The sequence below is a fragment of the Symphalangus syndactylus genome, chromosome 10 (assembly GCF_028878055.3).
Source record: "Symphalangus syndactylus isolate Jambi chromosome 10, NHGRI_mSymSyn1-v2.1_pri, whole genome shotgun sequence".
In the NCBI taxonomy this organism is placed as follows: Eukaryota; Metazoa; Chordata; class Mammalia; order Primates; family Hylobatidae; genus Symphalangus; species Symphalangus syndactylus.
In genome coordinates this window covers 9,496,730-9,568,818 of record NC_072432.2, presented here as the reverse complement: position 1 = coordinate 9,568,818, position 72,089 = coordinate 9,496,730, and the positions used below count along the sequence as shown (strand labels likewise).

The 72,089-nt window shown below is 41.0% G+C and overlaps 1 long non-coding RNA gene across 1 annotated transcript; it reads left to right on the top strand.

Annotated features, from left to right (window-relative positions):
- The first annotated feature begins 32,702 nt into the window (after positions 1 to 32,702).
- LOC134731576 (uncharacterized) lies at positions 32,703 to 51,229 on the top strand. The gene is made up of 3 exons (XR_010113980.1): positions 32,703 to 32,985; positions 34,074 to 34,210; positions 51,168 to 51,229. It is a non-coding gene; the product is annotated as an uncharacterized lncRNA (long non-coding RNA).
- The last annotated feature ends 20,860 nt before the right edge of the window (positions 51,230 to 72,089 follow it).

Genomic DNA, 72,089 nt, shown 5'->3' with positions numbered 1-72,089 from the left:
GCTCTCTTGCCTGCCGCCATGTAAGACATGCCTTTGCTTCTCCTTTGCCTTCCACCATGATTGTGAGACATCCCCAGCCATGTGGAACTGTGAGTCTATTAAACCTCTTTTCTTTATAAATTACCCAGTCTCAGGTATGTCTTTATTAGCGGCATGAAAACAGACCAATACAGTTTATAACCAAATATGCCTAGGCCACTTCCAGTGTGTGAGGAGGAGACACCAGTCTGTTGATGCCATGCCTGCACAGGGTCTCCACCAAGAAAGCGCAAACGTGCATTTTTCCCTGCCCAGCATTTTGCAATTCTTTACTTTTATATTAATCATTTCAATCTCATTTTACATGTCATTTTATTCATATATTTTAATTCTCCTTCCTTTAAAGTACATCAGCTTATTCATTGCTATTATTATTGCATTTCATAGTCAATGCTTATTTAGAGTTATTTATCCATTTATTCACTCTCTTTTGCTTCTTTGAAATGTATTAGAGCCTCTCCTCTATCTCTTATCTCTTATTTTTTTTTCTTTATCTGTTTCTCACTTGAGAAGAATATATATGCTCCTTGCGTCAATTATCTTTTGAGTAAGGTCTCTAATCCTGACCATCCACCCATACCGGAGTTTCAACATTTTTGTGTCAATTTGATATTCCTGTAAGACTGACCCACTTTTAACTTCCTCATATTCCAGACCTCCACAGCATGTTCATCATGCTAGACATCCTCTCTACTTCCTTTCTGGAGGTAACATTATTTCAGTAGCCTACCAGCAAGTTTCCTTCTTTCTGGCTTTTCTTCTGTTTAAATGCTTTTGTTTACCTGCTGTCTTAATCAAGGGTGTCCAGAGAATCAGAACCAATAGGGGATATAGACATATATCCTATATATTTCCTATATATTTATCTATCGATATAGATAGTTATCAATTTATATCTATATAGCTATCAATATATCTATATAGTTATCAACTTATATCTATATAGTTATCAATTTATATCTATCTATATATCTATATAGATATATTTATAGATACTAGCTAGATACAGATATATAGATATCTATATGTATGTATTTATTATGGAAAATAGGAGCTGTAGACCCAGGAAAGCAGGTGGTGTGACTCCAGTACAAGGGCAGGAGAAAATCTTTGCTACAGCCAAATGCTGAGGCAGAAAAAGGAAGGGGGTGGGGTAGAATTCGTTCTCCCTTAACCTTTTGTGTTATTCAAGTCCTTGAGGAATTGGATGATGCCCACTCACTTTGTGGAGGGTAATCCGAATCCACTTTACTAAATCCACCCATTCAAATGTTTATCTCATCTAGAAACACCCTCACAGACACTCCTGGAAGTAATGTTTAATCTGGGCACCACATGGCCTAATCAAGTAGACAATAGGATTACCCATGCTCCCTGCTATGTCATATCATTCATGTCATTGCAATGCAATCACTGGTTTTACACAACCCTTCTAATGACCAGAATTTGGACTCCTTAATTTCAGAGACTTATTTCTCTTCTTGTTTTCAGGACCTAACATAGGGAAAGATGCAAAGTAGGCATTCAATACTTTTTTTCTTGAATGAATTAATAAATGGACAAAGAGAAAAGTAAACAAAATATGTGAACCACCCGATTTTGTTAGCCCTTCCTTTATAATACTTTTAAACTTTGTTTCTTGCTCTTCTTTGCTTCTAACTCTCCAAAACAACTCCTGTTTGGATGACTACAAATAAGATAATTATGTGTCTCCTTCCTCCTAAATCAACCCTTTGCAGTTCACTCTGAAAATCTCAATCTGTATTATATTTTACAAACATTATTGTCTATTAGTGTCTAGAGATCTCAGAGCAACAGGAGCTCAATAGTTATTAGTTACATGTTACCTAAGCTTCTAAACAGGCAATATATTACCCATAGATTTATTGGTAGCATAGTCTAATGAAGACTTTCAACAGAGAAAAAGAAGGAAGAGTGGAAGCAGCTTCAATCATTAAGAAAGACTTCAGAAATCATGTCCTTTGCAGCAACATTGATGGAGCTGGAGGCATCTAAATGAATTGATGCAGAAACAGAAAACCAAACGCTGAATGTTCTCACTTACAACTGAGAGCTAAATATTGAGTACACATGGGCACAAAGAAGGGAGCCATAGGCACAGGGGTCTCCTTGTGGGTGGAGGGTGGGTGTGAGGGTTGAAAAACTGTCAGTACATGCTGATTACCTGGGTGACAAACTTATCTGTACACCAAACTCCAATGACATGCAGTTTACCAGTGTAACAAATTTGCACATGTACCCCCCAAACCTAAAATAAAAATTGTAAAGAAACAAAAAGCAAAAGCTATATTCATCTAAGAAGACAATCGCATGTCAGTGTTCAGTTAATTTCATTTTAAAGTTTTCACAGGAAAACACACAGCTTACCAGAGTTTTTCTCTTCTTCAAGAAGTCTACAAAGTTGCCTTCTTTAAAAAGAAATGGAAATAGAGTTGACTTTTAATACTTTTTTCTTTTCTTTTTTTTTTTTTTGGTGGGGGTGCAGGGGGACAGAGTCTCGCTCTGTCACCCAGGCTGGAGTGCAGTGGAACGATCTCGGCTCACTGCAGCCTCCACCTCCGAGGTTCAAGCAATTCTCCTGCCTCCGCCTCCCAAGTAGCTGGGACTACAGGCGTCCACCACCATGCCCAGCTAATTTTTGTATTTTTAGTGGAGACGGAATTTCACCATGTTGGCCAGGATGGTCTTGAATTCCTGACCTCAGGTGATCCACCTGCCTTGGCCTCCCAAACTGCTGGGATTACAGGTGTGACCCACTGTGCCCAGCCTACTTTTAATACTTCTAACAAACACGTATGTAAACTTAGGATTTCCACTGGGATTACAGAAACTCTATAGGGAGAACAGTCTAACAATCCAGGCTTGTGTAGCTCTAGTAGACATTTGTAAGCTATAATTTGAAAACACATTAAAAATAATTATACATAACAATTGAGGCAGGCTTACGACTTAAATGCATTAATTTATTGTCAAAGATCTTTACAAATGTTAACTAACAAATTCTTATAATATTGGACCTCAGATTAAGCATTTATCATTTCTGTACTATGTTTCAAAGAAGAATGGATGAATACAAGTAAAAATACTCTCAGAGAGAGGGAGGAAGAAAAGAGTTTTTGAGAACAATTTAAAATGGAAAATCCAAGTAAAGGTGGATTTGAGGACTTACAGATATTAAGTCATTGCAGCAATCCCTTTGGGAGTTATCAAGATTAAAACAAATCTGGTTTCTTCATATCTGATAAAAATCAGTTTCAATCTTTGCACAAAACGCAAAGCAATAAAGCTCTTTTCAGAAGAAACCAAACAGACGAGAGGCTTCAGATGGAAGTTACACCTTAATTGGAAGTACAATTATTGCATAGGCTGCTCATTGCCAGAGAGCAGAAGGGGCCTCTCACTTAGAAGCCTCAGCTCGCCCTGCAAGTCGAGGTGAGAGAATTTCCGTGGGCCAGCTATTCTGCCTGTGGACCTTGGCATGCCTAGAGTGTTTGAGTGCAGGAATTGTGCACCCTGAAATGTAGACTGTAGAAGAGAATGAGAAAGGGGAAACCAATCAAATACCAGCAGTCTTTCTTCATTGCAAGGAACATTACCGGTGGCACTGACAGCTAGGAGAGCAGTCTTGAGCATCTCCCTGCCTGCTTGCTAGCAGAGCACCATCAGAAGAAAGCACAGGTTCCTCTGCTACTGAGAAGTCCCACACACTTTTATGTGCTTTCATCCTTTTTAAGGCTGGGAGGTCCTGATATTTCCCCAACACTCCACAACAGGTACAGGAGCAGAACCAGCGTCAGACTCTGGAGGCTGACCCCCTGAATCTGAAGATTAGACTCACAGATCTCTGCCTCTGGTTTTCAAACATAGACAGTGTGAACCCAGAAATGTGATCCAGCTCAGAGCTTCAATTGCACACACACAAAGATCAGACAAACCAAATTCTTATAACTCCAAAGGTTAACAAGGAAACAATCATTTCTCTCTTGACCCAGAAAACAATGGAAATACATCACTTGATGTTGGTGACAAAGTTCCTTTCCATCACAATCACACAGAGTCACAGGTCGAGGGTCAGAAAATAACAACACAGAAGAACTGGTAATGATATAGCACAGTCGAAGGGGACCAATCTCCACTGCCCAAGGTGCTTCAAAGTCAATGAGATGTGTTTGACCTACAAAAAGCTAATGGCTTAGAGAATGTCATGCTGGGAATATCTAGCAGAAGCTTTTAATTGCCTGTAAGATAAACCCTAGTTTCCTGCATGAAAATAATTTATCACAATGTGGTACTGTGTAATAATTTTAAAAATTGCAGGAATCTGTGGATCGGAAACATATACATTTAAGCATTCATTTCCCTTGAAGACATTGTTCGAAAATGTTTGCATAAAAAAAGATGCAATCACAAATTTACTTTTGCTTTGCTACAGAATATTGGCAAATTGCCTTCCATCGTGAATGTCCCCACATATTAACTATGAACAGCCTCTGCTGAGTTCAGCCATTCCCACACTCACAACAGGAGAATCAAATACCAGGGAATGGGAAGTGAATCTTAATACAGCTTCTATTGCCAAAGTTCAGTAGTCAGTCATTGCATTATTTTTTTGTAAGTTCGTTATCAGCCATGTTTGGGAGATGATTATTTTGATTGTGGAATACGCAAAATGCCTTGTATGAAACAGAATGAAAATTTATCTTGTGCCTATTTGGTTTTCCTTTCTTTGGTGGGGAGGGGGTCAAAACACAAAGCCACAGAAATTCATTTAGAAAGAAAGATGCATGGAATTTTTAATTTTCTTTTGCAGACATTGTCCCTTTAACTATCCTGAAAGAAAAAAAAAGTGCATATTATAAAATCAGGCAAAACTGTTAAATTAAGGGCAGCTCTAACCTTTTTTCCTCCATCCTTCTTCCCCTTCCTAAGTCAATCCAATCAATCCATCCTTAATCAGCCAGGAAGAAGTTGTCGAAGGTCTGGAATGAGCTCGGCCCTGTGCCAGCCACTGGAGAACCTTGGCCATGAAGGACAGGGCTTCTGCCTTTTTGTATGTGTGTGCCAATTAGACCCGAAGAGGGAGGAAGAGTAAAGCATTTCTTTAAATTCTGAGTGCAGTCTGCATTAACTTTAGGGGATTTTCATGAAGCTTTCTAGAGGAATGACTCTTCTGTGTTCTTCGCTATCAAGATGTGGGTTCTTGATTCTGTCATGGAGCAAGTCAGCTAACTCATGTATTTGCATGTCTAAAATGAGATTCATTACAAAAGTGTACGTTAATAAAGAACACCATTAGCACTCAATTTTGCATTCTAATTGATGCTATTCAGGGGCCTATTAGTAGGCCAAGTACAGACCCAGTTTGTATCTTATGTGAGAGAAAAGAACATTAGATTATTAAGATCCCACCATCTACATCTGCTGTGGATTTTAGGGAGCAGGTTAGAATAACTATGTTTAATGAGGTCACTACCTAAGGATATACCATTAGATCTATTTTGTGTGCAGTGAACCAATCTTAAATATTTTAACATCTTTATTACAGAATGCACTATTATGATAATACCTGAAAATAATACTAATTCGTATCTACATGAAGTTTCCATTTTGGTGAGTCACTCCAATTAGATACGTAATTGGAAGAAGATGGTTGCTCTCATCGGAAAGAAATTTTGCATCAGAATAAATCAACTTCCTCTTGTGTGCTTGTAAAAAGTATATGATAGACTTTGCTCTCTGAGCTCTGCCCTGCAAGCAATGAAGGCATTTATGAACATGGTGAATTCTGTTGAGTAATTGAATTGCATGTAATCAAATAAGAAGTGATTAAGAAAAAAGGCAGGGGAAACGGAAATAACCAGGGTGGATACAAGATATGGACATATAAGGGTGGGGGAAGGATAAAGGCCAAAATTATAACCAACTACAGGATGGTGCTGGGGCTGGCTGTCTTTCTAGTTCAGGGTCGCTTGTGTGAAACCTGCTTATACATTCTCAAAGCAGAGGTTCTGACTTGAAAAAAGAGGCTCAAGGGCCACACAACAACAGGTTTTCTTCAGTCTACCATCTCAATGTCCCCTTCTGGATTTGAGAGTTACAAACAAAAGAACCAGTCTGTGATGGAAAGATTTCATATTCCTTCATAGGCTAAAAGGCTGATGGAGCTGTAACCGGTGCAGCAAATGCTCACACTGAGATTTGAAATCAGAAGCTGACCTTCATGCAAGAGCTCTGACTGTCTCTCATGCTGACCGCTGGGACTGTCTTGCATTCCTCAAAAGAGCTCTTCATTTGTCCCTGGCATCTAACAGAGACCCAGAGGGTGGATCTCACGGCATGGTCTAAAAATAGAATCTCCCATTTCAGAGAGAATAAAAATGTATGCAAGCAATAGGTATTCTGGTTTATTTGCAAAACAAAGCCTACTTGCCATCTCAGAAAAAGCTTTGCATCATTTCAGAAGATTAGTTCAAAGTGGAGATGAGCTTAAAATGCAGGAATAGAAATGGAGGTTGAAAAACGAGGGAGAAATGGAAATCATTCCCAGGGCCGGCAGAATCTCTGTTTCTTCTTGACCCTGTGGGCCAACTATGGATTCTGAATGACACTTAGAACAGTACTCAAAAATAAAAAATAAAAAACAAACTTCAGGAAGAACCAACATGCTCTTTGATCTTTTTGGGAATTATAGATGAAGCAAAAAAATTTTGCTTAACATTTCCAACGAATTGTTTGAAGGGCACAGAGAGCTAAAGCTTCTTATGCACTACAATTTAAACAACAACAACAAAAAAACCTCCAGAGTTTGTTATTGTTTTATTTATTTTTTCTGTGTTTACCTCAAGTTGGCATGAACAAATTAGTAAAATAGCTTGCAAATTTGTGCATCTGTTAACTGTGTCTAAGGCCCAGTACTAGAATATATGAATTTAAACAGACCCTTACATTTTAAGTTATTCTAGCAAGAAACAAAGAGAGAAAAAAGGAGGGAGAGAGAGGGAGGCTATTACATTATTATTCAGAAAATATTCAATTATATAACAAATTGCAAGTCTTACACAGAATAGTCCTTTTCCCAGAATAGGAATCTATATTCAAATTTAACTATCTTAAAGTAGTTACTATGTGGTACAGTGGGAGAATATAAAAATTCTATTAAATGGGACACATGTTTCATTAAGCTAAAAAGTCTCCAAATAATCTCAATTTATTTTCTCTAATTTTGATCTGAAAAGATTGGAAATTCAGCCTGGATGACCCTTCTCTCTCTTGACCAACATGGCCATTTCCTAATATGGTCATTCCTAGACAGTGCGAGGAGTCGAAGACTGCCATTGAGTGTGTGTGTCCATCCAGCTCACCTGGATTGACACTCAGGCTCGAATATTCACCATCTGTGTAAACCTCAGTAAGCTGCCTGACTTTCTTGCACTTCAGTTTCCACAACTACAAACTGGGGACCATTTTAGAACATGCTTTGTAAGGTTTGTTATGGATTGACTTGTATCTCCCCCAAAATTCATACGTTAAAGTCTTCAGAATGTGACTGTATTTAGAGATAAGGTCTTTACAGAGGTAATCAAGTTAAACTGAGGTCATTAGGATAAGCCTTAATGCAATATGACTGGTGTCCTTACTTAAAGAAAGAAATTTAGATACACACAGAGAGAATGCCATGTGAAGAGGAAGACAGAGACCTGGGTGATGCTTCTATGAGTCCAAGAATGCCAAGGAGAGTCAGCAAACCACCAGGAGCTCCTGAAGAGGCCGCAGACAGCACCTTCTTCACAGCCTCAGAAGAAACCAACCCTGCCAATGCCCTGACCTTGGACATGCAGCCTCCAGGACTGTGGCATGATGCATTTCTGCTATTCACGTCACTCTGTTAGTGGGACTTTGCTACAGCAGCCCCAATAAACTAACACAAGGTTATTGTGAGTTTATAGGCTGATAAACATAAAAACCAGCAACAACGAAAGTCCTTTAAAGCATGCCAGGAGCAATAAAGGTGAGCTCACATGATTGTTGCTGTTAACACTATGCCTCCAGTCATTTTAAGTGTTAATGTTATATGTTCTGCATCTATTTCCTTAAAATAACATACCCATCTTAGGTTAGAACATACCTACCTTAGCTGAGAAGTCAACTGACTTCTCAAGCGGCTCCTTACCAATGTATTTGATTGATAGTTTGACAAAACTGGCCAGTGGATTTAGTGGGAAAAGTTGCACAGTCATGGGGGTAGATGCTGTCCTCAGTGGCCTGGATCCGTTTTCTTTCTCAGGTTTCCCCTGATCAACTGGAGGAAGGCACCACACAGACCGTGCTTGCACACACAGATACAAACACTTGCACCCAGCATGTACATCACCGTGGATAAGGCCCATGTCCTCATTTCCTTTTCAAGAAAATAAGATCAAATGACATAGACAAAATAGAACAGAGAAGAAAGCAATTTCTCTGCCCTCACTATACAAGGCCATGCAATTCTAGGTTACAGCAGATGCCCTGGCCCCAAAACATTTCACTATTAGCTACAAAGCATGAATGCTAAAGTGTATTTCCAAACTTCCCCCAAGAGCAGAGAGTGCTTTGGAAAAGCTGCTGTGTGCATCGGGGTGCCCAGGGCTTGTCTCCTCTCAGCGAGGGATGCAGTCTCCTGTCTCCATAAACATTTCAGAGTTTCCATTAATGGGCATAGGCCATTGTCTCCAAGTAACCTCCTAATACTCAGCTGTGCATATCTTACACGTCAAATACTTGTCTCAGAATCTCGGGCCTTATTTTTTTGTTTTTGAGATTTTTCTCTTCACCTCTCCCAAATTTTAACTTGCAGATGAACCCTCCACCACATGCGGCTGAGACATGACAAATGTCTTCCTAGTGGGTTAGTGGAGGCTGACTGTTCACCAGACCAGCAAGGAATTCTGCACAGCCAGGGATTTCTACCTCCCCACCCTCCCAGCTCTCCACCCAAACAAATGTGAAAATGACATTCCTAGAGAGGGCTGGGGCAGTGGCCAGTCTTCCTTCAGGATCATCTGTGGGGCCTGGGAAAAGTGTCTTATTACCCAAATTCTTGAACTCCTTGCATAACACTTCCCAAATCAGCCTTCTCTTATGAATCTATCTTTAGGCAAAATATGGCCTAACCGTTTCTTAGATGTTCTAATTTAGATATTCAAGTAACTCAATGGCTTTTGTGGCATTTCAACTTGACATACCAGCAACATGTGAGTGGTTTCTTTGTTTACATTTGTTACTGGAAACTTTAAATATTCAGTTATTGTGACAAGCCAGATAGAATCCCCTTGAATACACTTATATTGTTGGACTATTGCTAGGAAAGCTCACTGTCATGGAAAACCGATATATTTTTATGCTTTAGAGAGTAAGTCACCATTAATATATAATAAATTATATATAACTATAATTCATTTAATATTGATTATATATGTTATAAGATCTACAGTAGACTCTTGAACAATTATATATGCAAGCCACAATTATATATACTACAGTAGACCCTGGAACAACATGGATTTAAAATATACAGGTCAACCTACATGTGGACTTTCTTCTGCCTCTGCCACCCCTGAGGCAGCAAGACCAACCTCTCTCCTTCCTCCTCCTCCTCTGCCCCCTCAGTGTGAAGACCACAAGGGTGAAGACCTTCATTATGACCCACTTTCACTTAAAGAATAGTAAATATATTTTCCTTCCTTGTGATTTTCTTAATCATATTTTCTGTTTCCTAGCTTACTTTATTATAAGAATATACTATTTTATATAAATATATATCACAAAATAGATATTAATCCACTGTTCATGCTCTCAGAAAAGCTTTGGGTCAACAGTAGCTATTAGCAGTAATGTCTTTATGGATTCAAAAGTTGTATCTTTGACTATGCAGGGGGGTGATTAGGATTCCAACCACCTTGTTTTTCAAGACTCAGCTGTAAACCTGTATCTATATTTATTTTTAATACAATGTAAAATATTGTTTCAGGGGATGTGAAAAAATGCCTTTCCTATTAAATGAAAGAAAGCATTTCAATGACAGCCCAATGGCACCTCTGTTGTATGGGTTGATGTGGGTTCTCAGATACCCAAATGGTCTTCAGGTTTTGATTGGCACATCAAACCTCTATTGAGCCCTCAATATAGGCTAGGCTTTTTGTAGATAAAAAGTGAGCACTGTGAATAAAATAGCTCTTGCTTCCTAGAGTTTGAAAAATATAGACATTATAGCACCATATAATGCTTATTTAACAGAAGGACAGTTAAAGTTATTTATTTTAATTTATGTAAATGCGTGTTTAAAGAAAGTACAATGCCCAAGTGCAGACTTGTAAATACATGTGACAAATTCAGAGAAAGGCAAGGTTCTTATGTCGATGGTCGTAGTGTGGATGCATTGCTAACAGCTTTCTTTTCCTACCTCTGGTCAGAGAATGTTGTTTCATGCTCAAATTACTTATTAGTTAATTCAAAGAGTGGGCATCCAAGGAATTTAAAACACAGACAATTTGAGATTTTTCAGGAGAATTCATCTTTAACTTATACAAGACTTTATGTGGTAAGATTGATGTCCTAGGAAATAAGTGTGTACACACTGGACAAAGACTTCATGAATTTTACCTATGAAGTAGTTAAATTAATATTATGGTTTATTCAGTAGGCCTCTTAAAGATATAAAATTTAATTTATAATTGTAAGTGAATATTTAATATGTGATCATTACTATAATAGAACTACTTGCCAAATAGGAAAGGAGCAGAGAAGCAATATAGTAATTTTGCTTGCCTTTGAAGTGAAAGTCTTTTCAGAAAAGGTGTGTCTTGAAGAATGAGCATACTGTAGAGTGGAAGGTTCGGCACATCTGTAGAAGGACATTTTAGGAAAAGGGAGGACAACGCCCAGGCATGGACTTGCAAATACAAGTGACAAATTCAAAGAAAGGCATATTCTCATGTAGATGGTCATAGTATAGATGTGTGTCTAACATCCTTGTTTTTCCTACCTCTGGTGAGAGAATGTTCTGTTTCATTATTTCATTATTAGTTAATTAAAAGGGTCTTACCCTACGTGGAGAGTTAGTGGTTCTGGTTATTTTAAAGATATATTCAGTCTAATTCACCAAGTATTAGTCGGACACGAGTCTATGCTGGTCAGTTTGGATACAAGGAGGCACGAAATACCTGGGGATAATTTGGAGAAGAAAAGGATACGGACGAACCGATATGTACAGACTTCCTTTATTCATAGAAAGTGAAAAAGAAGGAAAAAATATGTTTGGTTGATCCCTGTCTTCTATTTTCAATTACTGCATTAGGAGAGGATTAAATTAATAAACCACTGTCTTGGGTATAAGAATAGAAATATTTTTAACATGTTGAGAGGCTGGCAAACCATTTTGGCAACTAGTTAGACACAGTATCACATCTACCTGGTAATCTACACCCCAAGTACAAGGGCAGTCCCACCTGAAATTCTAGAGGCCTGGACAGTTCACCCCGACTGTGGGAACTGGAGCTCTAGGGACCTGCCACCTGGCTTCAGCAGGCTCACAGCCCGGGGCGGTCTGTAGAAGCTAGCGTCTTGTTTTCCACACTGGACACTGCTGTATTTGTCTGATAACTTGTGGTTCTACTTTTGTCGTCAGTTTTCTCTATTAGTACCTTCTTTTAATAAGCCCGGTTTTTATTTTAATTGAAGAATAGGCATTTTATGCAAAAAACAAAAATGCAGAGGCTCTGGAGGGTATCATCTTCTGAAGGAGAGTCAGAAGATATGTTTTTTGGAAAAGAAGCCACAATAAGGGTGGGCAGCCAAGTCCAAGGACAGGCGTCTCTGACTTGAGGCTGGCTCACTTTTTGTAAGACAGCTGCACCCCATTCCTGGGGACCGTCCTTCAGGGGTGCCATTAAGAGCCTGGGCGTGGTCACAGCCACTCCACCTTCTTGGGTCCTGAACTCTAAGTTGGTATCCAGAGCACCAGGAGGAAGTCAAAGACCTGTTTGCTGTTACAACTTCTTTCTGTGCTGGTGCCTGGCTCTGACCTGCATAAAGATCAGCAAATGCCTTGGGAAAAACCCTGGGTTAGTAGCAGAGTCCTGCAAGTTCCACCTAGCTCAGAGGATCCCAATCACGGTTCTATCTGTTTGTTTTCTCCAAAATGCCCAAAATCTGTGCTTTGGGCTTTCTGCTCAGAATTACCTGGTTTCTCTACCTCTAGCCCTGAGTTCACAACAGCGTTTAGGGAAACAGAAGTGCGTGGAATAAGTGGCTTATCTCTGCAAGCATTCTCTGTCTCTGCCCAGCCTCTTTCTCTCTCTCCCTCTCTCTGTCTCGCTCTCTCTTCCTCCTTCTCTTTCTCTTTCCCTCCTTGTCTTTCTTTCTCGCTCTCTCTCTTTCTCCCTTCTTTCCTCCCTTTCTTGGATCTTGGTCTCTCAAGTCCTGGCTGCTTTAGAAGTTCCCAATGCCTTCAAACAGATTTTATTTATTCAAAAAATGTGTTACTTATTCACTTATTTATTTACTGTTTTTCTCTGCTTTTCTCGCTTTTCCTTGGGAGTATCGGTCCAGCTACCCTTCTGTAGCCTAACACAGAATTCTTCTTTCCATGTAGTTTAGCAGAACCAAAAACTGCCTGTCAAGTCCTGGAGATGGGAGAATAAAGCACTCTCCTTCTTATCTTTCCCTAGAATCTTCTGGATGTTTTTTGACGAAGAACGAAGAACTGTTTTATTATTATTATTATTGGTTTATGATTCCTGAAAGCCCTTCCGAATTTGTGTAATCTTTTAAGAACCCCGTTTGCCAGTGAGCCGATAGCTACGTCAGAATAGTCAATCATCAATGACAAAAGGAAATGTTTTAAAGGCTCTCTTGAAATCAATGGTTTCTGAATCAGTCCAGCCTCTTCTGTATTCAGGCTGCCCAATGTGAGCCACGTTCTCTTTGTGCAGGTGCATCCAGCCCCAAAGGTTCGGGGCAGCTGTTGCTGTGGGGCTGTTGTCAAGTCATTTTCACTCAGTCCAAGGGCATGGCTAGACATACCAATCGGTCACCAAATTAAGTGCTTTGGGATTTTTTTAAAGGTTGAGTTGAGAGGTTAGATTTTCTCCCTTTGAGCTTTCATATTTCAAATAAAGATGAATTGGCAACTTTCGTTTCTGCTGTATATTTAGGTTTGCCTAGGTTTGGTTTATGCTGGTGTGAGTCTATGGATATGTGGTTTATGCTGGTGTAGGTTTAGATAATGATGTGGTCCCGTGTGATGTGAAGTCAGAGAAGTGAAGGACAGGACAAGTGGGCACAATTCTTTTCACTGAAACCTTTTATATCAAGGTGCGATTACACGTCAGATGCATCCTCCTTTATGTTGGTAGAGTTTATTCACTTTGAGTTTGAATGCCACACACTTTATGTCTCGTTGAGAGGTCTCACCATTAATATCCCTTTTGTGTGCCATCCAGGCCCACAGCCAAAAGGCCATTCCCCTTTCTTGCCCAGCAATATTCAGCCTCTCTTTCCCTCCCTTTAGAATATCTGGTCTTTGCTAGTCATAGAAGGATGCCATCATTGTCCTTCTGTGACAGGGCAGGCATTATTAAACACAGTGCTGTCTCTTATATGTTAGACACGGGGGCACTGCAGCTCACGAAATTTATGGATGCGGTGGCAAGTGATCTATAATATGCATGATGAGAAGGATATAGAATGGGCTCTTCCCTTTTCTTATGGGCAAGCCACTGAATGTTTATTCATTGAAGGCAAAGAAATACAACTGCATTTCAGCCATGCTCTTTCAGAAGCTTCCTGTAGGTTTCCTCCCAATTTATATCTTCTTTATATCTGACATTTGCTTTAGAAAGTTATAAAAATTTAATGTTTCAAATATACAATGTTTATAGTTCATACCCCTCTTGTGTTTATCTGTGGTAGGTTTCACAGTGATTTGGATTCAAAAATTTTAAAGGATGCAGGGGTTAATAATCCTGTTGAATCATTTAGTACTCCATAACTAGGCCCTGTAGCATGGGAGCATATTCTAATAGTACCTTAGTTTAATAATAAATGAACTTTGTTAATCTAATCCTGGGTAATTCAGGAAACAGAATGTCTTCCTCTTAATGTCTTTCCCTGATAATGATGGAGATTTATATTGATAAAATTGCTTCCACAGAAGATGAAGCGCTCCTGATGGCTGCTTTCAATCACTGGAAGAAGCATGAAAGTGCGAGAGGTTCCTCCCAGTGAATGAAGCCAGCTGACCACCGTCAAGGGCAAGGGATCAGCGTGTGTTCACATGGAGGCCTCTCACCGAGGGAATCCAAGGGGACAGAACAGGAATTGCAGAGCCAGCACCCATGGAATGGGCAGGGATTTGGGCTTCATCCAACCAGCCAGTTGATCAATAATCACTGAATGTCTGTCACCCATTGCATCCTCTCCTGTGTAGTGAGGCGAGGCCAGTGCCAGGCACCTGGAAATCCTTACTGTTCTACAGTTGACATTTTGAGAGGCAAGTCAAACAATATATATAAACAATTAGAATGTCTAGTGTGTTTCAGGACGTAAATGCCATGCCGGGATGAGCAGAAGGAGGATGGAGCCATTGCTGGGCACATGCTGATTTTAGATAAAGCCATCTGGGTGCAGGAAAGAAGACCTTAAAGAGGGAATGACATTTGAGCAAAGTCTTCAACAAACTGAACCCAGGAAGAAAACATTCTGAAAGTCAGAGAAAAGAGGAAGTATGAAGGGCCAGAGCCAGGAAGGACATTGGCGGAGATGCAGCCGCAGAAGCATCAGGGGCCCTGCAGCAGCGATGCAAGCAGAGAGGTGGGCGCCATGGAGCATACGGGGCAGAGAAGCAGCACCATCCGAATACACTGGTTAGGGTGTTGGGGCCACGGCTTCTCTCGATACCAAACAGGAGGCTGTGGACATCATCTTGGCAGGAAACGACAGTGGCTAGGACCACAGTAGTCACAGTAGAGATGGAGAGAAGTGGCCAGATCATAGATACATTTTGAAGGTTAAGCAGACAGAATTTACTATGGATTATATGTGAGTGAAACAGAGAGAGAGAGAGAAAGAGAATAGCTCCAACATGTGCTGTCTGAGCAGCTAAAGGGGTAGAGCAGGATGAATAAAGTAAAGATTGAAATGGAGACGAAGGGCCACTGTAAGTGACAGATCCCGACAAAGCCCAGTACTCCCAGGAGAGCTCACTTACGGCAGCTTCCAGCCACAAGAGGCACCAAGAATGTCTCCTCTTTCATTTATACATGACGCAAAATCAAGAGGATAAGCTGCTCCACACGTTCCTTTAAGGGCAGGGCTGGGAAAATGGGTTCAACCCTGGCTGCTCTCCACCGTCCATGCAGGACCACAGCCTAGGGTGAAGGGGGCCCTTCCTCTGGGTGTTGCTGGCAGTGGGTTTGACAGGAATCTGACACCCTGTGAAGAGAAGGCTGGGAGGGAGAAATATTCCTAATGACCTTAGGAAACAGCACTTCCCCCCTGTGGTGTGAGAGCCACTGTGCCTACAAGAACACTCACAGAAGCTGTCATTTGGGACTTGCTGCCAAGAGCAGAGCACGGCTGTTGATGCGTCGAAACTGGAAAGCCTTCTTCAGCTGCGTGGGCAAGACGGCTGTCTATGGAGACCCTCCTGAGTACGGATGCACCTGCTTTTAGCCTCACATGGACGGGGGCTCTTTAGGACTGTGGGCTCACCCTGAGAAGAAGCCCCATGGAAGCCTGCTTGTCCCCAAATCCCTCTGTCCTTTCTCCTGCAAGACAGTCTCAGTGAGTGAAGTTGTAGCATTATAGATTTGTTCCTTTGTAAGTCTGACAGGATTTATGGTTTGCGAACATTTTTCATGAGAATGAAAATTACTTTGGGAAAGTCATTCATTTACCACCCTCACTAGTCTTTCCATAGGGACTGATTACCAATACGAGCTTGAGACATATTTGGAACTGGGCAAATTCCCGCAGACGGTAAGAGGACCAGGAACAAAGAAAAAGTATAGCTGTCCATGCAGGTAATAGGGCCCCACAGGCTCATATGAATTACTTTATTTAACAGCATCCTCCGCTGTTGCTGAGGAGAGAGGAGTGGCCCTGGCTTCTCACTCATATTTTCCAGCCCTGACTTGTTTACCTGTCTCCAAGAATTGACCAAAAGTAACACCTTTAAAATGGAATTTATTCTCTCCTCTATTTTAAATAACACCCGGATGAATGAGAGTCTTTACAATAGATACGGCTAGAAGGAGAGACACTAGGAAACACAGAGGGAAACATGGGTCTTTTGCATCCGCAGCTGTGCGTGTGGCAGCTCAACACGGGAAGCTAAGTCTTTCTATTCAGGAAGATGAAGCTCTTGGTGTCTGTGCCCCATCCCATGCCTCTGGCTACCTATTCACATCCGGGGCCAATTATTGCTGTTGAATTTATTCCAAAATCCTCATGCAAAATAGAGCTGTTTTTGATTATCTTGGAGTTGACTTCTCCCTAGTTCCTCTCCACAATGATTTCTTGCTTTTCACAGAAACTCTTTGAGAAGTTCTATTTTTTTGTCATTGGTCAGAGTAGCATTTTACTTTGCATTTCAATTCAGTTTTTAGTGATGGATTTTGGAGTTTTATGTTCACCTGCCAGCTACTTTAACCCAGAAAATAGCAGCATTGAGCCGTTCCTGACGTAGCGGAGGTCTACCAGTTGTCCTGCGGTATCAGCCGCCATTACCCTTTCTGTATCAGCTGCCATTACCCCTTCTGTTGTGTGGCCCTGAGACTGGTGTGCACCTTCACAGCTCAAGGGTCAGTGGTTGCTGCAGGCAATTCTGCTGTTGGATAAATGCTTAGCCCTTTGAGCTTTGCATCTTTTTAACAGAAGGTCAAAGAAGCTGAAAGAGTAACTGATGGAAATTAAACTGGTCTTATCTATCTATCTTTTAATGACTGACTTGGCATCCTAGTGTAGTAGCAAGAACCTTGGACTGAGAAAAATCTCACTTCACAGCTGTTTGGCTGTGTGACCTGAAGCTTTTTTTTTTTTTTTTTTTTGAGATGGAGTTTTGCTCTTACTGCCCAGGCTGGAGTGCAATGGCACAATCTCGGCTCACCGCAACCTCTGCCTCCCAGGTTCAAGCACTTCTCCTGCTTCAGCCTCCCGAGCAGCTGGGTGTGCACCACTATGCCCAGCTAATTCTGTATTTTTAATAGAGACAGGGTTTCTCCATGTTGGTCAGGCGGGTCTCGAACTCCTGACCTCAGGTGACCCATCCACCTCGGCCTCCCAAAGTGCTGGGATTACAGGCGTGAGTCACCGCGCCTGGCCGACCTGAAGCAATTTAAGTGGCCTTTCAAATTTTCAATTTTCCCATTGGGAAAGTGTAAGTTTGGGGAAAAGTCAGTAGTTTTTACATTCTTTTGTCCTGATGACCCTTTTTTGTAAAATCCACATGTGGAAGCCATTAGATCATTCTGTGGGGCACAGTTTGAAGACCACAGGACTTCATGATTTCTGAGATCTACCCATTCTTCCAATCCCAGCTTCCAGCATCCTCTGGGTACATCGGAACCTCCCAGTAACAGAGGATGGTGTTGGCAGCTGCCCTGGGAACTCTCAGCCTTGCTGGGAAGGGGTCCCCTCTTACTTGCTGGGTGACCATGATCATGTTGATCTTGTCTCAGAGCCCCTGCTTCCTCCTCCTCTATAAATAGGACCATGGACAGTAGCTGGGAGAATTCAATAAAATACAGTGTGCTGAACACTCAGCACATGCACTAGGAGGAAGCAAAAATGAGCAGAACCCTCACTGATGTTTAATGTCCCCTAATTTGTCAAGGGACATTATATTGCATAAGATTTGCTTTAAAGAAAATAAATTCCTTTCAGGCAAGTTGTTTGAGTCACCAATAGGTTTAAACCAAAGGAAGTTTTTGTCCTCACGATTTTGCATTTTTTAGTGCCTTTCCACAACAAGTGTATAAAAGGAGTATTATTTTTAAGTGTAACTATTGTGGAAACTTCTTACTTAAAAGCAATTTTCTACTACAAGTCAAAGGATTAAAGCAAAAAAAAAAAAGATGAATCTGCAGCAGCATATATTGTATATGTTTTCTAGAAATACTTTTTTAAAGAAGGCAGAGAACCCTAAGCTAAAAGCAGAATTTAAATTTCTAGCATTCATTCAGCAGCTATCTCTGTAAGGAGAGAGCATTGAATTGTGTCCAAGTCAAGCATCAGATTTCCAGGGAAAGCAGAGGAGAAATTAGAAAGTGTGCAAGAGCAGCAGAAATGGCTGTTAAAAGGTGATAGCCTTCTAAAATTGACAAGACTTCTTGGGTCAGATAACAGATCCAAGGGCTACAGGTCTGAATTCAGGCACAGTCGGTGGAGGAGGAGGGGGAAGTGTACAGAAAAAGTGGGTCAGTGCAAAGGGCATCTCAGCCTGTTTGGAGGAATTTGAAATCATTTAGTTAAAGGGTTAGAGATCAGAAAAAATGATCAGCACAGCAGTGAGAGGTCATTGGGACGTCCTTGGATGGAAGTCCTTCAACCCAGCAGTGTTGCAAGGCCTCAGCTTCCTGGTACCCGTCAATTTTTGCAGCTCCAGGAGGACAGCCTGGGATCTCAAGCTTATGCTTCATAAAGTCGCCATCCTAAGCTTTAGCATGACGAAGTCTCTCTCCTTGACAATGTTCCTTAGGGCCTTCTCAGCCATTTTTTCAACGAGGATGCCACGTTGGCTCCCATCCTCGCTGGGCCTGCATGCCTCCTTTTCCACAAGAATCATACTGAGTCAGTTTCACAAAAACTTCCTACCCTTAATGCCTGATCATCACAAGCATCCTATCAAATTTCGTACCCCTGCCTTTGATGCCTTATCACCTCGGCCTGCTTTCAGCAAGGATTTGTTGTTATTTTGGTTGTCATTTGTTTGTTTGTTTGTTTTATTGAAACAAGGCAGATTCTAGGCTTTGTGATTAAACTCTAAACTAATCCACAGGCTGTGGGCCAGATATTCTCTCACCACAAAGCATGAGCACATATAAGTTCAGTCCCATGTCACAAACATCTGTGGCCCTTTCAAGCCAGATGTGAAATCACATCCTGACCAAAAATACAATTTTTTAAATGTGACATTTGGGAGTGCTTTTAAGATTTTATCTGTACCTACCATGACATTCATCATTTAATCAGTCTCACTCTGCCAACTCAAGGTGACTGTATTTCATGCTTTTTAAAACCATCGAGCATGCTACAATGCCCAAATCACATCCAGATTGTTATTGCATTAGGTCATTGCGTAATCCTTCTGGCTTCGCGTCACTGCCTCCTAAACTCCCCCAGCCACCAGCACAATCTCTCCAGGAGCACTATACTCTCCCAGAAAGCTCCTCAGCCCATCACCGGAGGGCAGTTCCTGCTTCCCAAATAGCTCAAGCCTCCTTGCTTGTCCCCTTTCATCCCCCAGTGCTTGGGGTACCCATACATTGACAACAGGTATTAAGAAACAATGTCATCTAAAACCCCTGCCAGATGCGATTACATTTTAACTCAGTGGGAAATGGCTTATCATACACTTCAAGAGGAATACGAATGTTGGCATTTTAGGAAACTGCAGCCACTGAATATGAAAGAGATGCTGCCCAAAGGGCTGGTCATCCAGGGTGCCACCTGCCAGCCTTGTGGTACAAGTGTCCTGGGCTGGAGGAAACCTGCCTCTCAAGGGATATGGGAAAAGAACTCATCCTCCATCTTCTGCCTCAAAGACAGCATGGTTATGTAGGAATATTGAGCTGGGTAAATATCTCCAAAAGAAAAAACAAAGTAAAACAGAACACCAAGTAGGAAAATATCAACTGTAAGTATACGCCAGAGTGAATTAAAATCCACCATGGAGAAGAACACACGTGCTGAGAGGGGCTCTCTCCTTGGCCCTGCCGTCCTGAAGGCAGTGTGGGGAGAGAAGGAGCTGGCTTTTGATAGCAATACGGACACTCTGGGAGCTGTGCTGAATGTTTCATACTTTCCTTAATGTAATTTTCACAGCATCACCACAATCATTACCGTCTCTGCTGTACATGGGGAAAAGCTCGAGTTAACAGAAGTTAAACAATTTACCAATGATCACACTTACATGAAAAAGCCAGGTATTCGATCTGTCTGATAACTTGAGCCTGGCCATTACATTTAGTTCTACTGTCTTTAAAATAAAAACCTTGGATTAAGCCATCTCTAGTGGTGGTTTTTTGTTGTTGTTGTTGTTGTTTTTGTTTTGTTTTGAGACGGAGTCTCACTCTGTCGCCCAGGCTGGAGTACGATAGCTCTATCTTGGCTCACTACAAGCTCTGCCTCCAGGGTTCACACCATTCTCCTGCCTCAGCTCCTGAGCAGCTGGGACTACAGGGGCCCGCCACCACGCCCGGCTAATATTTTTTTTTTTTTTTTTTTTTTTTTTTTTTTTTTTGTATTTTTAGTAGAGACGGGGTTTCACTGTGTTAGCCAGGATGGTCTCGATCTCCTGACCTCGTGATCCACCCACCTTGGCCTCCCAAAGTGCTGGGATTACAGGCGTGAGCCACCGCACCCAGCCTGCTTTGTCTGCTTTTATTTTGAAATCTTGGGGATCATATATGGCAGATGTGTTAAAACTACAAAGAAATTGTCATATGACCAGGTCTGAAGTATTTTTTTGTTGTACTTAACTTCTTCCTCTATAAAATTAAAGAAAAATTGGTCTAAAATAATTTCAATTCAATTTCAATAAGATTATTCTACATAGCAAATATAACTGGTGTTTTATTTATTACATTATGTATTATCTATTCTTATTATACTTAACAATATATTACTCATAAATAACATGATAAATATTAAATAGGATACATAATATTAATAAATATATTTACAGATAACAAAATATATTATATATTCTGTATTATTATTTATAATGATATATTACTTATATCACTGGCATTTTATCTTAATTAAATCAACTACCACGTTTCATTAAATATTTAAGACAAACGTGCATAATACAAGGATTTTTGTTTTTGTGATTAGTTATATTTGGGAAATAGAAAATAAGGTTTGGAGAGATCGTACTAAAGAAAGTACACAAAATGAATGAATGTCACAGACTGGTACTAGAGAACCACAAATTTAACTCGAAATTTTGAATGAAGTCTAGTAAGAAATACAATTAATTAAGTGATTCAGATATTCCATGAGGGAAAAGAAAATTACTCATTTAGGAGGGACGCATCTATTGTAGTTCACTGGCACATTTTCCCCATGGGTCTCCCTAAAAAGGACAGTGTGTGACGTGGTAAACACTGTTCATAAGAGTGTTCCACCCGGAAACACAGCTGCCACTTCCATCGTGCCCCTCAAGGCATGGGGCGCGATGCTATAGTGCGATTCCATAGGAGAAGTGTCCTGGAGGGACAGGCTGGAGAGAAGACCCAGGTGGCTGGCTAGCTAAAGGGCGCCGTCCAGAGACGCAGCCCTCTTCCAGCCTAACTTAGAGCAGCCTGCATTTCAGCATCGATGACATACTCCTCAGGCAATAGTCCAGTTATATTTTTCAATGAATCCTTCTTGTAATTAGCCTTTTAATAAATAATGAGCATGAGTTAGTAGCAGGTTAGACTCCCCAAAAATATCTGGAATACAGCAGCTATTCCATGCTCCTGGCTTAAGGTAGAAGTGTGTAGTTTAACAAGATTTACAACCTCTTATGAAACCTGAGATACCTGACAAGAATGTGTAGCTGTATACATAGTTAAATGCGCAGCTCACATAAAAAGGACAAAGGGAAGTAGAGCCCAAATGTTCCTGAAGAAGTAACATGTTCGTTCTTCTTGCTTACTGACTCATGCACCTGCAAGAATGCAACATTTTATTCCAGAGACAAGCATAGCAGTGTTAATTTTCTTAAGTGGGTATGACCCAGAATCATCCTCAGCTTTATAAAGATAAACAAAAAGCAACTTTAAAGACCATAGGAATGTATGGTAAACATTTAATCTTGAACCAGGGAGTCCAAGGGAGTCCGAGGTTGCAGTGAGCCGAGATCACGCCACTGCACTCCAGCCTGGTGACAGAGCAGATTCCATCTAAAAAATAATAATAATAAATAAATAAATAAAAATAACAGAGTGCCTGAAGCTCCTATGTAAAGCTACTAACTCAAATCATTCAGTTAAATGTTGAGAAACATAGGCCAGACTTGATAAAGATTGTTAGAATAATTCATCTGTAAGTTTATGTTGTGATAATTATGGAGATTTCAGAGTCGATAGCCTATTTACCTGTCTCCAAGTCTACGTAGGTACAAGGGTCTGGCCTAAGTAAACAAGTGCCTTAAACGCTCTTCTTTCTGGTAGATGCAAGGGAGAGACCCAGGGAAAAGTTCTCTTCACTTCAAAGGATTATCAAGTTGTCAGTACGCATGTTAATACTAGAAACATTAAGAAAAGGAAGAGAGATCAAGTTCTTGCCTTCCACCCTTTGGAAAAATTATTGTCACATCTATGAGTGACCATTCCTTGGACTTTGATTATTGATTGCCATGTTGTTAAATAGCAGGTCCTTAAAGAAATAATGATAGAGAATTCTTCCTAGGGTAATATGATCTGTAATGTTCTTCCTAGGGTAATATGATCTATAATGTTCCTGTGTAAATTCCCGGAAAACATGACTGAGTTGGCCACCTGTCCACACGTGCAGCTTTATCACCACACTTCCTCACATTTTGTGCTTTGGTAAGAACGAATTAGTTTTCATTCCCCGGCCTCCACATGTGCTTCATGCATCAGTGACTCTGCAGGAGCTGTTTCCTCTTGTCTGGGATGCCCTCCTTCACCTTGTTCATCCTGAAAACCCACCATGTACGCTTCAAGTCACGTCCAGACACCTCCTCTTCCAGAAATATCCTTTCTGCCCTCCCTCAGCCCTATGAAGAAGTATTAATTCTGTCTTCTAAGCAAAAAAATTTAAAAGGACTCCTTAATATTTCTAGCAGCAAAATCAATAGGTTTCTAGTAGCAAGGAGGTCTCCCATTCAGTACGAGCACCTCTCATTGTAATTACACAACACTGCATTGCTTCAGGCATAGCCACATCTAAATCAAATCATATTTTCTTTATGCACTATAAACCAATCTTAAATTAGAGTCAACACCTTATCATTTTACGTCAAGATAATATAAAAGTTCTCAAGGTTTAAGTGTGTGCACTTTACATTCAAGGAACTAATGCAAATCCAGGAAGGAAGAAAATGCTGATCTTGTCTTTTGGTAATCTGTTATACTTCTTTATGCCACAATTTTTTTGCAAATTTTTTTTTGTCAGGCAGCCTGGTAACACTCTACAATTGATAGTGTAATTTAGTCTCTTCATGACTCAATTGTATTCATCCCGAAGGCTCATTTCCTTGAGTGTCTTCCAGCTGGAATTCAGAATTTTAAATGAAAGTTTAGCAAGGAAATTCAAGGGGTACCGAAGAAATAAGTCATTTCTTTTATTATAGGAGGGCTTCTAGGCAGATTCATCAAATGCAGTAACATGGATATTAGTTGTTAATAAGGGTATGGCACTTGGTCTATTGCATGTCATCTATCACCCATTGGATCTGATTGATGGGACACACCGTGTCTAATATGATGTGCATTGAGCACTTTCCCTAAGGGATTAAAACACTGACACCTTGTGAATGAGAAGCAGTTTAATATTTCAGCAAGGATGTTTCCACTGTGATTCATTACAGGTAAAGCATAATTTTCATACTAGTAAAATCAAAACTATGCACCATTCTGTATTCAATCTTCTATTCCATATATACTGCCTTCACAGTACTTCTTAGACAAGCATATCCTGTTCTTTTATTAGAACAAATAATTATCTGGGCCCAGATACACCCAGCGGGAAACAAATATCTTGAAGACTTGCCTGTGAGCTTTGCTTCATGGTAGAAATGATTCCACTCAGGGTAATATTTTCTCTGGAAACTGCTGTAAACTGACCTATCAGGAAAGAAGAGGTATGGAAAATTGTGTGATGATTAGTGTGCACTTAGCTCAACAAAAAGATAATAGGCTGAAAATATAAAGTAGGTCTTGTTTGGCTTAAGTAAATTCTGAGATGACAGGTCTATTACGACGATGCAGCTCAACAAATAGTCCTAATATAGAAGCTCTAACAGCAACGGAAACATCTGAGAAGCACAAGAGGATACTTCCGTTTTTTGTTAACTGTTTTCAAAGTACTAGGGGAGGAATGTAATCCTTTTCTGATTCATATGAGCTCAGGAGAGAATAAGACAAAATTGGGAAAGTATGAGAGGAAAACTATGATCATGCTTAAAAATAGAAAATAGGCAATAAAGTGCTAGGCACCCAGGCTGACTTAAATACCGTAAAATGTTAAGGCTGTAAGTGAAATTAAAAATACTTTTTTTACCATCATTTTTTTTCCAATTTTACAGTCAAAGAAATTATAGCCAGAAAAGTCAAGTTGCTTATTTAATGCCACACAGCTAGCTAGAACCTAAAATGGAATGATAACATCCATGGTCTTGCAGCAGTACCATGCTTTACACAGCAGGAAGAATCCATCTTTAAATATTAATACATGTGAAAATAATCAGAATAGAGACGAGAAACAGCAAAATACCCACTTACCCACCACCTTTTAAGAGTAAGAAGTGTGCTAATGGGTCCAAACAAAAAGGTGGCAATCGAGACGAATGTGAAGTCATTATGCACAGCTGCTTTGGGAAATTTCCAGAAGGAAAAAGTTTGCAGGAAACCACCATATGGCTTTGTTTTGTATTCATTTACTCCATCCACATTGACAGAATTTGTCCTGCTTAAAACATGGGGGATGCAGGGCAATGTCACTGCGATGTCCCTGTCATCACGGAAGGTTCAGGCCACTTGAAGATTGGCATAAGGTCTAGGCAGACCTCAAGGACTAAATACTCCATCTCTCCTCCATCAAGCATGTGAAAATGCACCCAAATACTACATTAGGGGAAAAGTCCTATGCAAGTTAACTTGTGAAATTTTCTGGCAAGTGTTATTTCATTCAACTAATAACTTGGCCGTAATTTCCAAGAAATCCAAGGAGTGCACTCTGCACTTTTTTCTTTTTTCTTTTCTTTTCTTTTTTTTTTTTTTTTTTTTTTTTTGAGATCGAGTCTCACTCTGTTGCCCAGGCTGGAGTGCAGTGGCACGATCTCAGCTCACTGCAACCTCCGCCTCCCGGGTTCCAGGGATTCTCCTGCCTTAGCCTCCCGAGTAGCTGGGATTACAGGCACACACAACCATACCTGGCTAATTTTTGTGTTTTTAGTAAAGACGGGGTTTCAACGTGTTGGCCAGACCTGGCTCTTTGAGCTCCTGGCCTCAAGTGATCCACCGGCCTCGGTTTCCCAAAGTGCTCGGATTACAGGCGTGAGCTGCCGTGCCCGGCCTCACTCTGCTTTCAACTCCACAATTAAGCCACCACGATTGGATGCTGGGACAGGAGGATGCAATGAAATCACTGCACAAGCAGCAGCTCCCTGAGTGACTCAGGATGACATCAGCACAGGACCCATGGAAATCATCAGCTTCTAAACTGGACATCTGCACCCTGGCCAAATATAAGTGCTCAGGCTCCTCAGGTGGTGTTTGCATTCGCTTTGCACCTCTGTGCAGCCTGCTCGGGTCAGCGCTGGGCTCCGGCAATGCCAACGGAAGCCCGGCTTGGTGCTGTTGGTACAAATGTGGCCTTTATGAGTGACTAAGAATATACTTCAAAATGTGGTTTGATTTTCCATAAAAAATGTCGTTTAAGAACAATTGTACCAGCGGCCACCCCCATATCCTGCACTCTGTGTCTTCACTCTCAGCCCAGGACACAGAGTTGGCGTCCGCATGGTGCAGATGCCAGCCTGGATTCCTGGGTTCCTTTATTCATTCAACATGGGAAACATGAGGAGTAGCAGTGGGCATCTCTCATTGGCTGGCTGTCCCATGTGATCAGCAGGATCCACTCCAAGCATAGGTGGGGCTGTGGTCCTCCCCACCTATGCTGTTGGAGAGACACTCAGACCCATAGCTGGCCAAGGGCCTCTCAGCATGGCAATGCCGTCATGTTGGTTGTGACTATTGTTACTATTCCCTTTATGCTTCTGTGGTGAGAGATGAACATAGGAAATATTAGAAGGTATTATTAAATTAGTTAACTCTCACAATGGAACACAAAATGCAGCCCTTTGGGAACTGGGCACAAATGGAATTGGTGAATGAGGACGATGTGTAAGAAGGGGCCACTGAGACCACAGGGCACAGTGACAGAGGCTCGGGATGCTGGCCACCATAGCACGGGAGAGATCGGTGAAGAGGGGGCAAGTTTTGCCTCACGTTGTTTCCTTTTGGAAACTTTTGTGTTTCTATTGCCCATGATCTCTCATCCTTTGGTGCTAGTCTCTTTCAAATGTGCTTGGCATTCAGTATCTTCGCTTCTTACAGAGGTCATCAGGAAGGCTCCTGTGAAGAACTGTCTTTGAGTAATCCTGAGTAATAAGGAAAAAGCCAGATACATTAAAATATGAGGAAATATCAGCCAATGCAAAGAAAACTCCTCCTAAGACCTAGAGGTGCGAGTGAACTTGATAGCCTCTCAAAATATTAAGAAGTTAATGAATAAAAGCACATGAAAAAATGAAGTCAGAGAAGAAGGCGGGAGCCAATCCCTTAGGGCATCTTGGGCTATAGGAAGGAATTTGGACCAAGTGTGGTAGCTCACAGCTGTAATCCTAGCACTTTGGGAGGCCAAGGAGGGAGGACGGCTTGAGGCCAAGAGTTCAAGACCCGCCTGGGCAACATATGGGAGGCAAAAAGGGAGCTCGCTTAAGGCCAAGAGTTCAAGACCAGCCTGGGCAACATAGCCGACCTCATTTCTATCAAAGAAAAAATTAAAAGAAGAATTACCCAAGTGTGGTGATGCACACCTGTAGTCCCAGCTACTTGGGATGTGGAGGTGGGAGGATCACTTGAGCCCAAGAATTAGAGTCTGCAGTGAGCAAGGATGGCACCACTGCACTCCAGCCTGGGTGAGAGAGTGAGACACTCTCACTCTCAGATTTTCTGACATAAGAGATGAGAATATGGGGAATGAGAAAGAGAAAACTTACGACCCACCCTTAGGTTTGGGGCTGAGCAACTGGATGGATGATTGCAATTTTTACTTACATATGAAAGAGAGTGTTGGGGGAGCACACTCATGAGCACATGCAGGGAAGTGGGGGCGCAGAATCACGAATTCTGTTCAAGACCTTTTTATACCCAAAAGGGCCAGCAAATAACTAGGGGAGGTGTTGAGTTGGCAGAAACCATGATGCTTGTTTGGAAACACAGATTGGTTCCAATGCAATTGGTACAATAAGAAATAATTTGAGCATAACAGAAATTCTCAAATTTCATGTTTGCTTATGTCTATGAGGAATATTAGCCACTCAGATGTACCAGGCCATGCAGGAACACGCAAATGCACCCACACATTCAACTTAAATTTCTCCCTCATGTCCTGAGCTCACCTTTCCACAGCTGGGGTTAGGACGTATCTTCCCGTATTAAATACATCCTGCCACCACTTCGTAACCCTCAGGACACCCACTTCCAAACACAAACAGGAGGTCTTTTTCAAAATAAACTGTCAGACTTATTGTAGTTATGTCTTCTCAGCCACTTAGCCTATGCAAAACTGTGCTAAAGTCCTCATTCATTTTCTAACTTTTTCACTTGTCACTGATGAATTTTTGAGCATTGGGCCTCGCCCGATTTTCCCTGTAAGTCCTGTGATTTTGACAGCCTGATTTTACTCAAAGCGATGATCTTATTGCAGAATTCACTGTAAAAGTGCCTGGTGCTGTAGTGAAAAGGCAGGGTGAGAGATGGGAATTTGGGAGTCTCGGACACCAGGGTTAGAGGACGTCATCTGAGGTGCGCCTTCACGTATGACCACAGAGTGTTATTTCTTAAGAGCTGGCTTCCTCCCCTGGGAGTGCTGGATCCTGGTCCCCATCTCCACATCTCACCTTCTAGCACAGGGCCTGGCTGCCAGAGCTGCTTGGTGATTTCCTCAGTGAACTGTTCCCGGAACAATATATGCCATTCTTCAAAATCCTAATCGCTGTGAATAAAACGGTGTTAGTTGCAACTTTGACTGAGTCTGAACCGAGCTGTATGCAGGCATTAAGTCCATTTTATTCTTAAAACGCGTGTGCAAATGCTGGCTCTAGTTTTCGTTTGTTTGTTTTGGGTGTGCATGTTTTGTTTCATTTTGGAGGCTCTGTAAAGTTCTCCAGATTTTGTCCTGCCGACCCTCCGAATAATGCAGCAGGTGTGGCCCACCCCACGGCCCTCTCAGGGGCCCTCATGACAGCTCAGGCCTGAGCTGTGGCCCATGGCATCCACGGACCCACAGGAAACTTACATATCTTTCTTACTCCAGTTGTCCCATTCCGGGCTCCATGGGCATCATACCCACATTCCCCCCAAGTCCCCAGAGCATTAGCCCCTATGGCAGTGGGGGTTCAGCTGATGTGGAAGGCGGTGTGGCTTCGGCAGGAAAAGTGAGGCAGAAAAGATAGTGGCTTCTTTAGAATAATGTTCTCTCTCTCCCTCTATAGCCGTCTTTATAGAAGGGAGGATAGAGGATTTGCTCAGTTGGTTTTGTTAGAATCACCCCTTTTAGAAACGTGGAATAAAATGGCTGGCACAGCAGTGAGAAAGTTTGAAATCCTAGAAGATGAAGCTTTAGGGCTTTGTCATAGCTGTGGGCAGAACAAGCGCCCTACCCATTCATGTCAGAGCTGGTGAAGCGAGGCGGGGAGGGATGTGGGTAGGGCCTTTCCTTACCGCCCTTAAAAACCCTCCATGTCCCTGCTAATCAGCTGCTTTGTCCCAGAAAGATTCTTTTCTTTGCACTTTCATTAAACATGCTACTTTCTCTGAGTTATGAAATGGGTAAATGCCAGTAAATAAACACTACCCCTTTGTGTCTCATAATCCACTTCCTAAAACTGCCCACCTTTGCTACCTCCAGGACCCTTCCCGCATCTGGCCCAGCAAACATTTTATGACTGGCTCTCAAGCAGACCCACTTGTGTCCAAAATCTTTAGCAAATGGGTCCAGCTGGCTGCCTTCCTGCTTTGGTACGTAAAATTCAATGTGTGTAAATAATCACACTCCCAACCATTCACTTGATGAAGGTTATTGTATTTCACATGCTGTTAAAAACCCAGCGTGTCAAAGTCATGCTTTATAGCATCACTCCGGGCAGATATATCATCGTCAGACGTCTCACTCCAATAAAACCTCTTTATGGGTGATAGATTTTATTTGTGGGTTTATGACAAATATCTGAAACATCAGGTATTCATGTTGTAATCACCTTTTATGGGCTTTAGTTTTCTCCCATGGTCAAAAAGAACACGCACACTGTTGCCTAGGATTTAGAAAGGCTGAGACTTGGATACTCATTCCTCTGGAAGCCTTGGGCAGGTTGCTCAATTTCCCCATGTTGCATCTTTATAAAACCTACCTCGCACAAAGGTGATGATAATTAATTGGGCATTAATTCTAGTGTTCTTTGAAGATTTAAAAGTGCTCTCTGTGGCTATCACTTCAACAGTTTTATGACTTTGGGTCCTTTTTACTGGCTTTTACTGATTTTTTTAATTAGTACATTAAAATTAACTCCTAAATGAGAATGTTCTTCTGGCATTTTTTCAGTTTTGAAGAGCAACTTTTCAGGTTTGGCAAAAGAAACTGACATAAAAACATGCCAGGATTTGCATTAGTGAGATTTACTATATTTCTTTGTTCTTAATGCTAGAGGGTGAGAAACCTGCCATACACACAGACAGGCTTGAAATACATTCTGCAGATAGTTTGTTCTAAGAAATGCTGAGTGAATGGTACATGTGATTGGGACACCATTATATGCTGGGACAGCCTGGGTTGTGGGGCACTTGGTCCGTTTCCATAGGGAGGAAGTGAGGACTGTCCTGGCAGCTACTGAAGGAGGAAACAGTCACTGAGGAGAGAGACGTTCATGCTGTGGACTGTCTTTCTGTACAGGGATGAGGTCAGGCATCTGAAGCCAAAAACCCAGAGACCCATGGGTCCTCCTTTGGACGTGTAGGGCAATGTGTAGGGCCCATCAGACATGGTCATAAATGCCTCTGGGTTTCTTGAAGGCAGACACTCTGGAAACAGGAACAGCATTTCTCTACCACACACTCAGCATTGGGATAAACCCGGCCCACAGATAAAGCGGAGAGGTTCTAGAAATTGTCAAAATGGCCCTGGAATCTAGTTCTATGTATGCACCTGCTGTGTAATCTTGAGAACATTTTATGAGTTGTCTCATCAGCTGCATCTTTATCAGTTGAACAACAACAAAAACATGATCTCTTCTGAGAAAGGAATACATTGAAATTTCAAATTACATATACTTAAGTAGGGGTAGGTATAAAGTTAATTTTTTTTAAGTTGAACCATCTTATGGTGAAAAATGAATGCTTGTACACTGTTGATGGGAGTCTAAATTCATTTAACCATTGTGGAAAACAGTATGGCGATGCTTCAAAGACCTACCGTTTGAACCAGTAATCCCATTGCTTGGTATATACCCAAAGGCAACTAAAACATTCTACCATAAAGACACATGCACACATATGTTCATTGTAGCACTATTCACAATATCAAAGACATGGAATCAACCTAAATGCCCATCAGTGATAGACTGGATAAAGAAAATGTGGTACATATACACCATGGAATACTATGCAGCCATAAATAAAAGAATGAGATCATGTCCTCTGCTGGAACATAGATGGAGCTGGAGGCTGTTATTCTTAGCAACTTAATGCAGAAACAGAAAAGCAAATACTTCATGTCCTTACTTGTAAGTGGGAGCTAAATGATGAGAACACATGGGGACAAAGAAGGGAACAACAGAAACTTGGGCCTATCAGAAGGTGGAAGGTGAGAGAAGGGATAGGATCAGAGAAAATAACTAATGGGTACTCAGCTCAAATACCTGGGTGATAAAATAATCTGTACAACAAATCCCCATGACACAAGTTTATCTATGTAACAAATAGGCACATGTACCCCGAACTTAAAATAAAAGTTAAAAATAAAAAGTTGAACCATCTAACGTGAGAAGGTATATTTAAAAGACATACACATTGAGTGAAGGTAAGCTAAACATTAAATTAGATTTAGAAGTGGCACAAAATACATTAACTTGGGAAAATAACTACACACTTGGATGAAACGTAGTGACCTTTTCCCTCAGCATGTTCACCGTGTCAGCTAACAACCTTCCTGACTCCATTCCAGAAACAGCAACTGTCCACCCAGCCAATGATGCTCTCCATTCTGAACCATATTGAATTAGATAATGTATATTACAACTATGACAAGCAAAAGAAGCAGTGATGGCAAGGAACTGCTCCTACATTTCACACACATTCAAAAAATTCAAAGTAAATCTCAGTTGGTTGAACTCCAAATAGGAAAACTCCAACAGTAAAACTCAAATGAATTCTCATTGTTTAATCTGGCAACTATGCAGCCATTGTAAACAACTGTCAGCATTGCTAAAATTAAAAGTGCTGCATATTCAGACATGAGGTGATCAATGGATCTAGAGATGAGCTCAGGCTAGGTATAGAGTGTTCACAAAAAATAAAAATTTGCCTCTGCTAGTTAATTCTCATCACATTTTGGCCATGGATGAGGAGAGGAATCACATTTTTTTAAAGCCTAAAACATTTTAATTATATTTTGCCTTTACCTTTTTCCATACTGTTTTTATAGCAAGCAAGCAGTATGATTTACTTTGTAAAGTAACATTTATCTTTGTACGTGAAATTTACCAAGTGGAATGTACACACTGACATACCAGTTAATTTCTTAAGACCTATCATTTGCTTTGAATATGTAAAATAAAGAGATTTAAATGATGTTTATTACTCACAGCCCTACAATGTGTTTTAGGGAATGAAAATAAGAGTATGACTAGGAGTAGGTGTACAATGATATGTACAATGGCAATTTAGACTAACAAAAAAAAGTGCTTTTTTTTTTTTTTTTTTGCTGTCCAGGGCACTGTAAAATAGAAATGCACTGAATAAAATCCAGAGGGGGATAAGTTAAAGGTGAAATGAGCTAGAGGAAGTCTGATCGCAACAGAATGGCGCCGCCTTGATTGACGCCCGAGGCTGGGGAGGGGACGAGGGAGCTGAGGCCCCAGGCTGCGCTCTGAACGCCGCGGGGGAAACCGAATAAGCTCCATGAACCCTGCCCTCTGCGCCACGTTCCGCGGCCCTGCAGCTCACATACAGCTGGAACATGTCAAAACGCAGAGCACAGAGTGCATGCTTTGAATACAACTTGGAGTCGGTTTCTTGATGCGCGTGTCAGAAAACGTCCTTTTTGCCCAAGCTGCGTAGTAGGAAGGAAGAGAATTCACAGTGGGGAAGGAAGTCCCGCCCCGTGGGGAAGAAAGTCCCGCCCCCGCGGGGAGGCTCACAGACCGTGTGGCCATCTTGGTGCGCCATTTCGGGGTTCACAGGATGCTCTGGGACTCGGGATTGCTTTAGATCCAAGTCTAGGAAACTCAGTCTGTGGCCCGGCACGGGAACCCTTCCTCTTTCCTTCGGCACCGCAGCTCTCCCATCCCAGCGCCTGCGCGCCTGCTCCAGAGCCTGTTTCTCAAGGTGCGGCCCAGCAGCAGCACCAAGCCCCGAGAGCCTGCGGAAACGCGGACTCCAGGCCTGACCAGGATTCACCGAATGAGAATACGCATTGACACAGAACCATCAGGTAACTATTTACACTTTAAAGTTGGAGAATGGCCATGGATTGGGAATTGAATAACATTTTTTTAAAGCCTAAAAAATGAAAATACGCATTGACACAGAACCATCAGGTAGCTATTTACACTTTAAAGTTGGAGAATGGCCATGGATTGGGAATTGAATAACATTTTTTAAAGCCGGGCGGGGTGGCTCACACCTGTAGTCCCAGCACTTTGGGAGGCCGAGGCGGGCGGATCACGAGGTCAGGAGATCGAGACCATCCTGGCTAACACCGTGAAACACCGTCTCTACTAAAAATACAAAAAGTTAGCCGGGCGAGGAGGCGGGCGCCTGTAGTCCCAGCTACTCGGGAGGCTGAGGCAGGAGAATGGGGTGAACCCGGGAAGCGGAGTTTGCAGTGAGCCGAGATCGTGCCAGTGCACTCCAGCCTGGGAGCAGAGTGAGACTCCGTCTCAAAAAAAAGACTAAAATATTTTTATTATAGTTTGCCCCTACCTTTTTCCATATTGTTATTGGTACATATACACATATTCCGTGTACATATACATCATGGAATACCATGCAGCCATAAAATAAGAATGAAATCATGTCCTTTGCAGGAAAATGGATGGAGCTGGAGGCTATTATTCCTAGCAAACTAATGCAGAAACTCCAATATTGCATTTTCTCACTTATAAGTGGGAGCTAAATGATGAGAATGCTTGAACATAAAGGGGAAGCAACAGAAATGCTTGAACCTGTCAGAGGAAGGGGGTGAGAGAAGGGAGAGGATCAGAGAAAATAATTAATGGGTACTTGGCTCAAATACCAATGTAAAGCCTGGTTCCTTTCTCCTGACATTGACATTTGTCATTATTCAAAGCTAAGCCGGCATGAGGCCTGCCCTTCTACACTACTGCTGCATGCTCAGCATGTGTGCTGGATGGACAGGTGCAGCCTCACCTCTTTTCCACACTGGGCTTAAGGAAGGAAGGAGCCTTGTTTATCTTCACCATCTGCAGCACCTGGTCTAGTGTCTCTCTGAACAATTCGTTGCATGAATGAATAAGAAACTTTGGAGAAAAATTCTGTCCCCTCTTTCCGGAGCTGCAGAACCCAGATGGCGTAACTGTGACACCGCAGGCAACTGTTACAGCAAACTCAACAGAGACGGGCAGAACACAGAAGGAGCTGCAGTGAGCCAGGCCCTTGGGGTTCTCAGGAAAAGGAAGAACTGTCAGTCTGAAGAGGTAACAATCCCAGGCGCTGTCGTAGGCAGCTTCTCATTGCCTGAAAATGAAAATGTCATTTCTCAGCTTTATATAAAAGTCTCCAATTTGACTCCAAGCTACTTTTCTCAGCACTTGCTCCCAAGCCATCTTTTGTCCAATCCGGGGCATTTTCAGGCGCATGAGAATCTTTGTTGCTTTTTACTCATGGGCCCTGTGTCTTTCGGCCTGGGTGTCTCTGCATTTATTTTCCTCTGTGAACTGAGCTTCCTCACCTCGCGCACCTGCCATCGGCCTACCTTTCTTTCTAGATGGCGTTTTCATCTTCCTCCACCCAAAGAATCCTTCCCTAACATCTATCCAGAGAGAATAAAGGCCTTCTCTCCCCCTACTTTTACCAAAATCTCTTGATAGCATGATGCTTGCCCTTACCAGAGTGAACTTGATTTATAATTATTTGAATCTATTAGAATCAATGATGATCTTCCGTAAAAGTGGGAGTCATTTTTGTGACTTCTTACTACCTACTTCAGGGTTCTGCACATACTTCATCGTCAAAATACTTTCCATATTACGTTGGATAGAATTTGCTTAGTGGAGCAAGTTTCAGACAGACTGTGCTCTGCTGAAACCTTGGGACTTGAACAACTTTGGAGAGGTCTTCATAGGACATTAGAAAAGAAACCATGAACTTCATGTGAACAGAACGTATGAAGACTTTAAAAAGTCACTGCAAATACATGTACTTGAAAATCCTCACAAGTGGAACTCCTGTAGGAATATTCCCTGGACTAGCCTTGTGTCAGTCTCCTTCTGTCCATCCCTTCTCTGTGCAGCTTTATTCGTTTCATTCACATGTTCTCAGCCGGTAGCCTCTAAGTAATACACATACTAAACGAATAGTTCTTTCTCCTGCCTGCTTGAAGAACTCAGCAGCTCTTTATACTCCATGCCTTGAAGAATCCAAAGATTAGAAGTATGGCTTATTTGATCAAGTAATTCACACTAATGTTGAAAGGATAGAATGTAAATACAGAAGGCGAGATAATAAAGATGCAATCCCTTAACAGAAAGTAGATTTGTACATTGTGGTGTATTAATAAATGCTCAATTTCAAACACAAAATAAGACAATGAAACACAAAAATTATAGTTTAAAAAAACACCCTCAGCTGGACATGGTGGCTCCCGCCTACAGTCCCAGCACTTTGGAATGCAGAGGTGGGGCAAGTGGATCTGTTGAACCCAGTAGTTCAAGTTCAGCCTGGGCAACATGGAGAAACCCATCTCTACTAAAAATCAGAAAAAAAAAGTAGTGGTGCACACTTGTAGTTCCAGCTACTTAGGACGCTGAGGCGGGAGGATTGCTTGTACTGGGGAGTTTAAGGCTGTAGTGAGACATAATGGCACCACTGCACTCTAGCCTGGGTGACAGAGTGAGACCCTGTCCCAAAAAACAAAACAAAAACAAGCAAACACTTTCTAGAGCATTAAGATAAATAAAATAGGAAACAAGAAGACCTACCATCCTGGGATATAACTGAATCAAAATGTTTTCTAAAAGGCCACTTCTAGCATAAGTGAAGTAATATAGAAGGTGTGATCTAGGATTGAGGAATCATACTAATTAAACACAATACTCCTTTTTGAGTCTTGTAGTTGTTTAGGTAAAAAATCAATTAATCTAGTTTTAAACTGGAAACTGCACAAATGGTTTCCTTCAATAAGTTCATATCTGTGTGGTGATATCTGCCTGTTCTAATCAGCTAATAGTTGAAGATCTAGCGGCTCACAAGTGCCTCGCTTTGCTTCTGAAATCTAGGAGAACATCTCACACTTGCTCCGCTTTAATCTTTCATTTGGTTCTTTCACTGTCATGGTTGCTCTTGAGGGGATGGTCAGATCACATCTGCTGATGGATGCTTGGTTAAATGGAATCAGAGGATTCCAAAGAGCAAATGCTGAAAGCATGCCTCCGTGCCCAGGCCCGTTCAGCTCCCTCCCACCAGTGGAGCTGAGTTTTCATCTCTAGTCACAAGGTGTGTCTCTAAAACTGACAGATGCGCGCGGCACTGAGGGCCAGGGAACGTGGTGGAGACGGGTGAGAGCAGTGTTTGTACATCACGGAGAGACCTTCAAAGTTTATTTTTGTGGCATTGTAGAGTTAGAGAGTGCTGTGGTGTCACCGTGAAAGAGGACATTCTCTTCCCTCCATTAAAATAGTAATAATAAAATTCTTAAAAAACTAAAATGCAAGGTGTATTCTAAGAGGAAATTTTGACAGCCAAGCCAAATGGGCAGGTCAGTATTGGAATGCACAGTGAGTGGAAAAGATCGCCAGGAAGCAAGTCTGGAAAGAGATACGTCACCGGTAGATTTCCGAGATATTCAGATGCTGAGAATTAAACCAACTTCAAATTTTTTTTCTTTGCTCAAAGGCTGTCAGAAATTAAGCAAGAAAAACTACTAAGAAATTCAATCCTGATTTTTATTTTGTTTTCATAGGTTATTGGGGAACAGGTGGTGTTTGGTTACATGAGAAAGTTTTTAGTGGTGATTTGTGAGATTTTGGTGCACCCATCACCTGAGCAGTATACACTGCACCCAATTTGTAGTATTTTATCCCTCACCCCCTTTTCTCTCTTTCCCTTTGAGCCCCCAAAGTCCATTGTGTCATTTTTATGCCTTTGCATCCTCATAACTTACCACAGATTCTTTATCCACTGGTTGATTGATGGGCATTTGGGCTGGTTTCACATTTTTGCAATTGCAAATTGTGCTGCTATAAACATGCGTGTGCAAGTATCTTTTTCATATAATGACTTCAAGAATCACATTTTCCAACAATTCAGACTTGTGGCCACGTCCTCTCCTAGGGAGTCCCTGGAACGTAGCTGTTAATAGAGTTGCACACCCTTGCAAGCATCTTAGACCAAACAGGCAATGAGGGAAGGTTCATCTTCCACCACTGGGGAGGAACAAGAACTTGGGAAGCAGAGTGTTTTGAACACAGAATTATGACTGCTTTTCAGAAGTATTGAATTGAGAAATAAATAACTATTAGGAAATATAAATAAATAAGTCCTATTTTTGCTTACTCTGTGTGGTATTTGGCCTTACCAATGTCTAGGCCTCCTAAATAAACAGCAGAAATGTGGTATGGCTTTTTGCCAGAGGGTGCAGTCCAAATGTAATAAAACACACAGTTTCTTTGCTAGGCTGGAGTCAATACATTACTCTACTTTCTGTTTTTTAAGAGGTCGGTGTATCATCTATTGATTGTAGCTTCATGTATGAGATTGAAGGTTCTAGCCTGTTAACAAAATAAAAACACTGCCAAACAAAACAAAGCAAAATGTCCACGTTCCTCTATTGTCAAAAGAATCAAATCGTTCTGTGCATCAGAAAAGCTATGCCTGGGGTTTACTTAGGAGCATGTACATGGACGTTTGCAAAGAGATTAAATGTGGTGCCCTCAGGAGGCCAAAAGTCACCTTGGAAAGAACATCAGGTTGAGAGTCAGAGACTGCTTGCTTCATGCCAGGGCCACCTACACCAATGGAGGAGAAATCACCACTACCACGGCGGGAAACTGTGCACAGGAAGCCTCATTGCTCCTGTGGGACATATAGTGCTCTCCTCAACTATGAAGATAGCATAGCGATTTCTAGAGGCCCATTGCATTACTTTAAAAATGCATAAAAACAACATGCCTGGCTGATGGACGACAGCGGACAACTTCATTCAATCAATAGATACTACCTCAAGTACGCATGGTATAGACTCAGATAATATATGAGAAAAATAGTTCCATTTGCAAAGCTCCTAGTTTCAAATCCAGGCTTAATTCTGTGGCCACAGTCAATATCATTATAAGCTTTCAGTGGAATTTAATTTGGATATCCTTATGGTACAATCAGTTTACAGCCATTCTGTAATTCCCTAACTGTGTGATTTGAGAACACACAATCTGGTGGGGTGGTGGATGTGATGGTTAATATTGAGTGTCAACTTGGCTGAAGAATGCAAAGTATTGTTCCTGGATGTGTCTGTGAGGGTGTTGCCAAAGGAGATTAACATTTGAGTCAATGGACTGAGAGAGGCAGACCCACCCTCAGTTTGGGTGGGCACCATTTAATCAGCTGCCAATATAGTTATAATAAAAACAGGCAGAAGAACGTAGAAGCACTAGACTGCCTGATTCTTCTGGGCTCCATCTTTCTCCTGTGCTGGGTGCCTCCTGCCCATGAACATCGGACTCCAAGTTCTTCAGCTTTGGGCTCTTGAACTTACACCAGTGGTTTGCCAGGGGCTCTCGGGCCTTCGGCCACAGACTGAAGGCTGCACCGTCGGCTTCCCTGCTTTAGAGGTCTTGGGACTCAAACTGGCTTCCTTACCCCTCAGCTTGCAGACGGCCTGTTGTGGGACTTCACCTTGTGATCACGTGAGTCAATTCTCTTTAATAAACTCCCTTTCATATATGCATCTATCCTATCAGTCCTGTCCCTCTAGGGAACCCTGACTGATACCCTGGAAATGGCGGGGCAGCCATCTTGCATGCTGCATCATTTTCCGGTCACCCTCTGTTAACTTGGGCAGAGGAGTATTGTCTTTCTACATATTTATGTATCCAGAGAGGACATGTAAAGATTCATTTACTTAGTAACAGAATGCTAATACAGAAAAAGAGGGCAAACACATATATTAATTACTTAGAAAAAAATAAACCTATATGCCTAGGAATGAACACCACCATTATAAAAACTCATTACTTTCAGTTGCCCCCTTGTAATAATGTGTATTGTAAAGTATTTGCATCATTAAAATGTCACCGAACTGGAATAGAAACAGAATGTTGGATTTGAATGGTTAATTATTATCTCAGAGGCAAAACACAAATGGCTCAAATTGTAAATTTCCCCAAGTAAAATTATTATAGAAATGCCCGTGGTAATTAAGCAATATTTTCATTAACCAATAGCCTGCAAAAGCTGATTAGCTTGATTAAAAACTTCATATATCTAACTTAGTAAATGATATATTCACATGTCGGAAGATTACATTGTAGTTTTTTAAAAGCCTGGCAAATTCAAAACAAGAATTGAAAGAAAAAGTGAAAGCAAACTACTTTTTTAAGGTAGCATTACTTAAAACAAAAGTAATTCTGAGTTACTTAACCAGAAAAATTGTATCCTAGTAACTTTGTTGCACAGTATTAAAATTAGACCATGTGATCTTGGTTGAGCACCAAAATGGTCTCTTCTTAGATGCTCTCATGATCTGGAATTGTGTTCAGAATAACAGGAAAAGGGAGGAAAGCTGAGCTGAAAAACCCATCTGCTTCTAATTCAAAATTCCCAATAAACTCTTGTGCATCAACTCCAAAAAAAGAAAGCCAAATTAAAACGTTACTAATTTGAGGGAGCAAATGGAAAGACACTCTGAAAGATGAAGTCTCCTTTCTTTTAGAATGCCACTTTCTCATCGTTACTGGAGATCCCGTCGCCGTGTGTCTGGCTGATGTGGGGAGGTCCGGAGACTGTTTTTAAATTAAACATGCAGTTTGTCAGGGAAATGCATCTTTCCTAATTGCTTGTTAAAATTGTATCTAACCTGGAATAAAGAACCTTTTCACTAGGCATCACATTTGGAATTTTTTGTTTCATCAGTATTTTAAGCGTCTCCTGATTCCCTGCTTTTGAGAGGCACTCACTGAATGCTCTGTTTGTGGGTCTGCCCTCATGGCTCTGAGTTGAGACCTGTTGCTAACCATCTGTCTGGGCTCAGTCTCCCGGCTGCCCTTGTGCTAGAGTTGTTTCCTAATTTTGCTGTGAGGTGGGAGAATGCGGGGAACAAGATTAACTCAGAAACTCACCAGAAAATGAAAGTTTCTTTGGTTGCCGATCCTTTGCTGTGATCTCTTGAAAATCCGGTTATATGCAATATTCCATCACGCACAGAGCAAAGATAAATATGCCTTTCTTCACTACAGCTTGTAGCTTTTTTCAGCCTAACTTAATACTTAAGTGTCTTGGTAGATACATGGGATTTCAAAATACTGGCGTATTAGCATGGCGATGTGGTTCCCAGCATGACATATAGGTTTTATCTATCTATCTATGCATAATATAGATTTATATATATATATTCTCTAGTGAACACTAATTGTAGAAATGGAGAAAACAGTCAAGAATTAAATATGCAAGCCAAAAAGAAAGACAAAATCAAACAAACTTACAAACATAAACCACTTTGGTTTCAGTAGCACAGCAATATTGAATTCTTAAGGATTTTGTATCTACATTGGGAAAAGAAAGAGGTCTGAGTGTTATAATGAACCTTGGGTTCTTCAGTGAATTAAAGAGTAAATTATATTTTAAATTATAATTGAAAAATGAATATTTAGACAATATCCCCGAAGAGCTTAAATGTATACGAAAGGGCTAGGTTTTATAAATAAAACACAATATAGACTGGCTTTTGCAGGGCTCAAGTCCAGTTAATATAGTTGAAGTCAAAATAAAATATAGAGACAAGTCTCTGGATTGAATGTTTTATTTGGCAATCACAGCACTGCAAGTTAGGGTATCAAGGGTCGACTGGGTGGTCTTCAGGATGCCCCAAGAACAAAGGGGAGGCTGGGGATTTATTAGAAAGAGAAGTGTTGCCTACTGTTTTGAAACAAAGCTCATTAGCACTAGAGATGCTTTGGGGAGCTGGCAAGTTCTGATAAGTGAGCAATAGGTCACAGGTCATCTCAGCAGCTACCAGGTAAAGCTGGTCCCAGCCAGGCTTGTGTAAAATGCAATTCTAGGAGCAGGTGCTATTTACCCTGAGTGTTTTCCCCCCAGCCCTCGACTCTGATTTAGTTTGGAATGATATGAATGACCCAACTCGTATAATCAACTTTCACAACATCCTTTCACACACAATGGTGTTGAGAAAGTTCAGTTCTAACAGGGGTCATTACTGAGTAAAAGTTCAAATGCCAGATGCTACTGGTGGGTTGGAGTGTCCAGAACAGAACCATGTCCATGAAAACCCCAACATTGTAGGGCAAAAATAGACCCAGTGCTAGTCCACCTCCCCCAGGACCGGCATGTTGAGTTCTACTGTCATTTAAAATAATATTCTAATATCTTTCTGATCATAAAATAATACATTCATTCTTAAAAACGTAGGAAAAAGAAACTAGTATAAGGATAAAAATAAAAGTCACCATAATTATTTTTACGAAGATACTAATAATATTCACATATATTTCTTCTCATTTTTATATCTATTTCTAAATACCTACAGATGTGCGTGAACACAGTTTTAAGAAAATTCAATCTATTCTGCATCACACTTTGATTTTCTACTTTTTCTTTCTTTTCTTTCTTCTTTTTTTTTTTTTTTTTTTTTTTTGAGATGGAGTCTCAATCTATCACCCAGGCTGGAGTGCAGTGACATGATCTCCGCTCACTGCAAACTCCGCCTCGCAGGTCCAAGCAATTCTCTGTCTCAGCCTCTTGAGTAGCTGGGATTATAGGCATCTGCCACCAGGCCTGGGTAATTTTTGTTGTATTTTTAGTAGAGACGGGGTTTCACCATCTTGGCCAGGCTGGTCTTGAACTCCTGATCTTGTGATCCACCCGCCTCAGCCTCCCAATACTTCTTCTTTCTTAATAGTATATCGTCATTAATTTTTTAGATTATTTTATTTGAAAGTAATGACCATATAATATACTATAGTTTTACTATTGTTTATTATTACACATAAGAAATATACTATTTAAAATATTTTAAGTATTTTGATATAAATTGTACTACAAAGAATATTCTTTTAAATACAGATAGATATAGATATAGCTATATCTGTGATAAATGTCCAGAAGAGAAGTTGATAGAAATGAATTAGGAGGAAAAATATTGCACTTTAATAAAATGTGGATGGTTACATATATTCAGTGAAAGCTTGATTAAAAATGCATAACAGAAGAAAATAGCTGACAAATTGTTAAGAATAAAACCTCAAGAAAAAAAAATCCATTGTCTGAGTTTGCTGACACTGATCTTGTATTATTAATATTTAAGTCGAATTTGCTGCCTGAGTGGGCAGTGTTCAACTAGGAGCCAGCAGGTCTTGGTAAGAATTTCTGTGATAAAATACCGCATGAAATATAACATGAAATGTCAGTGATAATGTTTCAGAAATTAACTTAGGAATTAGCAGGCACTTGCATAAACATGAGGGACCAGCAAGATTGCATAATACCAATGCCAGGCTTTCTTTTACCTTCTCCATTTACATCCAATTAGTGCAATTTTGAATTTATAAAATGTAATTGAAGCACATTCAAAATTCCTTCAGGAAAATAGTACATAAACTTCCCAATGTCCACCCCTTCCTTTCTGTTGTCAAATGGCAATAAATGTCATGTAATGTCTTCCTGTTTTTTATTTATTTGGAATAAAATTAATTTTTTGCTTTTTCTTCTAAATTGTTTTCTAATTTACACAAGGCACAGAATGATTCTGAATCAAGATTGGCTGCATTTCCACTTCAAATTGTACAATGTAGAAGACATTGTGTGCATTTCACAGAAAACATGAGTCAATGATAGAGTGTTATCTTCTGTATAATACAAAAATATTTTTATAACATAAGTAATGTCATCCCAAGTAGCATCTTTCGTATAAAAATGCTAAAACTGGCAATGTGTTTTAAAGATTTCTGGCATTTATATTATATTTGTGTAAGATATTGCTGAATACCACATTTCATTTTTTTCTTTCTAAACTTTTAACACATAATCCTGTTTTCAAAACAAACCACACAGATCTACACATATTTTCATTAGTGAAGTAGTACTCACCTTCTGTGAAATCCAACTTTAATTTTAATCATCAAATAAATATTATTTTCATGTTTTTAAAATGTAAGAAAAAGCATGCTTTACTTCAAAATCAGCAGTGCATAGAGATTTTAAATTTTTCTTTCATTCTTATAAAAATCAGTTGCGTATTTGAAAGCAATTCATAAGCCCTGTGGGTTTTTTGGAAAGTGCTTTTATGATTGTTGTAAGAAAATGTTCTCCATGTCAGTAACAAATGGCTGTCATGGAATTTTGGCAGCAAATGTTTCAGCCGTCCACATGAAATGGAGGAATATTTCTCCACGGAGATTAGTTTCTGTTATACTGTGTTACTGGAGAGAATGATAATGGAATTTCTCTTCTGGGCTTGTCATGGATAAAATATTGTATCCATTCTATCACATGAAAGGGAGGAGTAAGATTAGACAGTATTTAAAGAGAGTGGCTTCCAGGATGGAGTCTTCCAAGGAAAATGCAGTGGTCCTGGTGATGCTTTAAAAAGTTATCTTATTGGAAGCCAGCTCTGTCTAACCTCTCAGGACAGTGTTTGTACAGTAAACCTGGAGATATTTAGTGTTAAATGACAAAATGTCAAATAATATGGCCACAGATCCATAGATTCAGGGCAAATTCTTCCCCAAAAGAAAACAACATACTTACAAAGACAGGCATGGCCATACAATTAATATGTAATCATTCCGAAGGTTTAAAAAGGGGATTAATTGCATTTAGCCAACAATGATGAAAGGTGCCCCCAACATCTTGACTCTGGCTTGCTTTCTCTCCAACCTGGTCAACGCTTCATCTTAGAGGGGCACAGTAGGTCTGTGCCGCCCTGTCCCAGGCTAAGTGGGAGTGACTTTGGACACTGGGCATGTGGTTCTTGGAGAAATGACATGTCACAGCAGGCTCAGTTGGTTCCAGGTATATACACACATGTGTGTTTACATACACATGTACACACAAGTGTGTGCACATATGCACATGCTCACACATCCACACATATACACAAATATATGCACTTACACATATGCACATGCACATACATCCACACATATACTCACAAATATGTGCACATACACATGTGTACACACATATACTCAAAAGTATGTGCATATATGCACATGCACACACTCATGCACACATGTACACACAAGTATTGCACATAGCCACATGCACACACTCATGCACACATATACACACAAGTATTGCACATATGCACATGCACACAAAGACAGGCAGGCCATTTCATGCCACCTCCTTCTAGACTGTCAAGGACACAGTTATTTTTTTTTCCATCCAGTTTGGCTTCTTCATCAAAATAATTTTAACAAAAAATTCATGATGCATCTTTTTTAAGTTTCTTTTTTTAAAAAAATTTCAGTTCCCCATTCACTTTAATTCGGTGATTTTTCAGAAACAAATGAACTAGCCACACTGCATCTCCTATCATGCCAATTGTCCTTGGAGTCTTCTTTTTTTTTAGAGAGGGAGTCTCACTTTGTCTCCCAGGCTGGAGTACAATGGCACAATCTCGGCTCACTGCAACCTCCTCCTCCCGAGTTCAAGCGATTCTCCTGCCTCAACCTCTCGAGTAGCGGTGATTACAGGCACACGCTGCAACGCCTGACTAATTTTTGTATTTTTAGTAGAGATGGGGTTTCACCATGTTGGCCAGGCTGGTCTCAAAGCCCTGACCTCAAGTGATCTGCCCGCCTGGACCTCCCAAAGTGTTGGGATTACAGGCGTGAGCCACCGCACCCGGCTGTCCCTGGAGTCTTTGATCTGTGGACTAAAGAACTGGCAAAGCCAATAATGTTCTCTCTCCCTTTGAGGATAAGAATTCTTTGGTCCACCCAGAATTTGTGTGGTCCTGCAGCTTCTAAAAACAAGTGGGAGGAAGAACAATGAAAACCTAGAAACTACTGCTTAGCAGGTGTTCTTTGAAGAGCATCCTGATTGGCTGCACACTGGTTTAACTTTCCTTCTACTTTGAGACTTCTGCTTCTGAATCACCAAAATAACAACCCGAACTTGGTGTTCTAGGGCCCAGCAGCAGCTTGAAGCCCTGGCCACTGTCTGTTCCCCTTCTTATTCCACATTTCTCTGTCTCCCTCACACCATCTGCTGAACTCAAGTCTGAGGGGACACATTTCTAAACCCAAGTTATGTCTATGGTAACAAGAAGCTGAGCAGGGGCCAGCTGAAGCTGCTGTCACTCATTCCTCTCAAGGCTGGGATCCCTCATCTCCCTGTCCTACCTTCTGTGGGTATAAGGTTGCAACTCAGGCCCACATGGAGGTCTGTGGAATAATCTTGGTTGTCCTTCTCCAACTCCCAGCTGTCAGGTGGCCTGAGCTGTTCCAGGCCAGTGGTTCTCAACCTTGACAGCCCACTATAATCCCAATGTCCAAGCCACACCAAGACAGGGACAGGACACATGTGTCTGCACTTTGTTGTCAGCGTCTACACATGCCAGCTCTGGAATCAGACAGGCTTAACTTTAAATTCATGCTCAGTCACTTCTGAGCAAGCAGCAACTTCTGTCATGATGCAATTATTCTCTATGAAAGTGGTTCTCCCACCTTAAAAATGGAAAGATTAACTCACGAGATTATAAATAACAAGGCTTAAAACAATCCAAAATATAAAAAACCAAAAATGAGAGAGAATGGATGGGGAGATATATTTTAAAATACCAGTGTATGTAAGCGGGGTTTCCATAAATTTAATCTCACCATGGACATATTCAAAGGCACATGGACTCGTAGGAACATTTTCTAGAAAGTTTAAGTGCAGAATACGTGAAGCCTGTCAGAAAGTTTAACAGCACACACACAAACACAAAAACATACTTGTTGTTTTCACTGGATTTTTGACAAAATCATTTTGGGCAAGGCGTGAAGGTGACATGGGGCAGGACAGAAAACAAAATTGCTCTGTTCCACGGTTTTAAAATCTTCTTCACCAGAGAGAATAACCTCCTCAGTTGGGAGAGGTGAGGTTAACCTGTTCAGATGGGCTGGATCAGGGCGTGCACTTCAATGTTTCGAGAAACACAGGGCCCTGTGCTGCCTCGGGAACCTCCACATGTGCGGGAAACTGACAATTCTTTGGGAAAGGAAAAAGTGCCACAGATAGGCTGTTTTCCTGATTTTCATGGAGAAATTCTGGTGTTGAGCCTGGACAAAATTCTACCGTCGTTTATGACGCACATACAATCATTTATTGAGGTTTGCAAAAAACAGCAGGTTTTGCTAAGAATGTATGTAGAATGATCACTCTTTTGAGATCGCAATACCAGGCATGCAGCATCATCTCTCCTTCTCTATTTTTTGTTGTTTTGTTTTGAGATGGTCTCGCTCTGCCACCCAGGCTGGAGTGCACTGGTGCAATCTCGGCTCACCACAACCTCCGCCTCCCAGGTTCCAGCCACTCTCCCACCTCAGCCTCTCCAGCAACTGGGATTACAGGAGCACGCCACCACACCTGGCTTTTTTTTTTGAAGCGGCACTTTTTTTTTTTTAGTAGAGGGAGGATTTCACCATGTTGGCTAGGCTGGTCTCCAAGTCCTGACCTCAAGTGATCCGCCCGCCTTGGCCTCCCGAAATGCTGGGACTACAGGCGTGAGCCACTGCGCCTGGCCGGCATCATCTGGTAAGCATATTTTTCTTAGATCCTACGTGGTGGTTAGCTCAGAATCAAGGCATCTGGGCATGGCACCTGGCCCCCCTCTGTTGGCAGAAACCAGTGAGAGGGAAGGAAGAGGCTCTGTTGGAGTGACATGGATCTGACAATCCCAGGGTGACCCGTGCCTGGAGGCTGCCTTGTGTCAAAGTGCTCTGATTTGGTTCGGGGACAGGGTACCATGAGTGTCCGGGATGGCGGTGACTAGGCTATCACAGCAGGGCAATCTCCAGAGGAAAGTGTCTCAGGAAAGAGATAGCGTGGCCACACTTTAGGAGGCTGGTGAGAGGGCGTTTCCCCTGGGGGCAGTGATGTGAAAAGGGCTGGTAAAATCAGAAAGAGCCATATTCCGGGGGTCGCAGCAGGAAGGCACCTCTGGACAGGAGATGAGTTAGAGGACACTTCCCAGCGACGATGGCAGAAGGAAAGCAGGAGTCGACTTTTTCTCTCGTCTGAAGCAAAATAAACAATTCCAAAGGGATTTTGTTGAAGACACAAACCTGTAATGAAAGGGATAATGCAAAAGGTAAAAACATCATCACACTTAAAAAAAATTCATAAGGTAAAAACATTGGCACACTTCAAAAACATGGTTAAATTTTTATAGATTTAGGGGATACAAGTGCAGATTTCTTCAAAAAAAAAATCTTAAAAAGAAAACATGGTGGTTGTCCAAAACATAAACCCACAGAGAAAACATGAACCCGCAGTTTTAGAGAAAACATAAATCTGAAGAATAGAGAAACATATTTGGAAACTATGCATCCAACGAAGGTCCAATCTAATCTCTAGAATCTACAAGTAACTCAACTCCACAAGAAAAAAAGCAAATAACCTGATTAAAAATTGGGCAAAGGACATGAACAGACATTTTTCACTGCACAGCAATGAAGCCTGGGCTTTCATTGTACCTGTCACCCGAATAGTTTATGTTGTACTCAGTAGGTAATTTTTCAACTCACACTCCCCATAGCCTTCTATATTTTGGAGTCTCCAGTGTCTATTATTCCACCCTGTAGGTGCATGTGTATCCACTGTTTAGCTCCCACTTAAGTGTGAGAACATGTAGTATTTGACTTTATTTCTACGTTATTTCACCTAGGACAATGGCCTCCAGTTCCATCCCTGTTGCTACAAAAGAAAATTTCATTCTTTTCATGGCTGAGTAGTATTCCATGGTATATATACACCACATTTTCTTTATCCAGTTATCCAATGGTGGACATTTAAGTCAATTTCCTATCTTCGCTATTGTGAATAGTGCTGCAATGAACACATGAGGGCAGCTCTATTTTTGATATAATGATTTCTTTCCCTTTGGTAGATACCCAGGAGTAAAGTCGCTGGAATGAATGTAGTTCTACTTTTAATTACTTGAGAAATCTCCATGCTGTTTCCCTTAGAGGTTATTCTAATTTACATTCCCTCCAATGGTGTATAAGGGTTTGTTTGCTCCACATTCTTGCCAACATTAGTGTTAGAAATTTTTAAGAATAGCCTTTATAACTGGTGGAAGATGGTGTCACAATTGTGGTTTTAATATGCATTTCTGTGATGATTAGTGATGTTGAGCTTTTTTTCATAGGTTTGTTGATTACATGAATGCCTTCTTTTGAAAAATGTCTATTCATATTCTTTGCCCAATTTTTAATTAGGTTATTTGATTTTTTTTCTTGTGGAGTTGAGTTCCTTGTAAATTCTGAAGATTAGATTAGACCTTTGTTGGATGTACAGTTTGCAAATATGTTTCTTCATTTTGTGGGTTTACATTTTAGCTATTGATTATTATTATTATTATTATTGTTATTATTATTTTGCTGTGGTTTAATTAAGTCCCATTTGTCTATTTTTCTTTGTTGTATTTGCTTTTGAAGACATGGTCATAAATTCTCTGCCTAGGCCAATGTTCAGAATAGTTTTTTCTGGGTTGTCTCCTGGGACTTTTGTAGTTTGAGGTCTGATATTTAAGTCTTTAATTTATCTTGAGTTAATTTATGTATATGATGGAAGGTCTGAGTCTACTTTCATTCATCTGCATGTGGCTATCTAATTTTCCCTGCACCATTTATTGAATAGGATGTCATTTCCCCAATGTACATTTTTGTTGACTTTGTTGAAGATCAGCTGGGTATGTGGCCTCATTCTTGCTTCTCTATATTGTTTCACTGATCCATGTGTCTATTTTTATAACAGTGCCACACTGTTTTAGTTACTATAGCCTTATAGTATAATTTAAAGTCAGGTCATGTAATGTCTCCAGCTTTGGTCTTTTTGCTTAGGGTTGCTTTGGCTATTCAGGCTCTTTTTTGAGTCCATATGAATTTTAAGATTTTTTTTTTTCTAATTCTGTCAGTACACTTTTAAAAGCTGCAAAACAGATGTATGACAGTAACTACTGACCCAGAGAAACAGAATCCAAACCTGGATGTGAGGAAATATTTAGCTAATTATTTATTTAATTATGGTCAGAAAACAAGGAACCACCTAATATCTGAGAAAAGCCTCTAACATGAAAGTAATTGAGTCCAAAACAAAAACAAAATTGCAAACAATAACAAAGGAAAATCACTTGAAAGAAATAGGATTATGCAAGGAGAAGAAAATTTCCAAGAGCATAAGCAAAGAAAAATTATTAATATACCTGGGGATAAAAAAATATTGCATCTGTGAAGCAAGAATATGGACACTATATTATATACAAATGAAATATCCAGAGACCAAAAAATAGCACTGAGAAATTAAAAACATGATATAAAACAGATAAGAGAATGTTTGGAACTTATGTTGAAGAAATACACCAGAAAGAACAGCTATACAGAAGAAAAAAGGTCCAAGAAGAGAAAAAAGATTTAAAAAAGAAAAAAGGTATAGAAATCTAGAGTGCAAAATTGAAAAGAGAAGCATAATCTTTCATCAATAATAATCATAATTAATAACTGAAATAAATAAAAATGAAAGACCTCTAGGATTATCTAGAAATGGAGTAGTGGCTTCCTCAACAAATGAAGCCAGCTTCAGATAATGGAGAGTTCTGTTTCTGGGCACTGAAGAGGAGAAGGACAGCTTCCACCTGGGTTTTACTTTGCCTCAATTTCTCTGCTACCAATTCATGATGGACACACATTTTCACCACTGATTTCAGTGGCTTTTGGAACTTAAGGAATACACTGCTTTAAATTGTTCTGCGATTATAAACTAATTGGAAGTAAGGGCCTGAACTTCTAGCTCACTTCATGTTGACACCTGTTTGGCATACACTTTGACTGTAACTCACCCACATAACCCTTTGACCAGCTGAAGCAATGTCATGCACCATCACTCTTCTAGTTTCAGGAGCGAAAAAAAGAAGGTTTTGTTGGGTAGTGATAGACTTTATTTTAGCAACATGTCCAGCCACTCTCTTCTTACAAATGGGCAGACCTCGCCCACTAAAACACGAGGAGCTGGTTTATCAGCAAGACTCAAGCCTTTTCTCGCCCCCGGACTTCAGCTTCACTGCCCGCCCTAGGACATCTGGGGCTTTGTTGAGTTCTTGCTTCCCAGCAGGCAGATTTCTGCCATTTTTTCTCAGCACACCCATAAACCTCGAAATTCCTCTCTGTGCACAGCCAGAAATAATATTCATTGAGAGGCAGGCAAAGCCAGTTAGACCTGCTGGCTCTCTCACCTCGCCCTTCTTAAGGGACAAGCAGGTGGATTATATCACATCATGAAGGAAAATCAGAAACCCTGTATTGAATTTTTAAAAAAATACCTTTTGCTTGTGAACTAATTCTGCATTTGCTGCCTAAAGAAAATGTAAAGCCTTCCTTAAGCAAGACACTGCTAGTACCATAGTGAATTACAAAGTAGATAAACAGTCCCTCACTTTCACCAGCTTTCCCTAATAAGAGTCAAAAGCGTACACACTGGCAAACACAAAAAGTTCTACAACTAAAGTCCATGTTGAGACTCTGTCCATCCAGGAATGTCCCCGAGTAACAGTAACAGGAATGTCCTAGGGGGCAAATTTGACTCCACACCTGCACCATTGCCTCGGGCTCATGCTTGCCAATTTTGGGTTAGTGGGTCTGCTTACTCATCATCTCGTCATTATAGCTAACACCGATGGCACATTTCAGGCACCGTGATGCCCCTGTGTTCCTCTGCTTAATTTTCCAACACTGAGACAGCAGCTTTCTTCCTCTCTATGCTCAGGTGAGGATCTGAAAGTGCATATAATTTGCATAGACTGTCCCAGGTCAAACAGGATGGGCCAAGGCAGGGAGAAACCCCGATCTGTAGGAGTCCATGCCTTCATCATGAATGTGTGTTACAGGACAGTTCACTCCTTCGTGTTGTGTAGCCCATGCCTTCATCATGAATGTGTGTTACAGGTCAGTTCACTCCTTCGTGTTGTGTAGCCCATGCCTTCATCATGAATGTGTGTTACAGGACAGTTCACTCCTTCGTGTTGTGTAAGGACCTCAAGAAAGGAGGAAGGCAGAGAATTCCAGGGGAGGAGAATTTGTAGAAAGCTGCAAGGTTTGTAGATGCTATTTTACCTTTTTGTTTCTTAAGAAAATGTTTGCCTTGTCTCAGTCTTGTAGATAGACTGCAAGCTCATGAGATATTATGTTTATTTCTTGATACGAGAGATGATTCTGTGCTATCATATGATCCTTAAGCCCTAGAGGCTCAGCAGAATCAAGACTTTTTTTTCACACATTCTGCCTTTGCAACATGCAGAGGAGGGCCCAGCCCCATCCCTCATTTGTTCCACCCTCCAGAGCAGGAGGCCATGAAGACACTGGTCAAACAGGGGCCAAATGTGCAGAGTAAACCCAGGTTCATGTTAAAATTCCCCTTGGGTTCAGCCCACAAGTAGCACATGTCACTTGCATTCACAGCACATTGGCCAGAAATTGTCACATGTCCTCACCTAAGGCTCAGTGGGCTGGGAAATGGAGAGAAACATATGGCTATTGTATGGGCAGTGAATAGACTTTTACTTGCTTACTATGGACCAGGCATTCTATGGTCTTTTCAGTACTAATTCATTTATTTCTCATGTCTCTAAAAGGTTGCTATCAAATTTTTTTTTTTGAGATGGAGTCTCACTCTGTCACCAGGCTGCAATGCAGTGGTGCGATCTCAGCTCACCACAACCTCTGACTCCCTGGTTCAAGCAATTCTCCTGCCTCAGCCTCCTGAGTAGCTGTGATTACAGGTACGTGCCACCACGCCAGCTAATTTTTTTTTTTTTTTTGTATTTTTAGTAGAGACAGGGTTTCACCATATTGACCAGGATGGTCTCGATCTCCTGACCTTGTGATCCACCCGCCTCAGCCTCCCAAAGTGCTGGATTACAGGCGTGAGCCACTGGGGTTGCTATCAAATCTTAAAATGCATAAATGACCAAGAGATGAAATTTCTTCCACATAACTGGAACGGAGAAGGGCACGCAAAAGTCACGGTTCATCTGAATTAATGAGAAGCCTAAATTATAGGATCCTACAAGTCTACCAGCAGCAGCTAGGGGCATTGGGCAGATCAGGGTGACCTGTGATGGCCCCATCAATTGTACATGGATGCGGGTGGGCCCCAGGTCTGCATTCCTCTCCTGCACCCCTCATTTGCATGCATGGCTCACAGAGTGAAGGAAGCTGCTGCAGGTCACCCCCTAATTATCACGGGTTCTATGTCAGGAGAATGTTAATGACCGTATAGGGCTTCACCGTGCTCAGGTGTTTTGCCTTTAGTTTGGTCCCAATCTAATCAATCTCAAAAGTGTTACCAGGTTACCATATTACGGAGTTCAGTCATTTTGTTCACTGTTTTATTAGTTAGGAGTCTTTGTGTGCAGGCAACAAAAACAAACTTTTAGCTTAGAATGAGAGTTTGTTGTGAGGACTTAGGGGTGTCTCATGGAACCAAGGAATAGGAATGCAGGGGAGCTACAGGAGGAAACTGGAACTGGGGCTCTGCTTCCCATGCACATTTCTCTCTGTACGTTGCTCTCTCTCTTTTTCTTTTTCTCGTGCCCTTTCTTTCTTCTTTCTCTCCTCTCTCCCTTCCTCTATCTGTCATCTATCATCTCTCAATCCATCCATCTATCCATCTCTCTTTCTGTCTCTCTCCATCTATCCATCTAATGTCCTATTTTGTTACTTCATATAACAGGATCTGGCAGCCTCTTAGTTCCCAATTGTTTGTCTATTACAGTTCTAACCCTTCAATGATAAAGATTGAATTCCAAATCAAAGAGTGAGAGGACGATAGCCCAGCTTTGAGGAGGTGTCTGTCCCTGACCTACTCAGCCATGGCCAACCTGTGGGACGACAGCTACAGAGATGGGTGTCGGAGGCCTGTTCCTCAGATGGGGAAGGACATCTCTATCTTTTGGTGAAAATTGAATGAAGTATCATTTGGGTAAAACCTCCACACAGTCCCTATATTGGGGGGTGCTTTCTCAGTGTTAGATTTTCTACTTCCTACCTGACTGCCTTCTCCCCCTTCGTGTCCTTCCGTTTGTTAACCATTATTTTATAGTTGCCAATACAACAACTGAAGTTTCTTGGGTGTCCTTGAATTGCTTCTAGATGGCAGACTAAGTACTAGAGGAAAGACAGCAGCCATTTGGAGAATGGAGCAACGTCAGCAACAAATAGGTGCAAAAGCAAATTAAATCCTTCATTTAAAAAATGTAATGATATAATTAAAACAATGAACTGTAACCAATTTTTAATAGATGCCAGAAATAGATATTTCACTCAGAGCAATATTTTTTGCCCAAAAACAAACAAAGCCTTGGCTGGCAACAGTAGCAAATTCCTTTTCTAGCTAGACCACTGGTTTCTTGCCAGCCTGGCCATCCTTTTACCAGATTTCCGTTTCTTCTGAGACAGAAGCCCCTGGGATGGCAACGCTTCCACACTCAGAGCTGAGCTCACCCTAAAGCTGTTCATCTCCAGGAGTCTCTGGGATCCAAATTGCTTCCTGTAACCACCAACAGCTGTGCCAGAAATGACCTGGAAGCCTTTTGATTCTCTGAGTCCTGGAAAGCCCAATGACCCTGTTGCCTCCCATCCTTATCCACGCCTTCTGCAGATGTTCATCCTTAAGCATTTCCCTTGGGGTGTGACCTGCGCTTCCCAGGCTATTGACTTCCAGTCATCTGGAGTGTGTATCCCTCAGAGCCGTGACCCACACTCCCACGCAATGGTGTTCCAGGCATCTGGAGTGTGTATTCTGCTCCATCTTCAGGTATAAATGGAGACCTAGACAACGGCCACACCACTCTGCACCCCTGAAGATTCCTGACCCCATCTCATGGTCGGTTCTCACACTGAGAGCAGGAGTTTATTACCTTTGCCATCAAGGAGCAAACGTTTCTACCACTGCCTCTAAATCCCATCTTATCTGGAGTACAGAATCTATATACTTTGTAACGCATCATTTCAGTCTCGGCTTTTTTAACTAACAAAGCTGCTCCTTTTCTTGTTTTTATATATCAAACCTTGTTTTAAACAATTAAAAGTTGTAAGACAGGAACAGCCTTCACACTGAATAGAAGAATAGTTGAAGAAGTATAGTCACTTGACAAGCCGCCATCAGCACTTCACACAATATAGAGGTGATACAAGACCACAGGAGGTAATATCAATACACAAGAACTCTTCTGAAAAATTTGCAGATGGAACCACTTACAATCCCTGGGAATAAAAGGGTTGTGTCATGAAGCTTGGTATCAGTGTGTTGTCAGGGCTGAGTCAATGGACACCAACCCAAAAAATCCTCATAGTGTGTTTGCTGTTAAATGAATTGTTCATTGGCAGGGCAAATAATGAGAACTTGGGGTGGGGACATAGTCCATTGGTCTGGCTGTCCTTGGAGGCAAGTGTGATAATGGGAGTGGTTTCTCCGGGTGGCACCTCCCAGAATGGGCTGTGTTGATCTGATTCTAAACTCTTAGTCAAGTCTCCTGAATTAGAACACACTTCCTCTCAGAAGTATAAATATTTCAAAATACATCCTTTTTTTTTTTTTGAGATGGAGTCTCGCTCTGTCGCCCAGGCTGGAGTGCAGTGGCGCAATCTCTGCTCACTGCAAGCTCTGCCTCCCGAATTCACGCCATTCTCCTGCCTCAGCCTCCCCAGTAGCTGGGACCACAGGCACCCGCCACCACGCCCAGCTAATTTTTTTGTATTTTTAGTGGAGACGGGGTTTCACTATGTTAGCCAGGATGGTCTCGATCTCCTGACCTCGTGATCCACCTGCCTCAGCCTCCCAAAGTGCTGGGATTACAGGCGTGAGCCACCACGCACAGCCAATACATCCTTTTTCACTTGAGCATTCGTTTACCTTTTTTCTCATGTGTTGTATGTATTTTTCACTGATGCAGATTAGAGAGTTCATAAAAATGCATCATAGACCCATTTTAACTATATGATTAACTGCTAATATGTGATATTAACTTGTAGGGTTTTATGGAGATGAGCACCTATAATTATATTTGATGGTATATGATAATTACCTGTTTGGTTGAATTTTAAAGTATGATGACTGAAGAACATTCATCAATCCATATATGGCTCAAAGTCTGATATAAAATTACAACTCATTTTAATTGTTTTTTAAGTAATCAAACTGACATCTCTCATAACATAAAGCTTAAAGGAGACTGGTTTTATAAAGATGATGTTAATAACAGTGATTGGAATACTAATTGAAAAATGCTTTTTAGAAAATGGGAAATTCTAATCAATATTTTCCAAATGGACTAATTAAGTGTGAATGGAATGTTTCTACATTTCCAATAAAACATACAAAAATTCAGCTTGGGCCAGGCATAGTGGCGCATGCCTGTAATCCCACCACTTTGGGAGGCCAAGGTGGGTGGATCACCTGAGGCCAGGGGTTTGAGACCAGCCTAGCCAACATGGCAAAACCCTGTCTCTACTAAAACTACAAAAATTAGCCGGGCATGGTGGCACGTTCCTGTAGTCCTAGTTACTCCGGAGGCTGAGGTATAAGAATCGCTTGAACCCAGGAGGTGGAGGTTGCAGTGAGCCAAGATCACGCCACTGCACTCCAACCTGGACAATAGAGTGAGACCCTGTCTCAAAAAAAAAAAAAAAAAAAAATTCAGCTTGGATTCTTGTTCCTCTAGAAGACCAGAGCAGAGAGACTTCCATGGAAAAGGTGTTGTTAATAATTGCAGCAGAGAAGTAGAACATCCACTACCTCCTTAGGAAAATCTTCACACCTTTCTTTAACTACTCAACCACACGCCTCCTTTTTCTTGTACCCTTTTTGGCCTTTTGGAAGCTAGCTCTCTCCCCTACCAAGTGACAGATTCCGTCATAGACACAAGATTCCTCATGTCACCTGATAAGCTTCATATCCCATTGGGTCCAGACACAATGTTTGTTGATGTTTAAATTGTCCTTGGGCCTTTGAAATATTCCTTGCCCCCATGGTTTCGCTGCTTCCTCCAATGACTCACCTGGCGATGAATCCTAAATGACAATAGGTGACATGCGGCTTAACCTAGGGTTCAAGTCTCCTTCAGCTTTGAGGTATACATACCTAAAATGTTGACACTTTGACCCCATAAATGAGGCAGGTCCACATCCAATGATGAGACCTATGTAGAATCTGACCTTCAGGATTCTAGCACCCCAATTGCCTCACATTTGCAATTTGAACAAAGAGGAATGAGCAAATAGTGTGAGCAGACTGGCGTGAGGAAGGCATCCTGCTCTGTGGAGGGATGATGCAGGAAGACAGAGTTCATGCCAGAGCCAGCCTGTGCACCAGCTCAGAAGACAGGGCTGCTCAGCTGCTGAGGTGGCAAGGGAGAAAAAGGTAAGAAAAGGTGGGGGTTGGGGGAAGGCCAGACAGAAAGCGTACATCACGCAGGGCCTGACATGTATATTGTGTGCAGAGCAAATCTCACTGGAAAGATACACTTTCCGTATCCTTAATTGTTTCTCTTCAATTCCTGCTGCTGTATGTGTTTCATATAAGCTGATGAGAAAGTTAGAAGGTGGTAGCTCTAACAGAATAGACATGATTATTTTTTTCGGTGAGGCTAGCACTATTTTGAGCTTAGTTAATAAAACAGAAATTTTAGTGTTTTTACAAAAACTTTACGTTCTGTTTAAAAATGCATTAGTTAGGCCACACACAAATAAATTATTTTCCGTTTGCACATGTACTGCCTTGCTAAAACAAAGTGAAATATGACGGTATGAAGGCAACTCTGTTGGAAAAAGTAACTTAATGCTCAATTTTCTAATGATTACTACAATTAATCTTTCCTGCTACAATTTTAGAATACTAATAAAATTATTAAATTGAAGACTAGCTTCAGCTGACAAAAGTGCTTAATGAGGAGGGTGCATAGATTTTATGTACATAATTGAAGTTTCAAGTTGAGGACTAATTTTCTAGTTAACCCTTCTGGGAGTTAAGAGACTCAATCATTTATACTCACTGAACAAATTCATGAGCCAAGAATCTAAGTGGTGATCTCCAAAAGAGGGGTGCAAATCAACGATGAATAGGGTATCCCCAACTCTGTTTAGAGCTCTTAAAAATGTATGTGATATTGTCATGCAATTAAATGAAAAAGATGATGTTATCTCGGGTCTAAGACAAGATCATTTAACATTAGAAATGTGTTCCACAGATATCAAATACACCAGTGACTTATTGAACCAACAGTGTATAGGATGCTGATGTGAAGCCACCAAAAAAGCAGGTAACAATCGCTGCTCTCGAGCAGGTAACGATCTGGTAAGAAAACTGGATAAGGAGTTTCATCATCTGAATCAGGGGTATCAGTAACTCAGTCCACTCCAGAAGCTTTCAAAGCTGTGAGTCTGAAGTGGCTCCAGGTTGTCAGAGAAGGCTTTGTGGAATAAGGAGGGCTTGTTCTGGTACCCGGAGGTTGAGGAAGATGATGGATACGGTTGTGCTGGAACGGGGAGCAGCCACCTAGTGCTTGTGCACGCTTGCTGAGTTGAGTGAAATCAAAATCACAATGACAGCGTGAAGGGAAAAACACCCTGCGAGTGACGAATTTAAAACATCGAACAGAGAAAGGTGAGGCCAGGCAGTTTGACACAACAGTGCGGGTGGAATGTTAATAACCGCAAGTTCAGAGCGCCAGGGCACTGCTACACCATGGAGACCCTGAGATTTTATATCAAAAAACAAAGGATTTATACCTTTTCTATAGGTGGGTAAAATGTGTAAGTGAAGACTTATTGGGCCCCTAACTAATTCTACCATGAAATAGAAGTCAAATTTTGAATAAGATATTTTACAACATCTTTTATAATTCATTAAAAAAAAAAAGCAAGTTAGGGAGACAATGGGAGACTGAGCAGGACATGTGAGCAGGATTTCAGGGCCAGAAGCAGAGCTCCCAACCTGCAGCACGCTGAGGCCTTATTGAGCACAGTCAGCCTGAGCTCTGGTGTCCTCTGGCTGGTGACAGCACCCCTCCCTCACCCCTGAGACAGTGTCTGCTAAGACAACTTTTTCATGAAAATAGGACTCTGCACAAAGATGAACTATTGATAAATTTTCTCCAAACCTAGGTAGGCCAAGGAACCCTGATTCTGAGTGGGGGAAGAAAAACAATTTCTTCTGAGAAATTCAGACCACAAGCTGATCCTCATGGAAACTTGAAGTCTGAGTTTATGCAACTTGGGAACTCCACTAAACATGAGGCTAGTCATTTGGTCAAACTTGTCCAGGGCTGGGAGTGAATCCAGGTGCTTGGCAGAAATGTGAGTCCTCCATACCCTGAACCGGGGACTCAAAGGACAGCTACGGATAAAGTTGCAAACGTCTCTTATCACACAAGGAAACAAGTTCTAGATCCACAAACAAGTGCCAGCAAGGAAAACAACAACAACTGCAGAAACCAACCAGCAGAAATATTTTGATATGGAAATACTACACACTGAATAAAAATAGGCATTTCACTGTGTTTAATTAAATAGAGACACATAAAAAGTGACCTAAAAATAAATAGGAGATTTTTAAAAATTAAACTTTCCTATGCTAATTGAAATGAGAAATTCAATGAACAGACTTATCATTGTATTGGGAAAAAGCTGAAGAGTGAACTAGACAGCAGATCTGGAGAAATTACCAAGAATACCATAAGAGCAGGAAAAAAAAAAGTGGCAGAATATCATGTGATTTAGGGTCAGGAAAGGATTGTTTTATACACAAAAACAAAGCAAACAAAATATCTTGGAAAAGCACAATTCTGATGTATTTTATTCCTCAAAATGAAGAACACTGTAAAGAAATCTAGTAGATACAAAAATAAGACAATACATTTTCATTGGCCAAATAAATAAAAATAATATTTACATTCTAGTGTTTAGAAGAAGTTTCTGTAAATAAAAAAGGAAAAGACAGCAACTTCTAGTAGGAAAAATACAGGCTTTATATATATATGCATATATAACATGTACATTGTATATGTGGCTTGGATGTACATTATATATATATGGCTTGGTTCTGTGTCCCCACCCAAATCTCATGTCAAATTGTAATTCCCACATGTTGGAAAAGAGGCCTGGTGGGAGGTGATTGAATCATGGCGGTGGACTTCCCCTTTGCTGTTCTCATGGTATTGAATGAGTTCCCATTAGATTTAGTTGTTTAAAAGTGTATAATGCTTCTCCCTTTTCTGTCTCTGTCTCCTGCTCTGCCATGGTAAGATGTGTTTGCTTCCCTTTCGCCTTCCACCATGATTATTAAGTTTCCTGGGACCCTCCAGCCATGTTGAACTGTGAGTCAACTGAACCTCTTTTCTTTTTCCTTTATTATTATTGTTATTATTATACTTTTAAGTTTTAGGGTACATGTGCACGATGTGCAGGTTTGTTACATATGTATCCATGTGCCATGTTTGTGTGCTGCACCCATTAACTCGTCATTCAGCATTAGGTATATCTCCTAATGCTGCCCCTTCCCCCTCCCCCCACCCCACAACAGTCCCTGGAGTGTGATGTTCCCCTTCCTGTGTCCATGTGTTCTCATTGTTCAGTTCCCACCTATGAGTGAGAACATGCGGTGTTTGGTTTTTTGTCCTTGCGATAGTTTGCTGAGAATGATGGTGCCCTGTAGAGTATTATTTATGTTGGGACGAGCAGATCCTCTCTGCACATTATTAAATAGATGAGTCTTAAGACTACCACGCTTAGTGAAGAAAAGAAGGGTAAGAAACAGAACGAGGTATAAAACATGATACCATTCACTTAAATTAAAAATGGATTTGCATAAAGCAAAATACATATTATGCAAAAGCACATACTAGCAATATTATGTGGATTAACTACTTTAGAATATTTTTCCCAAAGGTGGAGTAGCATGGGGTGAAGAAGGTGTTAAAAAGGAAGCTTTTCAAAAAAAGAAAAGTGAAAAACCTCAGAAAGAAAAAAACAATAAATAAAAAAGGAAAATGCCATAGTGTATATGACAGAGGAATAAATAAATTGATAAATGGAGCACAATACAGAGCTGAGAAATTTATATATTTATATCTAAATAGGTAAATAGCTGAATAAAACATATGAAATTACAGTAGAGCTCACTTTGTAGGTCAGTAAAGGAAGAATGGGCTTTTCAATAAATGAAATTAGATTACTGCATCAAACCCCTAAAGACGTAAATGTTAAAGACAAATTTAGAAATTTCAGAAAATAATATAAAGATAGCTCTATGCTCACAGGGTAGGAAAGGATGTTTTAATAGGATATGGAAAATTACAAATTATTAAGAAGATAAATTAAACCACAACTATTATGCTAAAATTATTTAGGTTACAGAGCATTTAAAAATGAGGCTAATCAAAATATCATAAAAACAAAACACAACTACAAAGCAAGACATGATTATTTTCAATACGTAGATCAACAGGAGAAATTCGAGTACCCAATAGAAAAATAGCAATAAAGAGTAATTTCACAGAAGAGGAAATGCAAATAACCAATGAACACATGAAAAAAAAAATCCTGCCACCAGTAGTAACCTGGGAAAGGCAAATTAACAACTAAATGAGATGCGTGTTCTAATCCAGTGGATTTGCAACCTTTTTTTTAAGTCTGAAAATATCTAGTACTGATGAGGATATGTAGTGATTGGAACATTTTTCTAAAACTGGTAAGAGTATAAATTTCTACGACTCTTTTGGAAAATCAGCATTATCCAGTAAAGCTGAAACTGTGCATTCTCTGTCACCCAGAAATTTCATTTTTATGTATAAACTCCAGAAAAAAACTCTACCTTCCACCTCATCTCCCAGAATATGCATGTATATGTACATATGCATATTCATACCAACGTTCATAATAAGGACATAGCTGGAAATAACTCAAATGCCTATCAACACAAAAATGGATTGAGACAGTTTAGTAGAATATTTTTTTTCTTTTGAGCCCAGGTTGGAGTACAGTGTCACAACCTCTGCTCACTGCAACCTCCGCCTCCTGGGTTCAAGCCATTCTCATGTCTCAGCCTCTGAGTAGCGGGGACTACAGGCATGTGCCACCACGCCCAGCTAATTTTTGTAGTTTTAGTAGAGATGGGTTTTCGCCATGTTGGCCAGGCTTGTCTCAAACCCCTGACCTCAGGTGATCTGCCCATCTCGGCCTCCCAAAGTGCCGGGATTACAGGTGTGAGCCACTGCGCCCAGCCTTTAGTACAATCATTTCATAGAATATTAGTCATCAGTGAAAAGAAGAGAATTGGAGAGACACACAACAATGTAGATGCATCTCACCCAGTATGATTCCATTTATATAAATTTCAAAATATGCAGAACTCAGTAAAAAACACAGAAATATGCACAGAAACCTGAAGAAAAGGGAGGGAATTATAGATAAGCATTCAGGAGAATGGTCGCATGGGTCGGGTGGGGCAGTTTAGAGGAGGTACCTGCAGGGCCTTCAACAGTGACGTGTGTCTGGGCACACGCACACACACTGGCATGTTCTTAAACTGACTCAGGTACACAGGTATTTCTTGTACCATTATTCTTATTGCTTAACATACATTTTATAAGTATCCTTTGAAAGCTACTCATTATTTTTAAAAGCAGCATTTTTGTTTGTTTTGTTTTGTTTTGTTTTTTGAGACAGAGTCTCGCTCTGTCACCCAGGCTGGAGTGCAGTGGCACGATCTTGGTTCATTGCAACCTCCACCTCCCAGGTTCAAGCGATTGTCCTGCCTCGGCCTCCCGAGTAGGTGGGATTACAGGCGCATGCCACCATGCCTGGCTAATTTTTGTATTTTTCAGTAGAGATGGGGTTTCACTACGTTGTCCAGGTGGTCTTGTACTGCTGACCTCAGATGATCTGCCCATCTCGGCCTCCCAAAGTGCTGGGATTATAGGTGTGAGCCACTGCACCCAGCCCTACATTTTGTTTTTAAAGTTTGTGAGCAACGAAATGCCCAGGGCAGAATATCATCAAAGAAACAACATGGAATTTGCGATTGGTCAGAAAAGGGTCAGCCAGACATGAAGGTCATGTATCTATTTATATGAAATATCAGGGCAGGTAAATCCACACAGATAGACAGCAGATTTGTGGTTGCCAGGGGCTAAAGGAAGACGAGAATGGGGAGTGACTGCTTCATGGATATGTGTTACCTTTTGGAGTAATTACATGTTTTGGAACTTCATTGAAAGTGGTTATTGCACAAAGTTGTGGACATACTAAATGCATGGAATTGTACACTCTACAATGATTAATCTTATGATATGTAAATCTCACTTCAACTTTGAAAACATTGTATAAAAAAACCCAAAACAGTCCAAGGTCTTAGTTCCAGCTTTGTTATTTACTACTAACTTGGGGACTTTCCTCTGAGTATGCTTTCTTCTTTATTTAACAAGCATATAGATGCCTGTCACAAGGTGAACACTGTGGGACTAAGAATGTCATGTATGCAGCGTCTCTACATATGGTAGAAATGTAATAAATGGTAGCAGTCCTTATTTTCATTGTTAATGGAAAAATCTGTAGGCTGCACATTGGAAAGACCTGAATTTTTAAATATTTGACCCATAAATATGTAATTTTTCCTAAGCTGCCCCCAAACAGCGGTAGCCGAAAGCATGACTGTTTCTTGCAAGTATGAATGCCACTATATCACATAGATTTTAGCCAAACAATTTTCTAGATCAAATAATGTGTTTTATACACACACACACACACACACATAGACACACACACCCGATGAAAAAAACTAGCTTATTTAATTCTTAAAACATAGACATACACACTCACATAGATGTACGCACATACATAGTATATATATACACACATAGAGACACACATATAGACACACACACAGACACACACATATACACACACAGATGCACATATATATGTGTGTGTGTATATACGTGTGTCTATATGTGTTAAGAATTAAGTAAAATAAATTAGTTTTTCCATCATGGGAGAAAAGCTCTGAAGAAAAGAAAAAAAATTAGCAAATGCTGAGAGTACAATGTAACAGAATTTCTATACAGTAGCAATTTAAAATTTATAATTGTGTAGGACAAGGAAGAAGTTCTTTGCACATTATTGATCTACACTGTATAGAAGCCAAGTAGGAGACTATTGATGTCATAATGAGAATTCAGGTGCATTTTCATTATTCATAGGCTAAAGCTATTCAACTTCATGAAACTTGTGAAAAAAAAGGCAAAACAAAAAGCATCACTCCTTTATAGCTCTTTGCTCAGCAATTATTCAAAAACCTCAAAACAAAGACATTTTTTTCTGGAAAGCTCAAGAAAACAAAACTTGGTGAATATACCTAATAAGCTTTTTGTTTTATTTTGGTCTTTTGTCATACATACTGACATGGGTCTTCAGTCCTCACTTTAGTGAGCCATAAACCTCAAGGACTTTGCTTAAATGGTTTTATTGCAGGTGACTTTAGCAGCACATAGAACTAAAAATGATGTCACTATACTGAATATTAAGTCTGTATATAATTCATATTTGACATACTTAAAAATATTTGGCTGGGTGTGGTGGCTCATGCCTTTAATTCCAGCACTTTGGGAGGCCGAGGTGGGCGGATTACCTGGGTTCAGGAGTTCAAGACCAACCTGGGCAACACAGTGAAACCCTGTCTCTACTAAAATACAAAAAATTAGCTGGGCATGGCGGCGTGCACCTGTAGTCCCAGCTAGTCAAGAAGCTGAGCCAGGAGAATTGCTTGAACCCGGTGGGCAGAGGTTGTAGTGAGCTGCGATTGAGCCACTGCACTCCAGCCTGGGCAACAGAGCAAGACCCTGTCTCAAAAAAAAATTCTTAACTTTGGATTTATTTTTTGAAAAATAACAACGTGGTCTGACATGTAAAGACTTTAAAAGATCTCACTTCCATCTTCAGACCAAGAAAAAACTGATCAAACTGAAAATCAACAACTCTTCTTATATCCATCAGATAACTGCAGTCACAGGGCGGACTGCTGCCCCCAAAACTGGAAAGAGGGGTAAATACTCAGAAAGAATAACAGTTTACTTGTGACAGAAACCCAGAAACCCAGGAGCAGAAGCTGACACATTGGAGCCAGGACTGTTTGGGTTTGTGGTTTAGAGTCAATCATTTTTTGTTTGTTTGTTTGTTTGTCTTTAAAGACAGGGTTTCACTCTTGTGCAGGCTGGAGCACAGTCGTGCCAACACAGCTCACCCTAACCTCAATCTTAAGGGATGTTCCCCCACCTCAGCTTCCATAGTAATTAAAATTAAAGGCCAGGAGTGCACTCTGGCACCTGGCTAATTTTTTGTTTTATTTCTTTTATTTTATTTACTTATTTATTTTGAGACGGAGTCTTCCTCTGTCACCTAGGCTGGAGTGCAGTGATGTGATATCAGCTCACTGCTACCTCTGCCTCCCAGGTTCAAGTGATGCTCCTGCCTCAGTCTCCTGAGTAGCTGGCACTACAGGCACGCACCATCATGCCCAGCTACTTTTTGTATTTTTAGTAGAGACAGGGTTTCACCATGTTGGCCAGGATGGTCTCGATCTCATGACCTCATGATCCGCCCACCTTGGCCTCCCAAAGTGCTGGGATTACAGGCGTGAGCCACCGTGCCTGACCTTTTTTGTTTTATTTCTTATTGAGATGAGGTCTTGCTATATTGCCCAGGCTGGTCTTGAACTCTTGGCCTGAAGCATCCCACGTCGACCTCCCAAAGCACTGGGACTACAGGCATGAACCACTGTGCCCTGCCAGTGTCAGTCATTAATTTTGAAAAATTCTCAGTCATTATCATTTCAAATAAACAAGTAAGATTTGTCTCAGGTATGAAAGGTTGGCTCAACATTCAAAAAGCGATTAACATAATCTACCACTTCAACAGTCTAAAGAAGAAAAATCATATAATCATATGAGAAAGAATTTGATAAAATACAACACCCATTCATGATAAAACACCTCAGCAAACTAGCTATAAAGAAGAACTTTCTCAACCTGACATAAAACCTACAGCTCTCCTCTTAATAAATAATGAAAAATTGAATGCTTTCCTGCTAAGATCAGAAACAAGGCAAGAATATCTACTCTCGAAATTTCTATTTAACATCAAAATGAAAGTTCTAGCTAATAAAACTAACAAAAAATAAAAATTATACAGATTGGAAAGGAACAAATAAGACTTTCTTTGTTCATAGATGACATGATTATCTCTGTTAAAAAAAAAATCAACAACGACAGAAAACTGGAATGAATAAGTGATTGTACCAAGGTTGTAAGGTACAAAGGAAGTATACGAAAGTCAATTGCTTGCCATATACCAGTAATGAACAATTAAAATTTAAAATTAGAAACACAACATCACTTATATCAGCACCCAAAAATGATACTTAAGTGTAAATCTAATGAAAATATATACAAGAGCTGTAAGTAGAAAACTCAGATAAAAGACATCAAAGAAGATGTAAATAAGTGGAGAAATATTCCACACGTGTGGATAAGAAGACTCAATGTTGTTAAGATGTCAGCTGTTCTCAACTTGATCTATAGATTCAATATGTTCCCAGTCAAAATGCCAGCAAGTTAATTTTTAGATATCAACAAATTGATTCTATTATATGGAGAGACAAAACACCCAGCTTGCCAAAAGAGTGTTGAAGAAGAACAAAGTCGAAAGACTTGCTCTGTTTGACTTCAAGACTTATTATAAAGCTACAGTAATGAAGACTGTGGTATTGGCAACATAATAAGATGAATAGATCAATGGAACAGAATAGAGAGCCCGAACATAGAATCACACAGTGCAATATACATATATTTATGGTATACAGTAAAAAAGCTGTTATTCAAGGATTTGCTTCCATTTTATGCATGTGCATAACATATAGAAAGTTGTCTGGGGAGATGTACTAATAAGCGGTCAAGGTAAATGTTTTTGGATGGAAAGATGGCGAATGGATTTGTAAAATTATTATTACGTTTATCAGTGTTTCTACATCTATGTCTTTTGTAATTAAAATATTAGGTTTAAAAGTGTTATTAAATTAACACAAAAATAAATTACACTGATGTTTTGTAGGAGCATTGTAAGTAAAATAAAATAAAGTGAAACATGCAAGAACTTAGTAGAATATGCTTCCTTTTCCTTCCTTTGTATTTGGGTGCTGAACATGCAGGTTTAGTCCATCAGAGGCCTCGACGGTGCCTTTTTTCATCTTCCAACCTGCTGGTAATAGCGTGATTTCTCATCTTTAGAACATGATCCTGTTCCTGCCAAGAGTGAACTCACGTAAGGCTTATCTGTACTATTTCATTTCAGTCCCTCCCACATCAAAGTATGCTATGACCTATATAAGGACTTTAAAAATGAGTTATTTTTTACCCTCAATCCTTCCTGGCTTCTCATGAGCTCATGGTCCTCCCAGCAGATAATTTTAAGCCATGTTTGAGTTTCTCCATAGAATTTGTCCTGTGCCATATTTCATTTAAAGATGGATATCCTTTTTCTCAGATAAGAACCATATCATCCAACCCTCTTTGTTATCTCTTTTTTTGGGAAAAGTCCTAGCAGCAGTGGGCTGGCACCCAAGAAGCCCTAAAATCATCCCAAACTGGCTATTCTCGGTTAATCCATCTGTAGACTGTTGTCCAGGAGGATAGAAATGCAAACTATTTGCAAGTGAGTGAAGTCCGAGCGGACCAGTGTATTCAGAAAATAGGCTCCTGCCATTAAATGACATTTCCAAGTAATAAAAACATTCAGATGGCAAAACCAAATCGAACCTCAACCAAAAATAAGCTTCCTTACTTTCCCCTTTTGCTGCAGAGAAGTTCTCCTAAAACGCTCCTGTGCCCCAGCTGCCAGGGGGGCTGCCTCCTTACAGGCCTGAGATGTCACCTGAGGTTTCCCACGTGACAGGTGTTTCTCAGAAGGAAAAGAAAGCAGTGCTCCTTCGGGACCCAAAAGACCTTTCTTCACATGGTGAGGCCTTTAAAATGAGTAGGGTGAACTGTGGAGGTTTTGAGGAAGTGAAGTTGCCAGGTAGTCAGGAGATTGTCTGGGGTGGGTGGAAAGGCCCAGCAGATGCATCTCTAGCCTTGCAGGGGAGACCCCCTGGGCCCCTTGCTCTCATGAAGAAATGGGGATGAGCTCAACGGGGCTTCCACCTGCTTTTTCTATTTTTTTTTTTTTTTTGACACAGAGTCTTGCTCTGTCGCCCAGGCTGGAGTGCAGTGGAGCGATCTTGGCTCACTGCAATCTCTGCCTCCTGAGTTCAAGCAATTCTCCCACCTCAGAAGCTAGTAGCTGGAACTGCAGGTATGCGCCACCACACCCGACTAACTTTTGTATTTTTACTAGAGACCGGGTTTCACCATGTTGGCCAGGCTGGTCTTGAACTCCTGGCCTCGTGATCCACCTGCCTCGGCCTCCCAAAGTGCTGAGATTACAGGCATGAGCCACCGTGCCCAGCCTCCACTTGCTCTTGACCTGAGAAACCCCAAATGTGTGCACTCATTTTCCGACCTTTCCGTCTAAATTTTTAGTTCATTGAACCTCTTTCAACCGTTTGGCAACTATAATCCAGTATTTTCAGCAGCAGTCCTTTTTAGCCAGGCATGGGGGCTCATGCCTGTAATCCCAGCACTTCGGGAGGCCGAGGCGGGGGGATCACTTGAGGTGAGGGGTTCAAGACCAGCCTGGCCAACATGGTGAAACCCTGTCTCTGCTAAAAATACAAAAAGTAGCCGAGTGTGGTGGCACACGCCTGTAATCCCAGCTACCCAGGAGGCTGAGGCAGGAGAATCTCTTGAACCCGGGAAGCAGAGGTTGCAGTGAGCAGAGATCACACCACTGCACTCCAGCCTGGGAGTCAGAGTGAGACCCTGTATCAAAAAAAACCTAAAAACTAAAAATTAAATTAAGATATTTTAAAAATATTTATAAAAATATGTTTAGACCAGTTCACAAAGGAAATAGGGAAGGGGCTCTGCCCTGTTCATAATTACACAACATGGGTTCTCCTCTTGCTATTTCAGGGGCCACACTCTGGTCAGCAGGAAGCCACATGGATTTTCTAAGACAAAGTGAATTTATAAAATTGTAACTATTAAAGCATTTAGTTAATGCTGCTCAGATTTAATCACTTTAAAAGAAATGTCTCGGCACACTATTTTTTTTTTTTTTATTTTGTTTAGGGAATCTTAAAACTGGGAAGCAGGAGATAATAGGGCACAAACCAAAGAACAGTCAAGAAAAGGAAAGGTGGGCAAAGTGAAGAAGGAGTCACAAGTTGAATTCTCTGAGTTTTCAAATTGTTTCTCCTTCTTTGCTTTGCCTAGTTAGTTTTTACCTTTGGTGAGCCAGAGCCTTGATCTGTTCTCAGTTTAGATGACTGTGATGTGAAGGCCTAGGTAAGAAGTATGACATATGAAAATAAAAACACAGTCAAGAGTGAATTTGAGGGACGTGGTTGTCACTTCACGGAGCCCTGCTGAAGCTGAAAAAAACAGATCAACAAATCACGTCTATGAGAGGCCTTCCCATGCGACGCCCGTGCACCATGCTGTGCCTATAGGGAAGTCAAAAAGCCTGCTTCATTTCTGGGAATAAGCGATTCATTTGTAACCCTGGAATCCAAAATATACAAATCCAACCTGGAAACATAGGCAGGTCAATGTATTCGGTTTAAGTATGATGCTCACAGAAAAGTAAAAGCTAACAGGAACACAATCGCGTAGCACACTTGAGAAATAATGGAATCAGACGATGAAGATGCTTTATCCCACAATTGGAAGATGGATTTGGTTTTTGCCTTTAAGTTTTCAACAATGAGCAAAAACATTTTGTCGAAAAGAACCAAGCTGATGATAAAAAAAACAAATAAATAACAAGGACCACAGCCTGAGGCAGCTGGCACAGCACAGTGAAGCTCCCGCTGGAAGTCAAGTAGGGGAAATCGCAGGTCTATGCTTAGCTGGTGGGAAAGGGATCTTCCTGTTGGATTCCACAGCTCAGAAACCAGAGTACAAGCTGGGACTGACTCACCTCACCCCCGCGTTTCCAGCATTGATAAAGAAAACTGGCTCTGATCAATTACCCAGCGATCCCCTGCACAGCCCTTCTGAGCCGCTGCCGCATCCGGTACTGCAGAGGGCGCGTCTCAACCTCACGGGAGCTCGCTGCCCCAGGACCATGGTAAAACAATCTCAGAAAATAAGTGGGTCCCCGGCCAAAGTGTCTGTTGTAACCTCGTTGCCATGAAGAGTTGTTTTGAGTTGGGGAGGCTGCGCTCTGACTTGCAGGTAAACATTTGCATTGAGTAGTTTATGTCAACAGGAGCATCTTCATGGAGTAAAATCCAGTCCTTAGATGACAAGAATCCCTAATGCAGCAATGACTAGAGCTGGTGGAAAATTTGTTCAGAGGACAAATTTAGTCTAGAACACATTTTTTGTTCTATCTAAATAGTTTCATCTAAGATATGTAATGTTATATATATTATATACATATGTTTTTGTGGAGAGTGCTAATATAAAACATAAAGAAGTTTGAAAATTAGTGTAAATATTCAAGTATTTTTAACATCTGAGAAGTATATGAAAACAATGAAAAACCGTTTCTGCCGAAGACAAAAGAGACCCTTAGTTTCAAACAGCACCCACAAAGCTTTATTCATGGGAGACAATCAGGCTCGTCTCCTGTGTCAAAGGGCAGCAGTGGCCTGGCCTCTGAATGAGATTTGGTGAGGTTTTAGTTTCTGTGAAAAGACTTGCAGAAAAATGGGCATGAACTCTCTTCTCCATAGGCTGGACAATAATCTAGATATCAGCAACCCTGGAGACCCCGGCAGCCAAGACTATGTACATCAGAGGATCCGGGGAAGTGCTAAGACACAGAGGTGTGAAGACCCTTGGGAAGCTGTCAACATCGGCTCTGCAGGAGCAGGCTTGGTCTCCCTGGCCTCCTAAAGGTGAAGCAATGGCTGCATAGGGGCAGAGCCCTACCTGTTCCTGAATGGGAGAGACATAAGGACAGGTGGATGGGAAAGAGGCTTCATCCAGGAGTCTTGGGGAGTGATGTATAGATACTCCCTGCTTCTATGCTGCTGGCCCGTGGAAGGATAAATCATTCTTCCTTTCTCCATGCTTAAAACTGCCAACATTTGGGGTGCAGGTAGAGAAAATTAAGAGATCAAAATATCCTAATTCTACAGGTTTGAAGGGATATCTTTACAAGACACTGGAACAACATCCAAGACAGTATATGAGAAATGTTGACTGCCTTTTGACATAAAAGAAAGTCTGAATATACAATTATTTGGAAAAACATATCTGCCTTATACCCCATCTGAAAAAGTTCTTGGGAAAATACTTGAAATCAAATAGCAAATACAGCCTAATAGAGAGCTCAAGGTGGGCAATAAATAAATATTCTATAAATGCAAACAAAAACGAAAGCTAGGATGTCAAGCTGAGAGATTGTTAACTTTAAAATTTAAAGCACAAAGCAATAAAGAAGAGAGTCTGCTGTTTATATGTACTAAACTTTACAGGCCTAAATAATAAAGCAGGAGCTAAACTATTAATATTACATCTTTAGTGAGATAGTTTAATCTGCCTCTTTGAGAATTGGACCAATTTAAAAGATAAACAAGTATTTCATAAAAATTCAATTATAAAATAAATGTGATTAAAAATTAAATAATAAAATAAATAAATGAGAATGTGAAGTAATTGATATTCATAGAATCTTATATTCCTTGAGCAGGGAATATTTTTATTCACATGTTTATGGTCACAGAATATTTATAAAATTAATCATTTTCTTGGTCAAAAGATGAATACATCTAGACACAATGCAAAGCATGATGGCTATTATTGATGTTATTATATTGTATGTGAAAACTTGGGAAAAGAATAGATTCTAGGTGCTCTTGAAGGGAAGAACATGGCCCCTTTAAATGACCGGGAGGGGAAGTGCGGAGTAGAGGAGGGCGTGGTCCCTGGCTAGGGCTCCACCACCACGGACCTAGTGACGTCAGGCACTCCTGCCTTCACGCACAAATGTTGCATTTCCCAACACCACCCTGGCCTGCCACGCCCCCTTCCGGTGCCTATAAAACCCGGGGACACCTTAGTAGGTAGACACACAAGCGGCTGGACGTCGTGAAGAACGCGTGGGCGGAAGAAGACACAGAGGCAGCTGGACACCGAGAGGAACACACTGGCAGGCCTCGCAGGCCTCGGCACACCGGCGGGCCACCCACCGGCAAGCCACCAAGCCAACTACGCGGAGTTTGGCCAGGGCAGTCAGAGGAGAGCCCGGGTCGCTGAGCGGCCCGACTCCAAGGGAAAACCATTCCCCTTCTGGCTCCCCCATCCGCTGAGAGCTACTTCCTCTCAGTGAAACCCTGCACTCATTCTCCAAGCCCAGGTGTGAGCCGCTCCTTCTGGTACACCAAGGTAAGAACCCGGGATACAGAAAGCCCTGTGTCTTTGCAATAAGGTAGAGGGTCTAATTGAGCTGGTTAACACAGGCCTGTAGATGGCAAAACTAAAAGAACAAAACTAAAAGAGCACCCTGTAACACACGCCCGCTGGGGCTTCAGGAGCTGTAAACATCCACACCTAGACACAGCCGTGGGCTCGGAGCCCCACAACCTGCCCCATCTGTATGCTGCCCTAGAGGTCTGAGCAGCGGGGGCCTGAAGAAGCGAACCACTCCCCGCGTCACACGCCCTGCAGGGGGGCACAAGGGAACCTTTCCCGTTTCACTCTCACTAGGTAGACACACACCCAAGGTAACTACCAAAGATAGTACATAGAATACTTCACTGTAGTAATCA